Here is a 72,089-nt window from a genome sequence, read left to right on the forward strand (position 1 = left end):
GCTTGAACTACAAAGGTTTTATTCCAGATCTTTCTAGACCGCCTTTTCTAGGGCTTAAGCTGCATATTTCGGGCTCGAGCTGTAAAGGTTACATTCTAGATCTTTTCAAAGGTTGGTTCTTGAGGTTTCCTCCTCATAAGGGTTTCCCTAACTGCCTTTGTATCAGGTTAAATTTCATTTTGTATCCCTACTTCCATGCATTTCCTAAAAGGTGTACATCAAAACGATTTCCTCCTTGGAAACCCCTTGATCAACACCAAAAGCCATTTTACTTCACCCTTTTTATGTCAACATCGTGCACACCATAACTACACTCATCATATTTACATCTTACATATCAAGTAGCCTTTTATCCAATTCCAAACAATAAAAGAAAAGTATTTGATACCGCCTAATGAGCCAAGAACATGCAAAACAAAAACACCATTGGAGCGCCCAACAAAAACCCTAAACCTTAAATCCCAAATAAAGCCAACACAAAGAACTAGTGTATGGGTGGCACAGAACGGTATTAGTGTCGCCCGACACTATACGAGAATTCCAAGTATTCCTTTTTGAGCTTAATTTGGGTAATTCCTCTTTAAGTTAATTCCCACTTGATAAATGTTCCAATACTTAAAATCTTTAAGTTTTTTTTAACTCCATCAGTGTCATATTACTCAATTTAAGACTCACATAGAGGCATTCCCACACCAAATCATAATTTTCATGCATATCACGCAACTCAATGTAGAATTCACATACATCCAACATATTCAACAAATCAAACATAGTGCAGACCATAACAAGCTATTCTTCACAAATAAAAATCATAGCATCCGAATTACAACCAACAATTAGAATAAACACAACATATAAAAGCTAAAATGAACTTCCTCGTAAGACAATACTAACAAATTTAGATGTTAAAATGTCTTAAACTTCACATAATGCTCTATCTATATATAAAAACATCATAAGGACGATTAAACCATATTATTATGCTCACTTATGAGCAAAGACTCATATAGAAGACTTTACAATCACTTACAAGCAATAAAAACTCACATGCAAAGAGAAGAACAAACATACCAAGAAAAATACAAAAAAAAATCTACTTACTCTAATTGATAAATTGATTGATTGGATTTGAAAAACTTGTCGCGAAAATCCTTTGATGGTCTCATATCTTCAAAAAAATGAACAAATAATGAGAAAGCTCAAAGAAAAGGTAGAGAGCTCTATAAAAGTAGTGTCTAAAGAAATAGTATTTTTTAAAGTAATAAAACTCGTTTATAAAATTTTTACCAATATTTAAACATTTTTTAATTTTAAAATAATTAAATTTCACTATTTCAAAAATATCATCAATTCTGAAATATAATTTTCTAGGTCCTTACAACATCCATTTAGAAAAAATAATATTCTACTATGTTTATCTTACGAATTTGTTCAAAAGGATATTGTTTAAGAAAATTTAAAGATGTGAATTTTGTAATATAATTTATAAAAAATTATTACTATAATATTGGTTTATATTAAAAAAATATGCTTAAAATTTTATAACATTAGATTATAAATATTTTCTATTATAATGGTTTTATTTAAATAAAATAAAAATAAAAAATATAATTTTAAATTATATTGCACTAAAATCATAAATTATTTTTATATTTTTGCTTTCCCTACTTAAATTTAAATATAATATTTTTATTAATTATTTTAAATTACTATTTCATAATTTTAATTTTAACTTTTTAATTTTGTTCTCCATTTTGAAAATAAAAAATAGAAAAAAAAATCAAATATGCAGGTAGGAGAAATATAAACCTATTTAAAAAAATAATGTTACAATAAATAAAAATAAACAAATTTTGTTTAAAAAAATATTACTTTTTAAAAATCTCCGGTTTAGACACGTAACGGAGAGTTGATAGTCAATATGTGGTACAGAAACAGAAACTGTTCCATAATTCAATAAAGCTTTTACGTGGTATTTATTCTAAAATATCTATTGGAATAGTTTTTCCTTCACTATGTCCATAAAAAGTTTATGGATAAAAATATATGTACTATGTTTACTTTTTTATAAAAAAAATAAAAATATTATCTATTTATAACAATAATATAACAATAAAAGAGATTCCTCTTTTTTATCTATATTTTATAATATCCGTTTTATCCTTAGTTTTTTTAAAAATTAATTATTTTATAAATAATTTTTAATCATTTTTATTTTTATATATCTTTATTTTCTTTTAATCATTCCTCTCTTTTATCTTAAATCATTATTTAAATTTTTTTTATATATCTTTTTTTTTAATTTTATATCTGTCTATCTATCTATCTATCTATAACAATATATAAAGAGGATTCTCCTTTTTGTGTCCACTTTTCAATATACCGATTTTACCCTTTAAAGATAATAATTTATTAAATTTTTAAAAATTGACCGTTACTTTTATAAACTTTTTATAAAATCAGATGTCTCTGCTTCTTCCTTTTTTTATTTATCAATGGTTATTCTTTTATCTGTTCTAATATATTTCACTTTATTTTTAATAAATAATATATATATATATTAACTTAATAACATTATAATATTATCACCTGTTAATATAATATCACGCATATTTAAAAAATGTATACAGGCGCGATAGCGCCTGTATTACGCTAGTAACAATAAAGGGGATTCCTCTTTTTGTATCCACATTTCATAATACCCGTTTTACCCTTAGTTATTTTAAAAATTAATTATTTTATAAATAATTTTTAATCATTTTTCTTTTTATATATCTTTATTTTCTTTTAATCATTCCTCTCTTTTGTCTTAAATCATTATTTAAATTTTCTTTTTACATATCTTATTTTTTTTAATTTTATATTTAACAACTATTTTAAAAATTATACATTTGTTATTGATCTTAAATTTCTTAAAAATTAAAAAATGTGAATATACAGTCGCTGTCACGCATGTGTGTTCGCTAGTTTTATAAGTAATTGCATTTGAGTCCGTACCCAACTTAAGTAAATAAAAAAGAAGAGTAATGATAATATATATATATATATATATATATATATATAATATTTAAATAAATTTTTTCTTATTGTTTAAGTTTTGGAACTTTTTAATAATTTTTTAAAGTAAAGTCCAAATTCGTACACACAAAATAACTTTAAATCTAACTCTAGTAATTATAAAAGTAAACATAAATAATTTTTATAATTTAACTATAGATAATTATTTTAATTTAAAAAATATTAAATTTAAACGGAAATATCAAATAAAAAATGATTAAATTTTACAAGTATTGTTTAAAGAATAAAGTTGGTAAAATAATTATTTTAAGTAAAAAAATATTACTTATTAAAACATAAAATTAAAAAACTAAGTAAAAACTTGATAACTTTTTATATAATAGTATAGATAATTTATAATATATAAATAACCATTTAATTATTGACATTTTTTTTTTATTGAATTCGACATCTGATGAAATAGTTGGATTAATAACAATAACATACTGTAAAATTATCTTAATTGGATTAATAAAAGTAATATACTGTAAAATTATTTTAAAAAACTTTTCCATGATTATCGTTTATTTTAATAAATCTATAAAATTCATATTTATTAAATATATTTCATATGTAAGATCTGTTGTTTAAACGGAAAAGGATGATATCAGAAAAATATATGCTCTAAAATATTGAGTATTTTAAATAAATAAAAACAAAAACATTAACGTGCCTTATTTAGTTCCGTGTTCTTGCAAGCAACTTTTTCTTCCACAAAAAACTAGGGTCCTGCCTACGGACAGCAACCTACGAATAACTATAGTAGGAGTAGGATGGTCATCCAACAGACAATTATCTTGATAATTCAAAAATATAACATTTTATGTCAAAAAATTAAAATATTAATATTTTTGTTGTGTAGTGATTATTTTTTTAATTTATAACAATGATATACATATATTTTAGTTTTATCTGTTTATTATATGTTTAATTTTTTTATTATCATATCATGTTATTTGTAAATTTATATTTTTTCTTTCTCTTTAAATATATACTAAATATTAATGTAAGTTTTTGGTATTCATAAATATTTTTCTTTACTTTACCGGTACAATAATGTGTCATCCTCCGAAGAAATATTCCTTTAGCTGAGTTTTGACTTAGGTTGTGAATTAAGTAACTATTTTATTCTTCTTATATCATACAGAGGTCGAATAAAACATCTTTCTAAATAGTTTAACATTCAATAATATACATAAAAATCAAGTTTTGCGCATTGGTTGATAAATCTAGTATCTACACTTTCGGATGTTAACGTTAAACTACATAGTACTACTTAAAGATTCCGCATTAAATTACACTTCTCATATCGACAACGAACCGACCATAGAAACCAAGTCTCTCAGCTCCTATTTCACTTTCAGCTTCTTCACTGTTGCTGCTCTTTTATTTTCAGAGTTTTCATGGTCTGAGAAAGTGAAACAGTGGAACACAAGGATGTTAACACTAAACTCCAGACTACTATATAAATGAAAGACTTCCCACTTCCATATAAACAACCAATCAAACCAACTCTTCTTACTCCTCTGTCCTAGATGCTCCCATTCATAATCTGCTCCCAACGCCATGGTCTGCAGATTCGAACCCGAAGTGGAGGCCATGATTATGAGGGTCTCTCCTACGCTGCTGAGGTTCCCTTTGTCATTCTTGACCTCTTCAACCTTCAACAAATCACAATTGACGTAGAAAACCAGCATGGGTTCAAGCTGGGGCAACTCTTGGTGAACTTTACTACGCGATTAGCCAGAAAAGCAAAACGCTAGGGTTCCCAGCGGGTGTGTGTGCCACTGTAGGCACTGGTGGCCACTTCAGTGGAGGTGGTTATGGATCCTTGATGTGTAAGTACGTTCTTGCCGCAGATAATTGTTAGAATTAATTGACGAATTAATTCTATTAGTGACTCATTTGAAATATTATAATGGGTCCAATTGTGATTTAAAAAAAATATAAATATTTATTGGTTATTATTATGGGAAGTGATAATAAAATAAAATAAAGATAAAGATAAAATAAAACCAATTTGATGGACGTTGGTTTATAAAAGGAATAGGGGTTCTGTCTCTGGCCATAAGGTTCTTTTCACTGTAACCCATCAAGAACGTGTGAGAAGAGAAAGAAAGGCAAAGAGATAGATTGAAAAACGGTGATTGAAGAGCACACAAGATTACAAATTTGAAGAACGCATATTCACAGGATCTCTCATGGATCAAGGTTAGTGCTCTATTATGTTTCATCGAGTGACTTAATTAGTTTTACATGTGGTATTAGAGCAAGATTGTAGGATTTATGATTCTCCTCTTATGACGTTTGTTTCCAATTTTTATGAACCCTAATTAAAGTTTTAAGGGTTATTTAAGTTTTTTCGCTGCCTTAAAAATTGAATACGAATGAACAGTACATGAATATATGCGTGAATAATGAATCTGAATCAATGAATCAATGAACAGTGGCATGATGCATGATTGTATTTTAATTGGCATTGATTGAAATTAAAAACCGTTACTGTTTGAAATGAAGCAAAGTGAATGGCATATTATTAGTGTGTGAACGTGTGCTGCCATTGTGTGAACGTGTACAATTGGAAGTTTCAGTTTTCCAATTTTGGTTTTTCTCCTGACGCACGAACACGAACGTGAATGGGTTGTAATTTATTAAGATTAAAGTCTAATGTTTTTATTGGATTATGTTATGAATAAAATTAATATTAATTATTTTTATTTATATAAATAATTAATAATTTTATTTTAATTTGTAATAATATTTATGTTTGTTATTGTTAAATTAAAATTAATGAAGATGCTATATAAAGTTTATAGCAATTAAATGTTTATTTATTTATTTATTTAAAATCAAGTATGATAAATTTTGTTAGTCACCAAAATTTTAAAGTTTATATGATTTCAAATTATTAATGTTTTTTATTTTAATTACCCATAGTATGAATGCTAAATTATGTATAATTAAATTTATGGGTTAATTAAAATTCATTAATTATAAGACATTTAAGGATCGCCCAAAGGTTGATTAATTGTTCTCATAATTAATGAACATGATTGTAGATAATTTTGTATGCGTCACTAGTTTTATTTATATAACCAAAGGTAGTAGGTGATTCTAGTTGATGCATATTTTAATTATCAATAATGTTATAATGTGATTAACATCATTATGCTTATGTTTGTGTATTAGCGGATCTCCCAAAGGAGAACATTAGTTAGAATGATTGTTTATATCTGAATCTGTTTTTACGTTTAGTTTTATGACTCAAAGCATTAATGTTAGACATGTGTTAATTGCAGTCTCTGTTCCGGTATCTTTACATGCGCATGCTTCGTCTGTTCCAGTCTTTAATGGGTTAAATTTCCCTAACTAGAGTGAGCAAGTCCAATTTCACTTAGGTGTGTTGGATCTTGATCTAGCTCTTCTAGTTGAAAAGCCGGCTGCTATCACGGATGCTAGTAGCAATGAAGAGAAAGTCCATTACAAAGCCTGGGTAAGATCAAACAGACTTAGCTTAATGTTTATGATAATGAGCATAGCAAGCAATATAAAGTCAGCTCTTCCCAAAACTGATGACGCAAAAGAATTTATGAAATTTGTGGAAGAGCGCTCCCAAACTGCTGATAAGTCTCTCGTTGGGACACTGATGAGTACGTTGACCACTATGAAGTTTAACGGTTCGCGTACTATGTATGAGCATGTGATCGAGATGACAAATATCGCAGCAAGACTTAAGTCTTTAGGAATGGCAGTGGATGAAGGTTTTCTCGTGCAGTTCATTCTGAACTCATTACTGTCTGAGTATGGTCCGTTTCAGATGAACTACAACACCATGAAAGACAAGTGGAATGTGCATGAATTGATGAATTGCACAGTATGCTAGTTCAGGAGGAGACCCGACTGAAGAACTTAGGAAGCCACTCTATTCAATATGTGAAGAATCAAGGAGCTGTTGGAAAGAAAGTTGCTAAGAAACATGGAAAGGGTAAAGGACCACTGAAGATTGACAAGTCCTCAACCAAAATCTAGAAGAAAAATGACAAATGTCATTTCTGCGGGAAGTCTGGACATTTCCAGAAGGACTGCATAAAGCGTAAGGCTTGGTTCGAAAAGAAAGGTGAGCATAATGCTTACGTATGTTTTGAATCAAACTTAACTGAAGTTCCCCATAATACGTGGTGGATTGATTCTGGATGTACGACTCATGTTTCTAATGTGATGCAGGGATTTCTTACAACCCAAACCATAAACCCAAATGAGAAGTTTGTCTTCATGGGCAATAAAGAGAAAGTTCCAGTGGAAGCGGTCGGGACTTATCGTCTAATCCTCGACATTGGATATCACTTAGACCTTATGAATACCTTTTATGTACCTAGTATCACTAGGAATTTAATTTCTTTGTCTAAGCTTGATATTGCTGGATATTCTTTTAAGTTTGGAAATGGTTGTTTCAGTTTAAGCGTACTTTTATGATTGGATCTGGTACACTTTATGATGGTTTATATAAATTGAATTTGGATAATTTATATGCTGAAACTCTTATGACTTTGCATCACAATGTTGGCACTAAACGTAGTTTAGTGGATGAACGATCTGCTTACTTGTGGCATAAACGTTTGGGACATATTTCCAAAGAAAGAATGCAAAGATTAGTAAAGAATGAAATCCTTCCGGATTTAGATTTTACTGATCTGAATGTGTGTGTGGATTGTATTAAAGGCAAACAAACTAAACACACAAAGAAAGGAGCCACGAGAAGCACTCAGCTTCTTGAAATCATACACACCGATATATGTGGTCCGTTTGATGTAAATTCTTTCAATAAAGAGAAGTACTTCATCACCTTTATTGATGATTTTTCGCGTTATGGACATGTCTATCTACTGCATGAGAAATCTCAGTCAGTAAATGCCTTGGAAGTTTATATAAATGAAGTGGAAAGGCAATTAGACAGAAAGGTGAAAATCGTAAGGTCTGATAGAGGTGGTGAGTATTATGGAAGATATGATGAAAGTGGACAACACCCTGGTCCATTCGCTAAGTTCCTTGAGAAACGTGGTATTTGTGCTCAATACACAATGCCAGGCACACCACAACAAAATGGTGTATCAGAAAGGCGTAATCGAACCTTAATGGATATGGTTAGGAGTATGTTAAGTAATTCATGTTTACCTGTATCATTGTGGATGTATGCTTTAAAGACTGTCATGTATTTGTTGAACAGGGTTCCTAGTAAAGCTGTTCAAAAGACTCCTTTTGAGTTATGGACGAATAGGAAACCCAGTTTGAGACACCTGCATGTTTGGGGTTGTCAGGCAGAAGTAAGAATATACAATCCGCAAGAAAAGAAACTGGATGAAAGAACAATCAGTGGATTTTTCATTGGTTATCCAGAAAAATCAAAGGGGTATATGTTTTACTGTCCTACCCATAGTACTAGAATCGTTGAAACTAGAAATGCTCGATTCATTGAAAATGGTGAAACCAGTGGGAGTGAAGCTTCATGAAATGTGGAGATTAAGGAAGTTAGAGTACAAGTTCCTATAACTAGTACTTCTTTATCAAGAGTTGTTGTTCCACATGTTGTAGAAACTCACAACAATCAAGAAGAACAACAAATTAATGATCCCGAGATTAACAATGAACCGATAGTAGAACAACCACAAGAAATAGTATTAAGAAGATCTCACAGAGATAGAAAGTCTGCTATTTCGAATGACTATGTGGTTTATCTACAAGAGTCAGAAAATGACTTAAGTATTGATAATGATCCAATTTCTTTTTCAGAAGCCATTAATGGTGATAATTCTGATAAGTGGTTAGATGCCATGAAAGATGAGCTTAAATCAATGACACATAATGACGTATGGGACCTTGTGGAATTGCCAGAAGGATGCAAAAGAGTTGGGTGTAAATGGGTCTTTAAGACTAAGCGTGACTCTCAAGGCAATATTGAACGTTACAAGGCCTGTCTTGTTGCCAAAGGTTTTACTCAGAAGGATGGCATTGACTATAAGGAAACATTTTCGCCTGTTTTTAAGAAAGATTCTTTTAGAATTATCATGGCATTAGTAGCTCATTATGATCTTGAGTTACATCAAATGGATGTTAAAACTGCTTTTCTGAATGGGGATTTAGAAGAGGATGTCTATATAGACCAACTGGTGGGGTTCGCTGAAGAAGGAAAGGAGCACATGGTGTGTAAACTTAAGAGATCGATATATGGACTTAAGCAAGCTTCTCGACAATGGTATCTTAAGTTCAGTGATACTATTGTGTCCTTTGGATTTAAGGAAAACACTGTTGATCGGTGTATATATCTGAAGGTCAGTGGGAGTAAGTTTATATTTCTGATTCTGTATGTTGATGATATCTTGCTTGCGACTAATGATCTTGCTCTATTAAGTGAGACTAAGAGGTTTCTCTCTAATAACTTTGAAATGAAAGATATGGGTGAGGCATACTATGTGATAGGAATAGAAATATTTTGTGACAGATCACAAGGACTGTTAGGTTTGTCTCAGAATGCATATATTAATAAAGTTTTAGAGAGATTCAGAATGGATAAATGTTCAGCATCTCCTGTTCCAATACAGAAAGGAGACAAGTTTAGTCTCATGCAATGTCCAAAGAATGATTTGGAACGGAAACAAATGGAAAATATCCCTTATGCATCTGTTGTTGGGAGTTTGATGTATGCTCAAACCTGTACGAGGCCAGATATTAGCTTTGCAGTTGGTATGCTTGGTAGATACCAAAGTAATCCAGGTCTGGAGCATTGGAAAGCTGCAAAGAAAGTTTTAAAGATACTTACAAGGAACAAAGAATCACATGCTTACTTATAGAAAATCTGATCACCTTGAGGTGATAGGTTATACAAATTCAGACTTTGCCGGCTGTGTGGATACAAGAAAGTCTACTTTTGGTTATGTGTATCTTTTAGTCGGAGGAGCAATTTCATGGAAAAGTGCGAAGCAGTCTGTCATTGCTGCATCCACCATGGAAGCTGAATTTGTGGCATGCTTTGAGGCCACAGTTCAGGCTAATTGGTTGCGGAACTTTATTTCAGGACTTGGAGTAGTCGACAGTATTTCCAAGCCGCTGAAAATTTATTGTGATAATTCCGCAGCAGTCTTCTTTTCTAAAAACGACAAGTATTCTAAAGGTGCTAAACATATGGAGTTGAAATACTTTGCCGTTAAAGAAGAAGTTCAGAAACGTAAAGTGTCAATAGAACATATTAGCACAGATCTTATGATTGCTGACCCTTTAACAAAAGGGTTACCGCCCAAATTGTATGCTGGTCATGTAAATAATATGGGCATTATGTCTACTAGTGAATGTTAAATGTTGAATGTTAATGTTTTTTTTAATGTTTATGTGACACTCTGAGCTCCTTAATGTATAAATTTCTGAAATCTGTGTTTTCTTCTTTATGTTTATGCATGCAAATTATGATGAAGAAAACAAATTATGTTATGTTATTGCTTTGTAAAATGACATTATGTTTGAACCCATTATTGACTTCTCTTTTTTAAGGTCATATTAAGGAGAAAGGGATGATATAGTAGTACATGGAAGGGATCATGTCGATCAAATGATGTGTGACTGCCATGACTCTTATTATGTCTGTATCTTTAATTATGAATAATGATGGAACCAATTTATGCAAGGTCTTTTATTGCGCATTATGTTTATGTATTAAATCACATAATGTTATGACATCATATGAGTCAAGTGGGAGAATGTTAGAATTAATTGACGAATTAATTCTATTAGTGACTTATTTGAAATATTATGATGGACCCAATTGTGATTTAAAAAAAAATATATAAAGACTTATTGGTTATTATTATGGGAAGTGATAATAAAATAAAATAAAGATAAAGATAAAATAAAACCAACTTGATGGACATTGGTTTATAAAAGGAATAGGGGTTCTGTCTCCGGCCATAAGGTTTTTTTCACTGTAACCCATCAAGAACGTGTAAGAAGAGAAAGAAAGAGATAGATTGAGAAACGGTGATTGAAGAGCACACAAGATTACAAATTTGAAGAACGCATATTCACAGGATCTCTCATGGATCAAGGTTAGGGCTCTATTATGTTTCATCGAGTGAGAATCATAAATCAAAGATCCTTAATTAGTTTTACAATAATATCATAGATGCTCACATAATAGACGTGAATGGTAATCTTCTTGACAGAAAAGCCATGGGTGAGGATCTGTTTTGGGCCATCAGAGGAGGTGGTGGAGCAAGCTTTGGAGTCATCGTGGCTTGGAAGATAAAATTAGTTCCAGTTCCATCAACTGTGACAGTGTTCAATGTTTCAAGGACATTAGAAGAATATGAAACCGATATTATTCAAAAGTGGCAGCTTGTGGCGAATAAATTGGACAAGCGCATATTCCTTAGGATGGACTTGGCAAGGGCAAATTCAAGTGAACATGGAAAGCAAACAATACAAGCCAATTTTGTGTCCGTGTTTTTGGGAGGTGTAGAAGAGTTTAATTCCATTGATGCAAAAGAGCTTCCCAGAGTTGGGTTTGGACAAAAAAGACTGTACTGAGACGAGTTGGATTGGGTCAGTTGTTTTCATGAATGCTGGGTTCAGTGGATCTAGAGACCTTGAAGCCATTGAAGTTTTGGTGAACAGAACTCGAACTCGTGTGAAGAACTTCAAAGGGAAATCTGATTATGTGAGCAAACCAATTCCTCTTCATGGATTACGAGGGTTATGGCGCTTGCTTTATGACGATGGCATTGAATATGGTCAACTTCAATTTGCCCCTTATGGAGGCATAATGGATGAGATTTCTGAATACATATTTCATATTCAATATATTGCCACTTGGCTTGAGGAAGGCGACGAGACTGCGCAAAGACACATGAATTGGACTAGAAGAGTGTATAAATATATGGAACCTTATGTTTCAAAGTCTCCCAGAGCTGCATATCTGAATTACAGAGACCTTGACATTGGGGTAAATAACAATGGCTACACCAGCTACCACCAAGCCAGCATTTGGGGTCTCAAGTATTTCGGTAGCAATTTTAGGAGATTGGTAGAAGTGAAGACCAAGGTTGATCCTCATAACTTTTTTAGAAACGATGGGCGAGGATCTATTTTGGGCCATTAGAGGTGGTGGTGGAGCAAGCTTTGGGGTCATCGTGGCTTGGAAGATAAAATTAGTTCCAGTTCCATCAACTGTGACAGTGTTCCAAGTTGCAAGGACATTGGAAGAAAATGCAACGGAGATTATTCATAAGTGGCAGCGCGTGGCAAACAAATTTAACGAGAGCATAACCATGAAGGCCAACATGGTAAGGATAAATTCAAGTAAAAGTGGGAATCCAACAGTAGAAGCGCAGTTTATATCGTTGTATCTTGGACGTGTTGATGAGCTGATTCCCATGATGCAAAAGAGCTTCCCGGAGTTGGGTTTGGTGAGAGAAGAGTGCACTGAGATGAGTTGGATAGAATCGATTCTGTGGAAGGCTGGATTCGCAAACGGTGAACCCACCGATGTTTTGCTGAACAGAACTCAATTAATCGGTTTGTTGTTTTTCAAAGCAAAATCTGATTATGTGAGAGATCCTATTCCAGATGATGGGTTAGAAGGATTATGGCCTTTCTTTTATGAAGATGAGGCTAAAGATGCTTACATTCAATTCACTCCCTATGGAGGAAGGATGGATGAGATTTCAGAATCCGAGACGCCATTCGCACACAGATCGGGCTACATATTCCACATTCAATACGGTGTGTATTGGGAAGAAAAAGGGGATGAGGCAGCTCAAAGGTACATGAATTGGATTAGAAGAGTGTATAAATATATGAAACCTTATGTTTCAGAGTCTCCAAGAGCTGCATATATGAATTATAGAGACCTTGACATCGGAGTTAATAACAATGGTTACACAAGCTTCAGCCAAGCCAGCATTTGGGGCTTTAAGTATTTTGGTAATAACTTTAACAGATTGGCACAAGTGAAGACAAGGGTTGACCCTCGAAACTTCTTCAGAAACGAACAAAGCATTCCTCCTCTTATCTCGAAGGGGGACACAAATAAACCTTCTTGGGTGCCATTATAAACAAAGCTACTTTGTTATTTTACTCTTATAGGTGTTAATTAAGCGCATGCGATGGTATGAACATTAATCTTTTGGTAATTTTTTCAGTAGTGCATTTTATCTACTTATCGGTGTTAAAACAAAGATACTATTTAGAACATTACTCTTATGGTAATGTTGTCATTAGTGTATCTTATCTGCTTATAGATGTATATAAGTCTATTCTAAGAAAACTCGCTTTGAAGCTTTCAAAGGGCATCTTAGAGTTTTCATATGTAAGTGTTTTCTATTAAATAATGATAAATCTTGGGTTTACCGGTAGTTAATGAGTTAGCCGTTTTGGGTACAGTACACCATTTTTTACTTTAGACCATATTGAACTAGTTTACATGTACAAAAGTGTTGCCTAAATATAACCACAAATATATATATATATATATATATATATATATATATATATATATATATGTCACTAGTGCAAAATTGCATTTTTACCTCGCCTTATAGGTCTCGATTGGCAAGGAATCGAAGTATATAACAGCGCGGTGACATTTTTGCAATTCCAGGCAACTTTTATGCCTCAATTCAAGAAAAACCCGAAGCCAAAAGGGGTTATAGGCTTCAGTTCGAAAAAAACCGGTGCCAAAAGGTGCTTATATGCTTCGGTTGAACAGACCCGAAGCCAAAAACGTGGCTAGAAATTTCAAAAATGCCACTAGTCGTTACGTCTTTGGCCTCGGGTGGCACTGAACCGGGGCCAAATAGGGCTATATGCCTCGGTTATTAATTGAACCGAGGCCATATAGTTTCATTAGGGCATAAAAAGGTGAACCCCTCTACTTCTTCCTCGCGCGCGCTGCATCTCCTCCATCTCTCTTTGCGTCTCGCTAGTCTCCTGGATCCCCTCTCCCTTTCACCTCACGCATGAACCCTAGCGACAACACCGGTCACCGCCAGGAGCTTAGTCGGCAGCGACACATCTTCTCTTCCTTCCTCCCCATCGCAAGATAATGGCGGCTTCTTGCTCGCGTGACTGCACGACAGCGCCGATCCCTCTCACGGCTGCGCAGCCCTGCCTACCAGGGACTACGTCAACGATTCCAACCATCATCGGCGTCCACGCCGGCGCGCATTCGTCTCCAAACCTTAACTCTCTTCTTTCGCACGAGAGAAACGTCCTAGGTCCTGTGACTCGTTGCCACCACGCCAGCCACCGAGACTGGGTCCGCAAGCACCAAGGAAACCAGCCCTCCGGCCACCGCGACAACGACTGCTTCTGTACGAGACTCTGACTCGTCGGCGGCTATGCCGTTGGCGATTTTCTTTCTTATTTGTTTCTCTATTTCTGATTTGTTTTTGGGTGTGAACGATTGGGGAAGATGAAACGTGAGAGTTTTGTGCTGGGATAGGGTTTTGATCCGGTGTGATGTTGTATTGCAGGGATGGAGTTGTGATTCTAGTGTTTTGCTTGTATGTTCTGTTTGCAGGTTGGAATGGTGTTGTGATGCTGAGGTGGTGGTTCTACGAATGAGAGTGTTGCGGGAAGGTGGTGATAACTAGAGGAATTGGTTTGCGGCAGCTGAAGAAATGAATGGTAATCATCCTGATTGTGTTATGAGAAGGGAGGACAAGGAGAAAACGATTGATGATGATGAACAAAGGAGCATGCTGTGTTGTTTTGACTTTCACTTATGTTTGATGTAGCAAAATTTGTGAGAATCTTAGGTTATCCGTTAAACCTCTCATCAACAACATGCACACGGACATGTCTCAGGTAATTCTGATTTCCTTGCATAGCATCTAGTGTTAATGCACAATGAGGAGCATCTGTTTTCTCAGTTTGAACCAATTCCACAGCACTAGAATTGTTGGACTTAGAGAGTTTACAAGTGGCATTAGTGTTTTGTATGTGCTCTCCGTCATCTAACTCGTGATTTTGAAGGTCATGAGTAATAAAAGATTGATCTAGAGTTGTTACCTCTTTTATTGAGGGTATAAACTCCCTCAAGGGACATGGATTTGTGAGTGGCAGTGATATAGATGAAGCAGGTGGGTCTTGGAGAATGGTAAATAGTTTTGAAGTGCTTTGGTGAGTCGCGAAAAATTTAATTAAAAAAAATATTTTTACCATATGGCTTCGATTCTCGTGGAGCCGAGGCAGAAAAGGAACCCTATGGCTCCGGTTCATTTAGAACCGAGACATAAAAGGGACTCTATGGCTTCAGGTAACAACTGAGGCCAAAAGGGGATACCTTTTGGCCTCGCCCCAATATGCCTCGGTTCCAGACCCGAGGCAAAATAAGGAAAATAATCGGGGCAAAAAGTCGTTATTACACTGGTGTGTATGGCTTAAAACTACTAAATGTCACATTTTACAAATTGTTGATTATTTAGGCAACATTTTTTTACAAGTTGCCCATAGAAAATGTGGGCAAAACAATAAAATTGCGGCCTCTTGCTTCTGTTGTTTCCTTATCAGTTGTACTATGCACTATAAATTTTCTTCATACCTATATATTAGGCAACAATGACATGACAACAACTAGAAAACCATTGCGTAAAATAACAATAGGCTAAAAAACTTTTTATTGTTGCTCATATAGTGAGTTTTGTTTGCCTTAAACCTAGAGAGCATACAAAGAAAATGTTGTATATTTGTTCTAAGAAATATGGTAGAAAATGTTCATAGTTATAGGCAACAATTGTTAAAATGTAGATAGTTTAGACCATATCTTTAACATTGTGATAATTTAACTTTAAATATTTTTAAATTGCAATCATGTTACTAGTTAAATTATTGTAAGATGAATAAATTATCTTGTGGTGGAGGATAGCTCGGTCAAGTCACAATCAAATTATGACACTTTGGTTACTACAATCTTAAGAAGAAAAGAGTTAAACTTTAATTATTAGCTATAACTTTTAACTTAATGGTATGAAATAACATGTTGGCTAAAAAGTGTGGTCTATTATTTTCTTCTAAGACAATGGTTTTCAAAACTTAAAGTGTTGTTTTTTAGCAATGACCATGGCTGTATGTTCCACGTTTAGACCACGATTTTTTTACTTTAGGCAACATGTTATTTCATATTCCACCCGACATTTATATTTATATTCTCTATGTTTTTAAATACATAATAATCTCTCGTATACTAATACTTACATCTAGGATATATTAAATTCTTTTGAATATGTTATTATATTATAATTATATATAAATACAATAATAAATTAATAATTTTTTATATTTATGTATTTTTTATAATTATTTATTTTACCTATTGAAACAAAGAAACACAATTTTTTATAAGATAATTTATAATTGAACGATAATTAGAGTGAAATATATGATTTACATTGCTCGTAAGTTACCATGATATATTTGTGGTTAGATGTGACTCACATGAGAAAAATTGTTAAAAATTTAAATATGAGTTAGAAGTTACATATTGAATTGAGATTAACAAAATGATCAATATATATAAGAAGAAAAACTCTGTTTTAGAGAAAAGTTCTAACAAATCTTATTTTCTTTTTGTTATCTCTAATCAAAAAATGGTTTTATAACCATTAGATTCTCGCAGTGGTAGACGTTAGTGTTTTGTTTGGTCGAACAGATGCATATATAACACTCTTCATATAACTTCATTTGATAAGTTTTTTTTTTTCGGGTTTTTTTTTGTTTACAAATGATAAGCACACGTAATCTAAAGCATTTCATGGAGTCGAACACTTATAAATGTTAATCATGTGTGTCTATCTCTTATTTTCATACCAGATGGTCTAACTATGAAGTTTCTACGTAAAAAATCTTGAATACCTAAAGTTGTTCCACACAATCAATTTTTACGAAAAGGGGGAATGTGAGTCATGTGTAGATAGTCAGCTTGTTAGGTGCTACGCTTTACTCAATTTTTGGGAAAAACTATTTGACCAAAGTCTGATAAATCTTTGTTGGATTTGAAAACAAGAATCAAGTTCAATGTGAAGATCTTTATGATGATGATTGAAGAACAAGATGTGTTTAAAAAAAGTTTTTGTTTTGAGTGTTGTTTGAGTCTTTCGCACACGGTAAAATCTTTTATTCCAACACATAACCTATACTAAAATCAGTTGAACAATATGTTTTTTATATTAAAAATATATGTGAAAAGTTTTATGGATTTATTAATCAATTAAGTCTTCATGTTTTTTGTGGGTTTCCAAACCATGTTAATAGATTGTACCCTTAATAATGAATTAAAGCAAAGAAGTGAATACCATATCTCAAGATATTAATCAATTACACAATCTTTTGTAAGCAATTAAACGTATTTTACTACATTAAATACAAGCAAAATTAATCTTTCAATTATCACTTTTTAAAAAAAAAATTAATTGAGAGATAAATTTTTTATAGATAATTATTTTTTTTTATAAAATTATATAATTCTTAAATATTTTCTACAAAATTCTTATTATATTTAACTAAATTCTTAGTAAAAATATTTTATGCAGATAATATATTCAAATTAATAAACTCAATTGATTTATGTGATATTAATTTTTGATTTACATACATATTCACACAGATTTTAATATTTTAACATAAGTATTTCATAAGATTTACTAATATTCTATTCAATTATAACAACTAATTATAACAATAAACAATTATAACAATAAAATAAATTATCCTTATTCACAACTTCAATTTTATAAAAAAAATATTGATTCAATTCAAAAAATTTAACGATAAACGACCAAATTGAATTTTTTTTTTTCAAAAATAAAAATCAAATTAAGAACCGAAAAACCAACTTAATATTTTTGAACGAAAATAAGAACCAAAATAATAATTTAAAAATTGTTATATAAATTAGTAAAAACATTATATTATTTTTTATGATAATAAAAAATAATAAAATTATTTATTATTATTATAATTGTAAAATTAAATATAAATAATTTTTTTATTTTGTTGTAATTAATTTTCATTTATAATGATTAAGTTTAAAAAATCAATAAAAATAAAAATAAAGTATTAAATTAAACAAATAATTACTTTAAAGATAATATTAATAAAATAATTATTTTAATTTACAAAAATATTTAAAAAGTAAAATTGAAAAATAAACATAAACAATAAATTTTTTTTCCTTTACATATATAAATATAAATATATATTAAATTTTATAAATATTAAAAAATTGGGGAAGGTTCATGACCCTTTTATAGATCCGCCGGTGCCCATAATCGATAATTTGTTTTTAAATATGTGTTTGTATAAACAACTAAACCATTTTAATAAAAAAACCCTTAATCACACTAATTTATGGACCTGAAACATGAAACCGATTGATCGAAAATTGCCAAATACGTATATATTTGACCACATATATAACTAATGGAATTTACTGTTTCTCCTCGTTTACCACAAAACATTTCTCTGTTTCATCATCTGCCACGGAATCGTAAGACACAAAAAGTAATCCATAAAATAAAAGTGCAACATATTAACAAATGGAGAATCTCATCAGCATTTTAGTTCTTCCTGAATATTACATCTCATCTACAGTCAAAGGCTATACATTATTGGTATAAACACGTGTTAACTCTGAAATGGTACGGAAAAACTGAGAATAGTTGCCATAAACACGTCCAAAGAACTGTTGAAGATTAATGAAATCAAAGGACTTCCTCTGAACCACATGTTTTCACAACAAAAGGAGCATTCAACTTTTCTTATCCTAAACAACGTGAAACAGAACCAAGAAAATATTGGAATTGTGGAACATTTTCATCCGCAGAAACCTAGCTTGCAAAAGGTAGAAAGACAGAAACAAGTGACAATTAAGTTCATCTAGTGGGACTTGTCTTGTGGCAGAAATACAAAACCCAACACCAACATCATACCAACCAATATGGGAATATACCATAATGGAAAAACAAAATTAATAATTAAACATTTCATTTTGGCTAAGCTTCTTGCTCGCAGTGGGTAGCAAAGAAAGAAGATTGATCCTTTCCATATATGTTGTTAACTTTATAATAAAAATATTATTCTTAATAATAACATTTATTATTTTTAACGATAATATTATAATAATAATATTATTATTATTATCATAATTATTCTATTACTATTGTCTCGGTTAAAGAAGAACAAAAACATATTTAAAAACATTATCATTTTTGCAATTTCAATAAATTTTTATGTTTTCGAATAACCGAGACATAAAGGGTTTTCTATCTTGATTCTAACATAATTGAGGCATAATGTCTTTCAAAAATTTTAAATTCACGTTCTTTTGTTTTGTTTTTATTTAACTTCAGAGGATTAGGCCTCGGCTCCCCCAAACTGAATCTTTAAAGTTATTTTGTCTTGGTTTCATGTTACCCGAGGGAGAATGGTCAGAATTGAATTGGACTTTATGCCTTGGTCTTCCTTAGAACAGAGGCATAATTGCCCTTTATGCCTCGGTTTAAAATAACCGAGGCAGAAATTTAGGTTAGAAATCTCCAATTTCAGAACGCACTATTCTTTGTAAGATCCGAGAAAATTAAAAAAATAAATAAATATTTATTTAATAAATGTGACCTTGCAGAAATCCTTAAGTTAATTAATGTGGAGAGTAAAGACAAGAAATAGTACTAGTTTAAGTGGTTAAGGGTACTTAGTTGTATTAAGAGTACTTGGGTTCAAGTGATGTGTATGCCAATTGTTTATTTTTAATAAAATACTGGACCGTGTGATTCATAATATAATCCTAGATGTATGGGAATTATCATGAAAAATGAATTGGTTGTGTAATTGTTTTAAAATTGTGTGGTTGGGGATTCAAATCTTGGGGGATGTGAAATAGGTTCTTTTTTCCAAATCCTTTTTTTTGCATGGAGGAGAATGGTCAGAAAATCCTAGACGTCATATGGTTAAGAAACCACAATGTAATGGTCGTTAAATAAGCATTAAAGTCCTTTTATTTATTTTCGTTTTTCTATGCCATTGATCCTAGTTAAAGTAGTTAAGATCATTTTTTAGATAGGATAGTAGATTTTAGAGACTACCAAAGGGTGAGGGGTTGTGGAGAGAGTATTCCGAGTGCGTAAACAAGGCTAAGAAACGCTGGTGCGTGTTCTTGAGTGGACGCTTTCATGGAACAAAAGTACCTCTAGGAAATTTTGCAATCTTGAGCAAGGGAAACCAGGTTAGGAGATTGTCATTTCTTGCTTAAATGATATTATCTGTAATTGCATTATATATTGATGTTTGAAAGTCGTCTCCTGAAACAAATTCTTTTATCGTTTAACCTCTTGATGGATGTTTGTTGTACGTGGTTTTAGAGAAAATATGTGTGTGCTTGTGGTTTCCGTTGTATTGAGTTCTCTATATGATCCAATCACTGTAGTGGTTAATATGATTCTTCTTTTATGTTTTGCATGATGTTTAGAGTTTTTCTCCTAAATATGACACATTTATTATTATTATTATTATTATTTATTATTATTATTATTATTATTATTATTTTATTTTACTATTATTATTGTTATTATTATTCTTATCATTGTTGTTTTTACTATTATTATTATTATTATTATTATTATTAATATCAAGATTATTATAATATAACTATTATTCTTATTATTATTATTATATATTTTATTTTATTTTAATATTATTATCATTATTATTATTTTTTATTACTATTATTATTATTTTTTATTGTTATTACTATTATTATTATTATTTTATTTTAGTATTATTTTTATTATTATTATTATTTTTATTATTATTTTTATTATTATTTTTATTATTATTCTTATTATTATCATTATTATTATTTTCATTTTATTTTATTTTATTATGATTATTATTATATTATTTTATTATTATTATTTTTTTATCATTATTATTATGTTATTTGACTATTATTATTATTATTATTCTTATCATTATTATTATTATTATTATTATTACTATTATTATTATTATAATTATTATTCTTCTTCTTATTATTATTATTAATCTAATTTAATATTATATTATTATTATTATTTATTATTAGTATTACTATTATTATTATTATTTTTTTTTATTAATTTTTATTTTATTTTATTTTACTATTATTATTATTAGTATTATAATTATAATTATAATTATTATTATTTATATTTTTATTATTATTATTTATGTTTACTACTTTTATTATTATGATTATTTTATTTTATTTTAATATTATTATTATTATTATTATTTTTATTATTATTTTCATTTCATTTTATTTTATTATGATTATTATTATATCATTTTATTATTATTGTTATTTTTATCAATGTTTTATTTTATTTATGATTTTGTGATCATTATTATTGTTTCATTATTATTGCTTTATTTTATTGTTATTATTATTATTTTATTATTATTGTTTTATCTTATTAGTATTATTTTATTATTATTATTTTTTTATTTTATTTTATTATTAATTTCATTATTATTATTTGTGTTCTTATGGTTTCGTTTATTATTATTATTATTATTATTATTATTATTATTATTATTATTATTATTATTATTATTATTATTATTATTATTATTATTATTATTATTATTATTGTTATTGTTGTTGTTTTTGTTGTTTTTATTATTTTCATTGCTATTTTATTGTCTGTGCGATATTTTGGAGCAATGGTTATGTGTTCTTCCTATTTTGTATGTTGTTTAGTTGTCAGGATTGTGTTAGGTATAACACTTTGTTTTGATGATTTTTTATGAATTTATAAAGGGATAGATGTGTGCTTATACCTTAATGATGCATTTGAGTTGTGATATTGTAAATTTGAGTATACGAAGTATATGAATGCGTATTTTAGTTTCTGGATGTTTGAGAATTGAATTGTTGGATGCTAGAAATTGAATTAGAGTACCTAAAACAGTAGTGTCACATTACTGGTGTAGCGCTTGCTAGTGCAGAGTGAACTGCCAGGCGATAGCAAGAAATAGGGAAGCCTAGTGTGTCGTGGCGCCCGACAATGTTGTGGAACCGTTAAGCGGTCTGCACTGCCATTTCGCCTGATGGCGCTTAAGTTGCGCTAGACAATAGAGCAAGTGGCAAGGTGCGTTTATGATGCATTTTGCATGACTTGTTGTGTTGGGTCTGGTCTGGGATATGCTTGACCGTATCACAAGCGGATAGGTTCGTGATTGGTGTTGGAACGCATGATTAATATGAGCAAGGAGGTTTATATTAATGATACTCTCGTGTGAGGATACGAGCGGGGATGGTCGGACGTTCCGTGCTCACACTTGAGAATTGTTGCGAGCGAGTAGGTTCGTAGTTGGATGGATCACGCGTGTTGGACTACGGACGGTGAGGTCCGTAGAGTTAGACTGCGAATAAGGAGGTTCATAGAGTTGGACCACGAGCGGGCAGGTTCATGGAAACATTGAACTCCCTAATACCAACTTGAGTGCGTATCTTGTATAGGGCAGTGTGTTTTTCTTAATTTTGTTTTAATGTGTTGAGATGTGGACTTGGACCAGGAGATGATTGACTGTGTCATGAGCGGGTATGTTCATGGCTAGTGGTGAACACATGATAATATGAGCAGGAGGTTCATATTATGATGCTCTTGTGTGAGGATACGAGCGGGGGGTGTATGCCAATTGTGTGTTAATTATTTTTAATAAAATACTGGACCGTGTGAGTCATAATATAATTCTAGATGTATAGGAGTTATTATGAAACATGAGTTGGTTGAATTGGTTGTGTATTTGCTTTAAAATTGTGTGGTTGTGGGTTCAAATATCGAGGGATGTGAAATAGGTTTTTTTGCCAAATCTTTTTTTTTTTGGCATGAAGGAGAATGGTCAGAAAAACCTAGTCGTCATAAGGTTAAGAAACCACAATGTATGGTCCTTGAATAAGCTTTAAAGTGCTTTTATTTAATTTCGTTTTTCTATGCCATTGATCTTAGTTAAGGTAGTTAAGATCATTTTTTAGATAGGAAAGTATATTTTAGAGACTACAAAGGGTGAGGGGCTATGGAGAGTGTATGTTGAGTGCGTAAACGGGGCTAGGAAACGTTGGTGCGTGTTTTTGAGTGGACGCCTTCGCGGAACAAAAGCAACTCTAGAAAGAATATTGTGTTGTGTCTAGTCCATCACTAATTAGCTTCAACTTAGCTACAATATTATGTTGTGTCTAGTCTCTCGCTAATTAGCTACAACTTAGCTACGATATTATGTTGTGTCTACTCCCTCATTAATTAGCTTCAACTTAGCTACAATATTATGTTGTGTCTAGTCCCTCGTTAGTTAACTAGAATATTAGTTTGTCACTAATCCTTCACTAATTAGCAACAAATTAGTGACCAATTTTTTGTTGTTGCTAATTTCCCTCATAAATCAGCAAATTTGTTGTAGTGTGTACATACCGAACTTGGAAGCTTAGATGACCAATACAGTAAGGAATCAACGATAAAAATTGCAATGTTCTAACGAGAGCGTGATGAATTGGTGAATGAGAATGTGGTAAGAAAGGAAAACCTCAATAAGTTCAAAGTTGAGCTTGACAGTTTGTAAAGTGAGGACATAAAGAATACCAAGAAAATTGAGGAGTTACAACAAGAGGTGGTGCAATCGCACGAGACGGGAAAGGTGGCAGCGGTTATGATGTCAAGGGTGACAAACTTGGAGACAAACGTGACCAGGTAAAAACACAATATGATATCGGAGAACTATGTTTCATCGTGCAACACGCAGAGAGTGTGTGGATGGAGCTCGATGTGAAAAAAAGTGATGCAATCAAGAATGTTATTGAAGGCAATACACAAGATCATGGAGAAGCTTAATTGGGTACTTCAAGAAAGAGTAAAGAGTCTCAGCGTGGAGAATCAAATATGGAGGGAGTTGGCATAGAACAATATGAAAGAGGAACTTGCCCATGTTAGTGAGGAGAACTTCCATCACGATAGGGTCGTCCCTAGTAAGTTAAATTCTGGAAGCAACAATCGAAGATAAGAGCAGGTGAAGGAGAATGAAATAAGGGGAAACATAAACCGAAACGATGGTGTTGTGGTAAGAAAGATGTGCAATGAGTGTGAGGACAAGCATTGTAAGGAAGAAGAAACAAATAAAAAATGAGATGAAACTGTAGTGACAAGTGGTTGTAGCAGGGTTGACAATTATACTGATTTATGTGTGCCATGGAAAATTGAGGTATTTTCATATGGTCAAAGAGTGACCCATTTATAATTGGAAAATGAGCTAGGGGTGACAATGTGGGCTTGGCCTGTTGGGTCAGCTTGTAGGCCCGTTGAAAAAATGAAGGGAACTAGCTCGCATGACTCGCAACTTGCGCGGGTTGGCCTGTGGCCTGCATAAAAAAAAACTTGTACTTGTGTATATTGGTTACTTTCCTTCTGGACTTCTGCAAAAAAAAAAACAACAATTTTTTTTTTTGAAATTACACGTGTTCGTCACGTGGCCGCCATGTGTTCTAAGATGTCAGTCCAGTCAGCATCATCGTTATACACATCACCTAAAAGTTAACACCGTCTGTTTTGGAGTACGAATTCCATACATTACTAACTTATAAGAACTAATTTTGTATGAATTAGGAAGGAGGAACAAATTCTAATTTCCCATGTAAGTAGATAAGTTTGGATTTTCTATTGATTTTTCTCTATTGTTCCTCTGTTGTACTTTTAAAACACATTGATAGTCATTAATTTTAAAATTTCGAAATATATTAAAATCATCTTTAAAGTATCAGAACGATGTGTTTTTAATATTTAGTAGAAAACAGTACAAAAAACTCAACAAAAAAATCAGACTCTAAGTAGAACGACTAAAAATATACTTCTCCTTTAATATAATTAAAAAGTTATTAGTTACTTGTAAAAACACACATGTTATTATTCGTTTATATATATATATATATTATTTCTTTCTTAATATATTTAAAAATTATTATAATAATGTGTAAATAAAAATTTTATTAAATTATAAAATAAATTCTATAAAAGTATAATTATAAAAATAAATATTTTTAAAATTTTGATGTTAGATAAATATTTTATTATTTATATAGTTTTTCTTTTACTATGAATAGTTATTTAAAATTTTGAAAAATAAAATTAGAAAAAGAAAGTGTGTACAAAAACGGGGTGCTGTCTATATCTTTCACATCATTAAAGATATATTTGGCTCTCGTTTTAACACGTTAATGAGAGTGATATGTCACTATTTTGGAGTTGTCATTTTCTCATTCTCAATTTGGTTCCTGTATTTTATTTTTTTTCTCAATTTAGTCCCAATTTTTGTAAAAATTGTGCAATTTTGTCCCTCTCCAAATTGAAACCAAATTTAATTTCTATGTAAATATGCACAAATATTTCTATCAAAATTGATATTTCAAGTAAATATTTTTAACAAGATTAAGTTTATTTTAATTTATATTTTACGTTAAACTTTATTTAAAATTGTTTTAAAGTTGTTAATAGAAAATAATGTTAATAAAAAAAATCATAAATTATATTGATATTTTATTACATTATACTTTAATATTGTTTTTTATTTGAATTTATATTTTAAATAATTTCATATTTTTAAAATGTGTAAAATTCAATAATTTCTATACAAATGTTTTAGTTAGTATAAAAGTAACAATTATATAATTTAAGAAAAATTAACTAGTTTATGTAACAATAAAAAAAAATTTAAAATTTGAAAACAATTTTAAGTAAAATTTAATGTGAAACAAATTTAAAGAAACTTGGTTTTATTGAAAATATATAATAAAAATATCAATTTGAATAAAAAAATCAAATTTAATAAAATATTTGTATAACATTTTATAATTTTTGTTTCAATTTGGAGGGGGACGAAATTGTATAATTTTTACAAAAATTGGGACTAAATTGAGACAAAAGATAAAATACAGGGACCAAATTGAGAATGAGAAAATGACACCTCCCAAATAGTGACACGTGGCACTGTCATTGCCACGTGGCACTGTCATTGCCACGTGGCACTGTCATTGCCACGTGGCACGATGTCAGCTTGACACGTGGCAAAATTTTAATTTTTTTAAATTTTTTTTAAAAATTAATAAAAAATAAAAAAAATTCAAAAAATTCAAAAAAAATTCAAAAAATCCAGAAGCTGACACGTGGCACCCTATTTAACACCGTTACTCCACCACTAACGGAAAGGACTTGATTGAGTCAAATTTCCCAAAACCAGATTGAGATAAAAAATAATTGAGGGATCAAATTCAAATTTTGCTACGAAAATGGGGACTAAAAGTATACTTTAATCTATATAATTTGATGTATTCTCTAAATATAAAAAAGTGAAAAAAGCACTGTGGGTTCATTTTATAATAAAAAATAATAAAAATATTATTATTACTTTAAATATAAAATTAAATATAAATCATTTTTATAATTTTACTGTAAATAATTTTATTTATTTTATTGATAATTTCTTAATAAAGAAAATAATTAAGTTTAAAATACTGCTAAATCGTAAAAAAATTAAATTTAAAAAAAATACTTAAAAGATAAAATTCTTACTTTAATAAATATTTTATATAAAAAATAAAATTGAAAAAGTAATTTAAACACAAAAAAGAAAAATTCCCTTTAGGTACAGATAATATATATCTTTCACGTAAAATAAATTTTGAGATTACTAATTAAAAAATATATTAGCTTACGCACACCCTATTTTACAAAAATATATTTTAAATCTTGCAACAAATTTGTATTACTATTTTTTAATATTGTTCCAGAAGGGATGTAATGGTGGTAATTTTTTAATTAATTATTATATATATATATATATATATATATATATATATATATATATATATATATATATATATATATATATATTCACTATCCTATAGCATTGAGCAATATAACCTTTTTTCCTTGTAATTAATCTCATTTTCATACAATATAAGAGTTAATCATGTATATATATATATATATATATATATATATATATATATATATATATATATATATATATATATATATATATATATATATATATATATATATATATATATATATATATATATTATATATATATATATGACCCAAATCATAGCATGTGAAACTACCATAATTGATGGAACAACCAACTAAGAGCTCCTGTTTCCTTTTAAGCCTCTGAAGGTTAGCTAACACATCAATCACCAAAGTTGATACCCCAGCCTTGGCCCATATGTATTTGTATTTGAAGTCTTTTTTCATGATTAATACACAAGACGCATCTCTAGTTGTTAATAGTTTGCTAACAAGTTAACTTTTCAAAAACTAGCTAAATGAGTAATAAGTAACAAAATTTAAATATCTTTTCTTACTTATCTTTATATATAGAGATCCAAACATATACATATACATGTGAGTATATGTTTACCAAAATAGAGTTGCATTGCTATTTTTTATAGTTTTTTCTCATATTATTATTTGTTTTTTCAATTTACTTGAATATAATAGAGTTTTTTTCGTATGAACTTTATTCAATGCTAAAACATGTAAAAAGAGTTCAAACCTCGAGAAGAAAGTTTAATTTTTATAGCTCAATCTTATGATGCCACTTTTGGTAACAATACAAATAACAGAATATAAATTAAAAAATTAAGTCGGTATGATGTATGTTTCCATTTCAAAAATTTTAATAGCATTAATAAATTATAATTAGACAAAAGGAGCGTTTAGCTTAACAAATTGGTACTACTTACTTATCTTTATAAATATTTTGAAAAATAATTATACCAATATGGTGTTTTTTCTTATCTATAACAATATATAAAGTGATATCCTTTTTTGTGTCCATATTTCATATTTTTACTTTTACTTTTTATTATTATTTTAAAAATTATTTTATAAATAGTTTATCTTTAATCGTTATTTTAAAAATCCCTTCTCAACCCGTTATTTTAAAAATCTCTTTTATCTTTAACAATTATTTTAAAAATCTCTTTTGTGCATATATTTTATTTTTCTAATTAACATCTAACAATTATTATAAAAATTAATTATATATTATTTATTGATCTTAACTCAAATCTTTATAAAAATTAAATAAATAAGAACACACAGACACAAAAATTCTTGCATGTGTGTTTGCTAGTAATTATTTAAGATTATCGATATGAGATGAACTTTGAAATTTGGAAAAAAGGTATGATCAGATCGGTGACCAGTCAATTTATTAAAATGATCTAATTCCAAGTATCATCTTGTTGTTCTCAAACAGAGAGGATGGCAGCAGTTTTGTAAACACATCTGCAGCTTGTGCACGACTTTCAATGTGCTCCAACTCTACATTTCCTTCTTTCACTTGTTTTCGGATGAAGTGAAATCGAACATCAATGTGCTTGCTTCTCTCATCATTCACCGGGTTCTTTGCCAATTCAATGGCTGACTTGTTATCAACTCGGATCACAATCTCCTTTTCTTGCTTCAATTCCAGTTTGCTTAGAAGGTTTCTAAGCCAAACTGCATGGCAGACACTCCAGGATGCTGCAACGTACTCTGCTTCACATGTTGACAGTGTTACAATGGGCTGTTTATTTGAAAGCCAGGTGAACGTCGTGCTCCCCATGAAGAATACATATCCAGACGTGCTTTTCCGGTCATCAACATCTCCAGACCAATCACTGTCTAAGTAGCCGACTAGTCGGTAATCATCCATCCTAGTATACATCAGACCAAGTGATACAGTTCCTCTCACATACCTTAAAATTCTCTTTAGGGCCTTCCAATGAGTATACCTTGGTTCCTCCATATACTGACTTGCTATTCCAACACTCAACATTAAATCAACATTAAATCTGGTCTGGTATTTGTAAGATACCTGAGACTTCCAATCAGACTTCGGTATTTACTCGCATCAACTCGGTCTCCATCTGCATACTTAGAAAGTTTTGTGCCTGGTTCCATAGGGGTGGAAATTGGGTTGTAACTTGTCATCTTGAACTTCTTTAAGACCTCCTCAGCATACCTTTCCTGCGACACAAAGATACCGTCCTTCCCTTGAATGACTTTCAAACCAAGGAAATACTTCATAAGACCTAAGTCGGTCATCTCGAACTCCTTCTTCATTACTTCTTTAAATGCTTCAATCAGCTCAGCATTATTCCCCGTGAAGATAAGGTCATCAACATAGAGGGTAATGAACATCACATCTTCTCCTTTCTTCTTTATGTAAAGAGCATGTTCATAAGGGCATTGCTCATACCCATTCTTCTTGAAGTAAGTGTCGATTCTTTCATTCCATGCTTGTGGAGCTTGCTTCAGGCCATAAAGTGCCTTCTTCAATCTCAGGACTTTCTTCTCCTCGCCTCTTCGCATGTATCCAAGTGGTTGTTCAACATATACTTCCTCCTCCAAGACTCCATTCAGAAATGCTGACTTCACATCTGATAAGTGCCAAAAATGAGTAATTTTCATATGAAATGAGGGCACTTATGTTCTTAATTTGTATTTATATCATGATTAATTCTCCCTAAATCTAGAACAGAATGAGCTTCCAAGTTTTTGTTGAAAAGAAGTCACTTGATCCCTGTTTTGGTAAATTTCAGGTACAATAGAGTAGAGAAAGGAAAGAACTTAGGAGGAGCAAAGGAGAAAGCAAGAAAGGAAGAAAATAGGGAAGAAATCCTGTCATTTTCGCTCAATTTTAAGCATGCTCGCTTAAGCTAAAATCACTGCTGCCATTTTCGCTCAAGCGACACAGGAGCTCGCTTAAGCGAGCGCTCGTGCAGTGGAGACCCTCCCTTGCCGCCATACTCGCCCAAGCGAGTTCAGATGCTGTCAATCTCGCCTAAGCGAGATCCTTTCTTCAGCTTGAAGTACTCTTGCTCGCCTAAGCGAGATGTTGGCTTCAGCACATCTCGCCCAAGTGAGAGGCTTTCTTTGGGATGAAGAATGATGTCTCGCTCAAGCGAGACTTAGGTAGCTTGAGCGAGACTTCGTGGGTATATATTCTTAGTGGATCAGAAAGTGAAATTAGCTGGGAATTTTGGGAGAAGAATGCATCCGTGCTGCAGACCTGTTACTAGGAGCATCACACAGATCATAATTCTTCTTCTTTTTCTTAGTTCTTAGGATTTGATGGCTGCCATGAGTGGCTAATCTTCTCCTTTGGGATTGAATGTAATCTACTCGAACTTGGATGTAATCTGGTGATATTTATATATAGCATTTCTGTTTTACTCAGTATTGGTATTGTTGTTCTACTATTAATGCTTACTTCTATCTGATCAATAGATGTTTTGATGTTGATTTTTAGATCTGACCGAAAAATATTTCTGAAAATCTGATTTGAACAATGATACTTGATATACTGTGATGCTAGGAATAGATCTCAATATATCAATTGCTTTTAACACTCGACCGTAATGCTGGATAGTTTGTTAAATATATGAGGAATCAATATTTAGGGAATTAATCTTATGAATTTTATACGCGAGGGATCGGTATAAATGATTTTTAAGTGTGCATCAATACTGGTATTTTCAGATGTTATATATTATATTTATCTAGATTACAGACAAGGGAGATAGATGAAATTCAATCCCAGTTTCTTTTACTGTATTTTTCTAAACTTTTCCGCTTCTACTGTATTAATTTTATGCAATAGTTAATGTCAAATCAAATTAAAATCTTTGTATATATATGCTGATCAAAATAATTAATTATTTTAACTGAATCCGTTCCTCGTGGGTTCGACACTCTTACTTCAAATCATTATACTACAATTGACTTTTGGTACGCTTGCCAAGAGACCAACAAGTATTTTGGGCGTCGTTGCCGGGGAACGGTGTTCTTTTGAAATTTTAGTTATCTCATCCAGCTTTGTGTATATTTTTTTCTTTATTAGATAGCTTATTAAATTTTCCCTTTGTACTAATCCTTGCTTAAGCTGTTTGATTTATGCTCTTAAGAGGTCAGGTTCCTGAAGATCGATTAGCATTTGACCCGAAGATAGAAAAGACAGCTAGAAGGAACAGAGGCAAAAGCAAAAAGAAGCAAGGAAAGACAAGGGAAGAATCTTCATGTACTTCCATCACACCTCAATCAGAAAACATGGAGAATCAAAGACCAGCTCCAGCCAGGAAGACATTTGGAGACTATGCTATGCAACAAGGGCCGAGATATTTTTCTAGCATAGCATTACCATCCACCACCAAAACTTTGGAGATGAAGCCAACTTTCCTCAGCTTGATCTATTCTCATCAATTCACTGGAATGGATAATGAAGATCCATACACTCATCTTTCTACATTCTATGAATTGATAGGAACCATGGGCTTTCAAGAAGGAGATCTTGAGCATGTATACATGCATTTGTTTCCTTTTTCTTTGGCAGGTAAAGCAAAGGAATGGCTTAAGTCATATCCAAATCAGAGTTTGAACAGCTGGAAGGATGTTGAGGAGAAATTCTTGAACAGATTCTTTCCACCATCTCGCTACATCAAAGCCAAAGCTGATATTTCGATGTTTAGGCAAGGACCAGATGAGCCATTCTGTGAAGCTTGGGAGCGGTTCAATTCCTTATTGAGGAAATGCCCAAATCATGGATTTGAGGATATTGCTCAGCTGAATCATTGAGGCATTAGCATCCACAGATCATCAAGCTTAGCATAATAGGCAAACTGTTCAGAGGAAGGGAGTGTTTGATCTTAGTACTACAGATGCGATCTTAGCTTAGAATAAAATTCTGACTCAACAGATTGAAGCACTGCCGAAGCAGATGTCTAAATTGCCAGAGCAGTTGCAAGTTGTGCAAACTTCTCCCAGTCACAACCCATGAGATGTGACTTTTGTGGAGGAGATCATCCAAATGGTCATTGTTCTTATCAGAGTAGCTCACAAGGAGAAGTTCAATATGTGAGCAACCAAGGAAGACCAGGAAATTTCTCCAAGAATAACAATTTTTCACAGGGGTGGAGAAACAATCCAAATCAGAATTTTGGATGGAAGCAAGAAGCTGGTCCTTCAAACAGACAACCTCCTTATCAACAACAACAACATTATCCTTCGATGCATGACAGAACATCTAAACTGGAGGATACTTTAGAAAAGTTTATGCAAGCTTCTTTGACCAATCAGAAAAATACAGAAGCTTCAATAAGAAATCTCGAAACACAGGTTGGACAATTGGCGAAACAATTATCAGATCAGCAGACAGGTCAATTTTCAGCCAACAGGTCAATTTTCAGCCAACACACATACTAATCCCAAGGAGCATTGTAAATCTATTACCACTAGAAGTGGTAAAGTTGTAGGAAGAGGGATTGGAGACAACCTAGGTGTAGAGGAGGAGGTGTTGGAGGAAAAAGAGAGAGAAAATGAAAAAAATGAGTGTGAGGGAGAGGAAGAACAAAATAAAAGAGAGTTTGTAAATAAAAGAGAAGAAAAGGAAGAAAAAAATAAAAGTGAGGAGAAAAAGAGGGAGAAGGGTGAGAAACAGGTGCCTCAGTTGAAGAGCCTACCATACCCTCAAAACCCTTCCAAAAAGGACAAAGAGAGGCAGTTTGCAAGGTTCATGGACATTTTCAAGCGACTGCAGATTAACATTCCTTTTGTGGAAGCTATGGAGCAGATGCCGACATATGCAAAATTCATGAAAGAGCTCCTAACAAAAAAGAGAAGATTTTCTGAAGAGATAGTGGAACTTGAAGCAGGGTGTAGTGTTATAATTCAGAAATCATTACCTCAGAAATCCAAGGACCCTGGGAGCTTCACTATTCCAGTTACAATCGGGACATTACTAGTGGCAAAAGCATTGCTTGATCTGGGTGCCAATATAAATTTGATGCCTTTGTCTATGCTAAGGAGAATAGGAGATCTGGAAGTAAGGCCTACACGGATGACATTACAGCTAGCTAATAGATCCATGAAGTATCCCTATGGTGTGGCAGAGGATGTCTTAGTTAAGGTTGACAAATTCATGTTCCCAGTTGATTTTGTAGTAATGGATATTGAGGAAGACACTGAAGTTCCTCTAATATTGGGAAGACCTTTCATGAAGATGGCCAAGGTCATTATTGACGTTGATGATGGAAAATTGAAGGTCAGGGTGCAAGATGATGAAGTCAACTTTAATGTATTTGAAGCAATGCAGCACTCGAAGGACAAGCAACAATGCTTCAGGATGGATGTGATAGATGAAATTTTTCTGTCATCCAAGAAGCAATTGACAAAGGCAAGCCCATTAGAAAAAGCTTTGATTGGTGCTTGTGGTGATCTGGAGGAAGATGAAGAAAAGAAAGTTGATGAATACCTAACACATCTGAATTCAGCAAAAGAAATTGCATCAAATGATATACAACTTGAGAAATTGCAGCAAGAAAATAGAACTGAAAGTCAGAAGCTGGAGCTAAAGGTATTACCTCCTCATTTAAAATATGTTTTTCTTGCATATGGAGGTAACAAACCAGTGGTGATCAGTAGTGCTTTAACGGCTTCTGAAGAGGAAAAGCTGATTTCAGTTCTTAAGGCCAATGAGGGTGCAATAGGTTGAACTTTATCTGATCTTAAAGGAATTAGTCCACCCTACTGTATGCACAAAATTCATATGGAGCAAGACTACAAGCCTGTAGCACAGCCTCAACGGCGATTGAATCCAACCATGAAAGAGGTGGTCAAGAAAGAAGTAATGAAGTTACTTGATGCAGGTATGATCTATCCAATCTCCGATAGTGCCTGGGTCAGCCCGGTCCAGGTAGTTCCAAAAAAAGGAGGTATGACTGTTATTTGTAATCATAAATATGAACTAATTCCTACTAGAACAATCACAGGTTGGAGAATGTGTATAGATTGTAGAAAACTAAATCAGGCCACTAGGAAAGATCATTTTCCTTTACCTTTCATGGATCAAATGCTAGAAAGGTTAGCAGGGCAAGCTTTCTATTGTTTTCTGGATGGATATTCTGGTTATAATCAAATTGTAGTGGATCCAGAAGACCAAGAAAAAATTGCTTTTACTTGTCCCTTTGGTGTGTTTGCTTACAGGAAAATGCCTTTTGGATTGTGTAACGCACCAGCAACCTTTCAACGATGCATGCTTGCAATTTTCTCTGACTTGGTGGAAAAATGCATAGAAGTCTTTATGGATGACTTCTCTGTATTTGGGGCTTCATTTGACTAATGCCTGGAAAACTTAAACATCGTACTGAAGCGGTGTGTTGATACCAATCTGGTTTTGAATTGGGAAAAGTGCCATTTTATGGTAACTGAAGGTGTAGTGCTGGGCCACAAAATCTCTGCTAAAGGTATTGAAGTTGATAAAGCTAAAGTGGAGATCATTGAAAAGCTGCCACCACTCAAAAATGTAAAGGGTATCAGGAGTTTTCTGGGCCATGCTGGATTCTACAAACGATTCATCAAAGATTTCTCCAGAATTGCCAAACCACTCAACAATCTGCTTAACAAGGATACACCTTTTAATTTTGATGTTGAATGTTTGCATGCATTTGAATTGTTAAAACAGAAATTGGTTTCAGCTCCTGTGATAATTGCTCTTGATTGGAATTTAGGCTTTGAGTTAATGTGTGATGTAAGTGACTATGTCATAGGAGCAGTTTTAGGACAGAGAAAATACAAAGTTTTCCATGTTATACACTATGCTAGCAAAGTCCTTAATGAAGCTCAAATTAATTATGCAACAACTAAAAAGGAATTGCTAGCTATAGTTTATGCATTGGAAAAATTTAGAGCATATTTGATTGGTTCATCTGTCACTGTATATACTGATCATGCTGCAATTAAATATTTGTTAACCAAATCTGATTCAAAACCAAGACTAATTAGATGAATCTTATTGTTGCAGGAATTTGATTTGGTGATCAACGACAAAAAAGGAAGTGAAAACTTTGTAGCTGATCATTTGTCTAGATTGGTGAATACTGAGGTGACAAACACTCAATCAGAGGTGCGGGAGGAGTTTCCTGATGAAAAACTGATAACGGTGCAAAAAAGGCCATTGCTGACATGGCCAATTTCAAAGCTGCAAGGGTCATACCTGAAGATCTTAATTGGCACCAGAAGAGGAAATTCTTGAGAGATGCACACCAATATGTGTGGGATGATCCTCATTTGTTCAAAATCGGAGCTGATCAACTGTTGAGAAGGTGTGTATCCAATGATGAGGCAAAGAGCATTCTGTGGCACTGTCATAGTTCCCCATATGGAGGGCATTTTAATGGAGAGAGGACAGCTGCAAAAGTCCTCCAATCTGGATTTTATTGGCCCACCTTATTCAAAGACGCACACAAATATGTGCAACACTACAATAGTTGTCAGAGAATAGGGGGAATCTCAAAAAGACATGAAATGCCACTGAATATCATTTTAGAGGTTGAGGCCTTTGATTGTTGGGGAATCGACTTTGTGGGACCACTGCCATCTTCTTTCTCAAATGAATACATTTTGGTGGCAGTTGATTATGTGACAAAGTGGGTTGAAGCAGTAGCAGCTCCTAAGGCCGATGCCAAAACTGTAATCAAATTTCTCAAGCGGAACATCTTTTGCAGGTTTGGTACTCCAAAAGTGTTGATTAGTGATGGTGGTTCACACTTTTACAATGCTCCACTTTAGAAATGTTTGGAACATTATGGAGTGCGGCATAAAATTGCATCACCTTATCAGCCACAGACCAATGGACAAGCGGAGGTGTCAAACAGGGAAATCAAGCGTATTCTAGAGAAGACAGTGGCATCTTCAAGAAAAGATTGGTCAATGAAGTTGGATGACGCACTTTGGGCCTACAGAACTGCTTATAAGTCTCCCACAGGTTTATCCCCATTCCAGTTGGTATATGGTAAGTTCTGTCACTTACTGGTTGAATTGGAACACAAGAAATTTTGGGCCTTGAAATTTTTGAATTTTGATCCAAAGGCAGCAGGAGAAAAGAGAAAATTACAGCTGCAAGAATTGGAAGAAATGAGACTCAGCGCCTATGAGTCCTTAAGCTCAACAAGAAAAAGATGAAGGCTTATCATGACAAGAAAAAGATGAAGCCCTATCTTGGTGGTGAGATTGATAGGCTTGCCACAATCATTCAACTTAATGAACCTTAAATGAAACAGGCGTCAGGCTCGTGACATTAAACAAGCGCTTCCTGGGAGGCAACCCAGTGTTTTAATTATGTTCTTGCACTTCAATTTTATCTTTTCTGATTAAATGTGTTTGTGTATGTAATTATGTGTTTGTGTTTATAGCTCTATGTTTGTGTGTAAAAAGGTGAATTTTAGCATCCAATCATCTCAATAAGGCAAACCATGCGATTTTGATTGTTTTCAACAAAACTGGTATTTTAAGCATGGGAATGAGTTTTGGTGCCATAATTGAGATCATCAAATGCTAAAAATTGCCTTGTTTTGGCCAAATTGTGAAATTTGAGTTTAAAAGCTTGATTTTGAGTTTGTTGATGTGAAACCTTTTGGAATGATAAAGAATTGATTGAAGTATGGTTTGGTGTGTGTTTATGAGTTAATTGGACTGAAAGGATCATGAAATGGCTGAGTGAAAGTGAACCAAAAATTGAAATATGGCAAAATCAGTGTGTGTCAAAACTGCACGAAAATCTCGCCCAAGCTAAACATGTCTCGCTTGGGCGAGATATGCAGAACCTGAGCCAACCAATTTTGCTGATATACTCGCTTAAGCGAGTCATGGCTCGCCTGGGCGAGAATGCTCTGCACCAGGGGTGTTTTGGGCGACACAGTCTCGCCTGCGCGAGGCTTTTTAATTTTCCTCTCACGCTCATCTTGCTTAAGTGAGAAACAGTTGCTTGAGCGAGAATTCGCGTTTAAGTGAGGGACAGTGGCATAACTCATTGCTCTTTTTCTTTCCTTCAAATCCTCGCTCACTTTCTCCCTTCCTCAGTTTTGAGCGCGTCATCACTCACTCTTTTCTCTGCATTTTAGCTCACAAATTCCATCTCTCTTTGCTAATTCCTCTTCAAGGTAAGTTCTACTTTTCATTATATTCAATTTCACAAAGCACATTCACGGTTTTGTACAATCCAAACCCTAAGATAGTGCCCATGCTCTTTTTGTTGCGTTTTGTGTTTACATTATGGGTTTTAGTGTGAATTGGTGTTGAAATTGAATAATGTGGGTTATCTATGGATGAATTGATTCAAAAATTTTCACAGTTTGAAAATGCACTCCATGTGTTTGATGAAATGTCATGCTAAAATTGTTCTTATTTGTGCTTGGTTGGCTAGTGAATGGATTCTAGAAATTGCTATTGCATTGTAGTTAACTAACTTGACAAGATTTTGGTGGGTTAGTTTTCATCCTTGCAGGTCCATGGCTAGAACAAAGACAACATCTAGACTTCCCACTACTGAACCCAACAAAGGGAATATGAGAAGACGTGCAAGTAGCTCTTCTCCTGAAAGGCCAATAAGCAACCGTTTTAGGGACCCCGAAAGAGAAGAACCGTATGAGAAGATAAAGAACTGAGTCTTTATCAAAGAAAGAAAGGTGGTCCTACTTCCGGATGAATATGATCCATTCTTGAATGGCCTTATCAGGAGGAATTAGATGAAGTTGGCTGACCCGCTTCCCAAATTTGATCCAGAGATTGTGAGAGAGTTCTATGCAAATGCTTATTCTGAGGATAATCCCGGTGAAAAGAGATCTAAAGTTAGGGGGTGGTGGGTAAATTATGATCGAGCAGCCATCAGTGAATTCCTTGGTAATCCACTACCTCTACAACCAGGGCAACGCTGTGACTTCATAACAAGAAGGAGGAGTCATGAACCTTATGATGAAAATGAAGTAGCACTCTTTATATGCGCTGCCAACCGATCTTATCAAGTCGGACCCACTGGAAATCCTCTCAGAATTCTAAGAGGGGATATGAAAACCTTAGCCCAAGTCTGGACCACATTCTTACTTGCAAACATAGTGCCCATTGGCCACGTGTCAGACTTGAATGTCCCTAGATGTCATCTCCTTTATTGCATAATGAGGGAGGATCTGACTGTTGACGTCGCCACAATTATTACTGAAGAAATCCACAAATTTGTGAGATACGAAGTCAACACTAGGAATGACAAGGCAAAAGGTGCTTTGGGTTTTCTGGCATTGATCACAGCCTTTTGCCAAGAACAAGGGGTGGAGGTAGATTTAACTGCAAAAATACGACCTTCAATTACCAAGAGATTCATTGAACACTTTTGTACCCACCCAGAGGACTTGGAGCAGCTAGAAGAGCCCCAGCTGGACCAACAAGCTGAAGGCCAACCAGCTAAAGACCAATCAGCAATGGAAGAACAACAAACAGGGCCCACACAGCAACCTCAGCTCAACATGAATAATGAATTGCTTGAGCAGATGAGATATCTGAGGTTGTAGATGGAGCACACTCACCAGCAAAATGCTTCCATTCATAGAGGACAACTCCACCTTCAGGAGTACCTCTATCAGAATGTCCGCGGACCATACCCAGGCATGACTCCACCAGAATTCTTCACTTATCTACAGTGGCCTGGGGACAGTCCTATTTTCCCAGGGGGAAGTGGATCTGCTGCAGGTGAGGGACCATCAGGAGCTGCTGAAACAGATGGAGCAAACATTGAGGTTGAGATTGATTTTGGAGGGGATTGATCCACAGCACCATTCCACCCTTCAAAACTCTATAAACACGGTTTCATTGTTCTTTTTCTTTTAGTATTTTGCAGTGTTTATGTAATTACTACTATTTTGCTTTAGTTGTTTTGGCTAGAATGTTATATTATCTAGTTAATTAACTGTTTAACTTTAGTTTTTGGCTTAGTATTTTGTGCATAATACTTAGAGACAACTAAAATTTTTTGGGAATCATTTTGAAAATCTTTTTGAGGAAATTGGTTAAAGAGAAATATGATTTCAGTAAGTATCCTGAGTCTTGAACAACTGAGTGAACTGAACACAGAGGTGAAAAAGGAAAATTTTGGTTGAATTCATAATTAAACAGGATTATGATATTAGTGCTGCATAGTTAATCAAGATAATCAGTTGTAACAACAAGTGAGATACCAAGGAAATAAACCAGAAAACCCAGTGAGTGTGTGAATCCTTAAACAGTGTGAGTGTTTCCACTGTTTGTTGACAAGTTGATATTGCTTGAAGTTTTCATTTGATAACATCACATTTGAAGTGTAACATCCTTTTTTTTAATAAACTGTATTATTTATTTTAAATAAAACACTTAGAAAATCTTCTATGTTTACTAATGTTTTGTATTTTATTATGATGAAGTTTAAACATTAAAAATATTATTAAATAGGTGTGTGTAAAATATATATATATATATATATATATATATATATATGAAGAATTTTCTAAAAGAGATAAAAAAAATAATATAGAAAAGAAAAGAAAAAGAAGAAGAAGAAGAAAGGATAAGAAGATAAGAAGAAAAGAAGAAAAGATAAGAAGAAAAGAAAAAAGAGAGAAGAAGATAAGATGAAGAGATAAGGATTATCTCTTCATTAATGCATGTAATCATGATTTTGAAAGAAAAGATAAGCACATGGCTTGCTTATATATATATGGAATGAAGGTTACGGGAGGTGAGAAAGTAAGGAAGAAAGAAAGAAAGGAAGGAAGGGAGGAAGAAAGAGAAAGAAAGGAGAGAGAGAAAGAAGAGAGAGAAAGAAGAGAGGGAAAGAGAAAAATAGGAAAGAAAATTTAGAGCAAAGATTCAAAGAGATCCTAGTCTTCTACAACTATTATTAGTGTGCTCTTCAATCAATAAGGTAAGGAGGAGTGAGGTTAAGCTCTTATATATTAATCTTGATAAGCTCATGGATTTTATATTAATCTTTTATTTATTTTGACTCATATATTATTCTATTTACTTTCATTTAACTTATTTTCATTTATTATCCTCTTATATTTATTTTATTTCATCTCCAATTATACACTGATCATGTTTATTTATTTATTTTATTTAATCTCCAAATATGTATTGATCCTGTTTATTTATTTTATTTAATCTTTGGTTACGCACTGATCCTATTTATTTATTTATTTATTTTATTTATCTTCAGTTACGCACTGGTCCTATTTATTTTATTTATCTCCAGTTACGCACTAGTTCTATTTATTTATTTTATTTTATTTACCTCTACTTATGCACTGGTCCCCTATTTATTTATTTTATTTTATTTATCTCCAATTACGCACTGATCCTATTTATTTATTTTATTTTATTTATCTCCAGTTAGGTCCTATTTATTTATTTTATTTTATTTACCTCCAGTTATGTACTGGTCCTATTTATTTATTTATTTTATTTTATTTACCTTCAGTTACGCACTGGTCCTTTTTATTTATTTTATTTTATTTACCTCCAGTTACGCACTGGTCCTATTTATTTATTTTATTTTTATCTCCAGTTATGCACTGGTCCTGTTTATTTATTTCAATTAATATATCTCCAGTTATGCACTGGTCCCGTTTAATTTATATTTTTATATTTAATTATAATGTTCTAATCCTTATCTAATTATTTACTTAAAGTTCTTGCTTTGATTCTTATTTTATCATTATTTTATAATTAAAAATAAAAATAAATGTGAAGTGAAAGTAAATATTATTTTATTTAGTGAGCTTGGATAGAAGAAAATTGCATATCCATTTTATCGTTGTTTTATATTCTTTATATATTGTTTATACAATGACATGAATTGATAGTCATCACATTTTATGACCTTTGAAAATACCCAAGAGTGTGTCAGTTAAGTAAGAGTTAAGTCTGGTTTCAATAAGTTGAGATTAAACCAGTGTCAAAGTATTTGTATTTGGGAAGTCACAGTTTGGTACACTGCGGGATGAAAGGCAGGGACCATGGTGGGGTCTAAGGAAGTTTTACCAAGTAGGTGAATATCTGGATAGTTCAGAATAGCGCCCTGGACTAGGATATTCATAGGCCAAACTTGGGACTATCCGATACCTGCTCGGCATCGCCAAGGTTAGGTAGTGAGTATATATCTCTTTTGTGAGCCGATGAATGGCTAGTATTCTCGAGAAAGAAATAATTATGATTGTACCAATGTTTTATGAGAAATACTCAACTACCTAATCACTTCCCAAAGCAACTTTTGATGTTCAGATTGGATCATCAGAAGTGGAATATGGATCCATATGTCTGGTAAAACAAGATCAAGTTTGGTGGTTGTAGGTCCAAATCTAGGCCCCCGGTGTCTGCATTGTTTGTTGAGTTTATTAAGGTTGATATTTAAGGCTTATAAAGACCTCACTCCTTTCATATTTTTCTTTCATATGTACCTGTTGCATGAGCAGAAGAGGAACCTGCTCAGTAGAGTTGTTCGGGATATTATTGGTGGATCTTCTGAAGATTGACTCACGGATAATTTCTATTAATATCTTTAGGAGATGTTAAAAATATAGAAAATCTTCTATTCTAATGTAGGACTCTTAATATTTAACAAATATATATTTTTGTAATATTTCATGAACAATTACATAGATGCAAACTACATATATGAATATGAAGTTATGTTATTATTAATGTTCTCTCAAGGATAATCTCTAAAAAAAAAATTTGATTCCATATCTTTTTATCAAATAATAATTATTTAGTATAGTAGTCGGGGCGTCACATTTAGTGGTATCAGAGCAGTTCCTTCTGTCAAGACCTTGGGTATGGTGTCTTCCATGTTTGTAGTCTCTAATAGTAAGTAGAGGTGCAAGTTGTTTGTTTATACATTTTTCTTGTAAAAGAGAAATGCAAGATAAGTAGACTAATAAAAGTAAGTAATAACAACAATTAATACTTGTAGTAAGGATAAGTTTTAACAATAGTTAAAAAAAAAATCTAAAGAAAACTAAGGAAATTGTTCATTCTTTCAGGAAAAGATGGATAACGGACCAAACATTACCAATGAGTTGTTGGAAAGAATGACAATTGTCCTGGAAAATATGAGCCAAAAACAAAATGTTGAACCCATGGAAAATCAAGGATTAGAAACCTTTCGCAGGAATAATCCACAAAAATTTAAAGGGGGATTTAATCCTGAAGGTGCTCAGTCATGGATAGCAGAAATTGAGAAAATTTTCATCGCAATGATGTGTGCAGATGCAAATAGAGTCACATTTGCTACATTTATGCTCGTTGAAGAAGCTGAAAACTGGTGGAGATTTACAAAACAACAATTGGAGGATGAAGGGAGACAAATTACTTGGGAAGCCTTCAAACAAAAGTTTCTGGAAAAATATTTTCCAGAGGATCTTCGGAGGAGGAAAGAAGTTGAATTCCTTAATCTTCGTCAAGGAATCATGTCTATAGGAGAATATGCAGCAAAGTTTGACGAGTTGTCAAAGTTTTGTCCTTACTTTCATTATAGAGTTGATGAACGTTCCCGTTGTTCTAAGTTTGAAAGTGAACTGAGACCTGATATTAAACAAGCAGTTGGTTATTTAGAGATTTCTTCCTTTCCCACTCTTGTAAACCGTTGTAGGATTTATGAGGATGATACTAAGGTAAGACAAACTCAATGGAGGCAAGGAGGGCCTTTGAGGCACAAAAGAAACGATTTTAATAATAAGAAACCCTACCAACGTCCATCTCATACTTCGTGGAATTCTTCAGGACAAAGACATTCCTCTGCTGTCAGTAATTCAGGCATAACCAACCTTATCAAATGTTTCCACTGTGGAGGACCTCATCTGTCAAGAAATTGCACCACAAGGACTATAACTTGCTTCAATTGTGATAAGTTGGGTCATTATCGTAATGAATGCAAAGAGTTAATTAGGGAGCAAGGAAGTGGGGGAAGCAACAATAGAGGAAATAATCAACTTGGAAGACCAAAGACAACCGGAAGAGTCTTCACAATGAATGGTACTGAAGTTGTTCAATCTGAAGATCTAATCCAAGGTAAATGCATCATAAATGGTCACCTCGTTAATGTACTATATGATTCAGGTGCTACTCATTCTTTCATATCACATGAATGTGTCCAACATTTAAAGTTACATGTCTCTTATTTGCCATATGACTTAACTGTATCTACTCCTACCAATGTTCAAGTCACCACTTCACTTACATGCACAAATTGTCATATTTCTATAGGGAATAGAAAATTTTCTGTAAATCTTATATGTCTACCCTTGTCTCATTTGGATATTGTTCTTGGAATGGACTGGTTATCTTCCAACCATGTTCTCCTAAACTGTCACGATAAGACTTTAATTTTTGAATCATACATAGGTGAAGTTTTTGACTCAAAAGAATTAAAAGAGAGTACTACCAACCACAATGAAATCCCAAAAGGATCTCAAGTATACATGATCTTAACTTCTTTAAAAGTCAAGGAAATTCCAGACATTAATAAGTTTCCTGTTGTTTGTGAGTATCTTGATGTTTTCCCTGAGGATGTTCCTGGGTTACCTCCACAAAGAGAAATAGAATTCACTATAGACTTGGTACCAGGATCAAGACCTGTGTCTATAGCCCCTTATAGGATGTCACCTCTAGAGTTAGCAGAGTTGAAAAAACAAATAGAAGAATTGTTGGATAAACAATTCATCAGACCTAGTGTTTCTCCCTGGGGTACGCCAGTATTGTTAGTCAAGAAAAAGGATGGCACTATGAGGTTGTGTGTGGATTATCGTCAGCTTAACAAAATCACCATTAGGAACAAATACCCCCTACCAAGGATTGATGATTTGATGGATCAATTGAGAGGAGCTGTGGTATATTCCAAAATTGACTTAAAATCTCGCTATCATCAGATTCGAGTCAAGGCGGAAGATATTCAAAAGACAGCATTTAGGACAAGATACGATCATTATGAGTACTTGGTAATGCCTTTTGGTGTGACTAATGCTCTTGCCATTTTTATGGATTATATGAACCATATTTTTCATGAATTTTTGGATAAATTTGTGGTTGTTTTCATTGACGACATTTTAATTTATTCCAAAAATCATGAAGAACATGAGAGACATTTGAGGATTGTGTTACAAATTCTAAGAGAGAGACAATTGTATGGAAAATGGTTAAAGTGTGAATTCTGGTTGAGAGAAGTTCAATTTTTGGGTCATGTGATATCACAAAATGGCATTGCAGTTGACCCCTCAAAGGTTCAAGCGGTATTGCTTTGGGAACAACCAAAGAATATCACAGAAATACGTAGTTTCTTAGGATTAGCAGGCTACTATAGAAAATTCATTGAAGGATTTTCTAAATTAGCATTGCCTTTGACTAAGTTAACACGTAAGGGAAAACCTTTCGAATGGAATGAAGCATGTGAGTTTAGTTTTCAAGAATTGAAGAAAAAATTAACATCTGCACCTGTTTTAATCCTTCCTGACCCTACAAAAAATTTTGAGGTATATTGTGATGCATGTGGACAAGGATTAGGATGTGTGTTGATGCAAGAAAGAAAAGTTGTAGCTTATGCTTCACGACAACTCAAGCAACATGATCTTAATTATCCTACACATGATTTAGAATTAGCTGCAGTGGTGTTTGCATTGAAAATATGGAGACATTACTTGTATGGAGCAAGGTTTGAAGTTTTTAGTGACCATAAAAGTTTGAAATACCTTTTTGATCAAAAAGAGCTAAACATGAGACAACGTAGATGGATGGAATTTCTTAAGGATTACGACTTTGAGTTGCGATATCACCCTGGGAAAGCAAATGTTGTTGCGGATGCTTTGAGTCGAAAGTCTATACATGCATCCATGATGATGGTGAAAGAATTGGATTTGATAGAATCATTTAGAGACTTGAACTTAGCTGTAAAACTTAGACCCAATAGCATATGCTTAGGAATGTTAAAAATATCAAGTGAATTCTTAGAAGAAATAAAAAGAGCTCAAGAAATAGATAAATTTTTACAAGAAAAGTTGATAGCAAAAGTTGAAGGAAAGGAATCAGAATTTCACAAGGATTCAAATGGAATCATCAAGTTTAGAGATAGAATTTGCATACCTGCAAAAGAAAAATTGAGAAAATTGATAATGGAGGAAGCTCATAAGAGTAGCTTAAGTATTCATCCGGGTACTACAAAGATGTATCAAGACTTGAAGAAAATGTTTTGGTGGTCTGGGATGAAGAAAGAAGTGGTGGAGTTTGTTGCACGTTGTCTAGTGTGTCAGAAAACAAAAGTTGAACATAGAAAGCCTTATGGGGAACTACAATCCTTAGATGTACCGGAATGGAAATGGGAAAGCATATCCATGGATTTTGTGACAGGTTTACCAAAGACTGTGTCAGGTCATGATGCAATTTGGGTCATTGTGGATAGGTTAACAAAATCTGCTCACTTTCTACCTATTAACATTAGATTTTCCTTAGAAAAGTTAGCTCATTTGTACATAAAAGAAATTATCAAGCTACATGGAGTACCTTCTAGTATAATTTCTGATAGAGACCCTCGTTTCACATCTAGATTTTGGGATAGCTTACAAAAAGCCTTGGGAACAAAAGTTAGGCTTAGTTCAGCTTATCACCCTCAAACTGATGGACAATCAGAAAGGATTATCCAATCTTTAGAAGATTTGTTGAGAGCCTGTGTTTTAGAACAAACTGAAAGTTGGGAGAAATTTCTACCACTTATAGAGTTCACTTATAACAACAGTTTCCACTCGAGCATAGGAATGGCTCCATATGAGGCTCTATATGGGAGAAGATGTAGAACCCCGTTGTGTTGGTACGAGAATGAAAATTCCTTAGTTTTGGGTCCAGAGGTAATTCAACAAGCAACTGATAAAATTAAAATGATCAGGGAAAAGATGAAAACTTCTCAAGATAGGCAGAAAAGTTACTATGACAAACGAAGGAAACCCATTGAGTTTGAAGAAGGAGATCATGTTTTCTTGAAAGTTACACTTGTAACTGGGGTTGGTAGAGCTATCAAATCTAGAAAACTTACACCCAAATTCATAGGTCCTTATCAAATCCTTAAAAGAATTGGTTCTGTCGCATACCAAATTGCTTTACCTCCAAACCTTTCAAAACTTCATAATGTTTTTCATGTGTCTCAACTTCGTAAATATATTCATGACCCTTTTCATGTGATAGAACCTGATATAGTACAGATACGAGAAAACCTTACTTATGATGTGCTTCCTGTAAGGATTGGAGATCGAAGGATTAAACAACTTCGAGGAAAGGATATACCTTTGGTAAAGGTATTGTGGAATCAACAAGATGAAGGTGATGCAACTTGGGAATTAGAAAGTAATATGAGAGAGATGTATCCCCATCTTTTTGCAACCACGTGAATTTCGGGGACGAAATTCCTAAAAGGAGGGGAGAAATGTAACATCCTTTTTTTTAATAAACTGTATTATTTATTTTAAATAAAACACTTAGAAAATCTTCTATGTTTACTAATGTTTTGTATTTTATTATGATGTAGTTTAAACATTAAAAATATTATTAAATAGGTGTGTGTAAAAATATATATATATATATATATATATATATATATATGAAGAATTTTCTAAAAGAGATAAAAAAAATAATATAGAAAAGAAAAAGAAAAAGAAGAAGAAGAAGAAAGGATAAGAAGATAAGAAGAAAAGAAGAAAAGATAAGAAGAAAAGAAAAAAGAGAGAAGAAGATAAGATGAAGAGATAAGGATTATCTCTTCATTAATGCATGTAATCATGATTTTGAAAGAAAAGATAAGCACATGGCTTGCTTATATATATATGGAATGAAGGTTACGGGAGGTGAGAAAGTAAGGAAGAAAGAAAGAAAGGAAGGAAGGGAGGAAGAAAGAGAAAGAAAGGAGAGAGAGAAAGAAGAGAGAGAAAGAAGAGAGGGAAAGAGAAAAATAGGAAAGAAAATTTAGAGCAAAGATTCAAAGAGATCCTAGTCTTCTACAACTATTATTAGTGTGCTCTTCAATCAATAAGGTAAGGAGGAGTGAGGTTAAGCTCTTATATATTAATCTTGATAAGCTCATGGATTTTATATTAATCTTTTATTTATTTTGACTCATATATTATTCTATTTACTTTCATTTAACTTATTTTCATTTATTATCCTCTTATATTTATTTTATTTCATCTCCAATTATACACTGATCATGTTTATTTATTTATTTTATTTAATCTCCAAATATGTATTGATCCTGTTTATTTATTTTATTTAATCTTTGGTTACGCACTGATCCTATTTATTTATTTATTTATTTTATTTATCTTCAGTTACGCACTGGTCCTATTTATTTTATTTATCTCCAGTTACGCACTAGTTCTATTTATTTATTTTATTTTATTTACCTCTACTTATGCACTGGTCCCCTATTTATTTATTTTATTTTATTTATCTCCAATTACGCACTGATCCTATTTATTTATTTTATTTTATTTATCTCCAGTTAGGTCCTATTTATTTATTTTATTTTATTTACCTCCAGTTATGTACTGGTCCTATTTATTTATTTATTTTATTTTATTTACCTTCAGTTACGCACTGGTCCTTTTTATTTATTTTATTTTATTTACCTCCAGTTACGCACTGGTCCTATTTATTTATTTTATTTTTATCTCCAGTTATGCACTGGTCCTGTTTATTTATTTCAATTAATATATCTCCAGTTATGCACTGGTCCCGTTTAATTTATATTTTTATATTTAATTATAATGTTCTAATCCTTATCTAATTATTTACTTAAAGTTCTTGCTTTGATTCTTATTTTATCATTATTTTATAATTAAAAATAAAAATAAATGTGAAGTGAAAGTAAATATTATTTTATTTAGTGAGCTTGGATAGAAGAAAATTGCATATCCATTTTATCGTTGTTTTATATTCTTTGTATATTGTTTATACAATGACATGAATTGATAGTCATCACATTTTATGACCTTTGAAAATACCCAAGAGTGTGTCAGTTAAGTAAGAGTTAAGTCTGGTTTCAATAAGTTGAGATTAAACCAGTGTCAAAGTATTTGTATTTGGGAAGTCACAGTTTGGTACACTGCGGGATGAAAGGCAGGGACCATGGTGGGGTCTAAGGAAGTTTTACCAAGTAGGTGAATATCTAGATAGTTCAGAATAGCGCCCTGGACTAGGATATTCATAGGCCAAACTTGGGACTATCCGATACCTGCTCGGCATCGCCAAGGTTAGGTAGTGAGTATATATCTCTTTTGTGAGCCGATGAATGGCTAGTATTCTCGAGAAAGAAATAATTATGATTGTACCAATGTTTTATGAGAAATACTCAACTACCTAATCACTTCCCAAAGCAACTTTTGATGTTCAGATTGGATCATCAGAAGTGGAATATGGATCCATATGTCTGGTAAAACAAGATCAAGTTTGGTGGTTGTAGGTCCAAATCTAGGCCCCCGGTGTCTGCATTGTTTGTTGAGTTTATTAAGGTTGATATTTAAGGCTTATAAAGACCTCACTCCTTTCATATTTTTCTTTCATATGTACCTGTTGCATGAGCAGAAGAGGAACCTGCTCAGTGAGAGTTGTTCGGGATATTATTGGTGGATCTTCTGAAGATTGACTCACGGATAATTTCTATTAATATCTTTAGGAGATGTTAAAAATATAGAAAATCTTCTATTCTAATGTAGGACTCTTAATATTTAACAAATATATATTTTTGTAATATTTCATGAACAATTACATAGATGCAAACTACATATATGAATATGAAGTTATGTTATTATTAATGTTCTCTCAAGGATAATCTCTAAAAAAAAAATTGATTCCATATCTTTTTATCAAATAATAATTATTTAGTATAGTAGTCGGGGCGTCACATGAAGCATGGAAATGATTAAGGCAATTTTGTTGAATTTATAATTCAGTGCCAAATAGCCAACCTGTAAATAATCATCCTTTGTTGATAGCCCATTTGAGCCTAATTGTTTGAATTATGCACCTTAACCTTAACTTGAATTATTATCCTTTCCCTTTGCACACTTAAGGATAGAGAGCATAGGTGCATTTTTCAACTGTAAGGGTAATTGGTTGGTAGAATTGAACTTAAGGAAGAAAAGGGCTAATTATCATAATTCACTCTTTAGTATTATGTAGGAATGTATATATTTACACACAAAAAAAAGGAAAGAAAAGAAAAGAACAAAAAGAGATAAGAGTGAATTATGAATGAAAAAGAAACTTGGTGTATTGAGGTCTGAATTGTGAGGAATGGAGAGTAGAATTAGGTTTGAATTGTAGCTATGCTCTCTTTTCTAAGTTGTGCTTTTGGTAATCTTGAAAAACCATTATTCTTGAAAGCCTAGCCTCATTACAACCTTGAAAAGACCTTAAGATCCATGTTGATTGTGTGTTTGTGGTTTGATTGAAAATGACTAGCAATTTTGATTTGTTGAAATTTAGTGGAAAATGAGAGAGACACATGCTTGTGAGATTTAAGAGAGAATTTCCTTGGTTAGCATCACTTGATCTTACAATTAGTTTTCCTAAAAAATTGGCTGCACTCTTATCCTAGTGTTGTTTGATAATTGGATTCACCATTTGCTTCTGATTTTGAATCTGTGGTTGGGAATGCAAAAGTTGTCTGATCAGGAACAGTGAAAATGATTTCTCAATAACCAATTTCAGAATTGGAGTTTTGATTGGCTGTTACATCATATTACTTTGCTTGAGGACAAGCAAGATGCTAGGTTGGGGGGAGTTGATAAGTGCCAAAAATGAGTAATTTTCATATGAAATGAGGGCACTTATGTTCTTAATTTGTATTTATATCATGATTAATTCTCCCTAAATCTAGAACAGAATGAGCTTCCAAATTTTTGTTGAAAAGAAGTCACTTGATCCCTGTTTTGGTAAATTTCAGGTACAATAGAGTAGAGAAAGGAAAGAACTTAGGAGGAGCAAAGGAGAAAGTAAGAAAGGAAGAAAATAGGGAAGAAATGCTGTCAAGGACGCTCAATTTTAAGCATGCTCGCTTAAGCTAAAACCACTACCGCCATTTTTGCTCAAGCGACAAAGGAGCTCGCTTAAGCGAGCGCTCGTGCAGTGGAGACCCTCCCTTGTCGCCATACTCACCCAAGCGAGTTCAGATGCTGCCAATCTCGCCTAAGCGAGATCCTTTCTTCAGCTTGAAGTACTCTTGCTCGCCTAAGCGAGATCTTGGCTTCAGCACATCTCGCCCAAGCGAGAGGCTTTCTTTGGGATGAAGAATGTTGTCTCGCTCAAGCGAGACTTAGGTAGCTTGAGCGAGACTTCGTGGGTATATATTCTCAGTGGATCAGAAAGTGAAATTAGCTGGGAATTTTGGGAGAAGAACGCATCCGTGCTGCAGAGCTGCTACTAGGAGCATCACACAGATCATAATTCTTCTTCTTTTTCTTAGTTCTTAGGATTTGATGGCTACCATGAGTGGCTAATCTTCTCCTTTGGGATTGAATGTAATCTACTCGAACTTGGATGTAATCAGGTGATATTTATATATAGCATTTCTATTTTACTCAGTATTGGTATTGTTGTTCTACTATTAATGCTTACTTCTATCTGATCAATAGATATTATGATGTTGATTTTTAGATCTGACCGGAAAGTATTTCTGAAAATCTGATTTGAACAATGATACTTGATATACTGTGATGCTAGGAATAGATCTCAATATATCAATTGCTTTTAACACTCGACCGTAATGCTGGATAGTTTGTTGAATATGTGAGGAATCAATATTGAGGGAACTAATCTTATGAATTTTATACGCGAGGGATCGGTATAAATGATTTTTGAGTGTGCATCAATATTGGTATTTTCAGATGTTATATATTATATTTATCCAGATTACAGACAAGGGAGATAGATGAAATTCAATCCCAGTTTCTTTTACTATATTTTTCTAAACTTTTCCGCTTCTACTGTATTAATTTTATGCAATAGTTAATGTCAAATCAAATTAAAATCTTTGTATATATATGTTGATCGAGATAATTAATTATTTTAACTGAATCCGTTCCTCGTGGGTTCGACACTCTTACTTCAAATCATTATACTACAGTTGACTTTTGGTACGCTTGCCAAGAGACCAACAACATCCATCTGCAAGATTCTCCATCTGTGTTGAGCTGCTAAGGAAATCAGCAACCTGATTGTTTCTGTAACATCCGTAGAGAATATTACTTAAAAATAAATACTAAAAGAAATAATTACATTAATAGTCATCTCGATAAAAATCCCAACGCGGGAAAAATTTAAATTCATTAAAATAGTGCGCCAAAACTCATAACTAAATCCATAAAATGTTACAAGTTTCCAAAATTTGTATTTAAAACATGAAATACAAATGAGCAAGACCCTAGCTCTAATCCCATGCTAGCCCTCACTCCGCCATCTGAACATCCTCAGCACCACTTGTATCAACATCTGCTCCGTGTAACGAATTACACGATCATCGCCACACACAAACAGAAAGGGTGAGCTGAGAAAATAAAATAACAAACATATAAACACAAGATAAATCATATAGCCATCTTATTCACTATATATATAATTCCTTGCCAAGACCTTAACCCCAAGACTTGTCAGTCTTCAAATCATACAATTGGTTAGCCTTGGACTCGGGAACATGATGCTCACACGAACCTGCCCGCTCGTGGTCCTGCATCTACGAACCTCCCCGCTCGTAGTCCTACTCTACGGACCTGCCCGCCCGTAGTCCAACACATGTGACCCATCAGCCCCCGTACCTCCCCGCACGTGGCATCTCTCAACGTGAGCACGAAACATACGAACCTACCTCGCTCGTATCCCCACGTGAGAGTAACTAGATATGAACCTCCCCGCTCATATCATCACATGTCAAACACCATCCATGAACCTACCCGCTCATGGCACAACATCTCCCGATCCAAGTGTAGAAGCATTGCTCAATCAACACACCAAACAACCAAAGGACAGCAGCATTTCCGCCTGGCTCGGCCACACATCCCGCCAGGCGAAACTGTACCAGACCGCCTGGCGGTATCTACTCACCGCCAGGCGCCAGCGTCCAGTCCGCGCCACTGCTCTCTCATCACCGCCTGGCGGAGCACACCGTGCCGCCAGGCGCCACTCAAGGCACAACTCTCTCATACTAAGGCTATAGCCTAGCAGTATTCAGTGGACCGCCAGGCGCCATACCAGAAACATTTTGCAGCTGGTTTTGGCACACTCACTGAATGGTTCCGAACTAGAATGCTATCACAAACATCACTTTTCACATTCATCATAACTTTATGCAAAACCACTCAACCATACGCCAACCAATTAAATTCATTTTCTCGCCTATTTGACCTTACACTAGCGAACCCCTTACCTATAATTCTCCACCCTCAATCACTATAAAATTTAAGATTTACCAAGTTCCTCAAATACTAGCCAATGATCCAACCACTCTCGAAATGAGGCTATTATATTGTACCCCATAACACCATACAAACCCAAATTGCATTACCACAAAATTTCTCTTTCTACTTCTTTAGTCTCAAATTCACACTTCCCACCATTTCTCATGTCAACACGCTATTTCCCGTCCCATTCATACACCATCAATGAAGCCTGTGCATTACAAACCTGCAACTGATTTAGAATAGTTACACTCCCTATTTGAAACACACTTTCCTTTAATCCCATCATACCACGCTCACCTTCATCTTTGTCCCGATCCCCAATACTCAATAATCACATTATATCGTCCCCCACTGTTTCGTCAACGATTTTCCAGTACTACTCACACAACTAAAGTTCTCTCTTCACTTTTTCAAAATTCAAGAATTATGAACAGTCAATGAGCTTCGCCACCGCCTCGCGGCACGACTAACACCGCTGGGCGGCACACCAGACCTAGTCTCAAACTAGGTTTCTCCCTACCTGCGATATTTGTCAACCCGTACCATCATTCAGACTTATAACTACAAGCACTCAAATACAACATTACAGATACGATGGCTCCACTTCAGTCTACAATTCAAATCATAATATAATCGAGACCTTTACCCTCATGCGTTCAATCATGAGTGACCCCTCCCGAGTGGGTCTAATTTCCACTATCATGCCATTCTAATCCAATTTCAAGTTAGCATTACATCCAACCAAGTCAGCACGATATAATTCCAGAAATCGCCATGACCTTTCGCACAACAATATCAAAAATCAGTCAAAGAACACAAGCATTGTCACGCCGCCTGGTGGATATTCATCCCTGCCAGGCGGTTTAAGTTATTCAGAAGCCAAACCACTCACAAACTGTTGAACCGCCTGGCGGCACATGCATGTCCGCCAGGCGGTTTCTGGGCAGAACCCAGAAAACGCGAAAAACTAGTACAGTTAAGGCAAAATTCCCTACATTTAAGATCATATAAGGCATAACATGACGATTACGATAAAAGGCATTCGAAAACAACTCCCGTTACTTGGATTCCTTGCTAAATTCGGGTTGATATGCTTATCCCTTCACCAAAACCTCCCTAGCCTTTGCTTTCCACTCCAACCTTTGCGATTTCAGCCTCACAACCTTACCCTATCAGCCCCAATCCTCTGGAAAACCTTTGCTTATGACTAACACGAACCCCCAATACTATTTTCTCCTCTTTTAACCTTCTCTCTCACTATCACTCTCCCTTAATTGCTCCTTTAGTGGCTTACCCGAATTTTAAATAAAAAAATGATATTAAGGCTCACCAAATGTTTAATTAATCCCTCTGTTTTCCAGCCCTTAGGTTACCTCTCCCTTGGCTGCTAGGTTTCTACCTTTCCACATTCATGCACAAGGAAAATTTGACAAAAAGAAATTATTTAGTTCTCACCAAGGTTTGAACCCACACTCATGCACATACCAACCAAGGCCAAACCATTCAACCAATCCAGATTTCATGATAACTCCTACAATTCTAAGAGTTTATCATGACACCACGCATTCAATATATAATTACATAAAAATGCATAATTTAATAACATCCAAGTGACACACATAGGACTCGAACCCAAGTCCTCACACATAATAAAAGTACTCTCAACCACTTGAGCTAGCACTTTTTCACATCATAGTCCCTCACATTTATTGCTTTAAACGTTCTCGCTACCCGTCATAATTAAATAATTAATTAAATAACTATTTAATTTTCCCGGGTCTTACAGTTTCCATCCTCGTTACTGGAGCAAATACTTCGTCATAGTCTACTCCTTCCTTCTGCTTGTACCCTTTCACTACGAGTCGAGCTTTATATCGCTCAACTTCTCCTTCAACGTTTGTTTTCTTCTTGTACACCCACTTTACGCCAATAGGCCGAGCTCCTTTGGGCAGATCGGTTAGCTCCCACGTGTTGTTGCGTTCGATTGCTCCGATCTCTTCATTCATTGCCATTTGCCACTTTTCCTCCCGCACGGCCTCTTCAAAGCTTAAGTCTTCCGAATCTGCCAAGAAACATACAACATGTACTTCGTCAGTCGAGTTGTATATGTCTTGCAAGCTTCGCACTCTAGGCTGTAGAAGTTCATCTTCTTCATCAGAAGTCTCATGATCTCTCACAACTGGTGGTGTATCTACTTCCAAGCTTCTAGACTCCTTCTCCGAGTTGTTCCACTTCCACTCGCTCTCTTTATCAACTTGAACATCTCGGCTCATAATCACCTTCTTTGTTATTGGGTTGAACAACCTATACGCCTTGGTTTTTTCATCGTACCCAATAAACACGTACTTCTTATTCCGATCTTCAAGTTTGGTCCTTTGTTGAGCTGGAACATGACCATAAGCAATGCTGCCAAACACTTTGAGGTGAGACACACTCGGCTTTCTTCCACTCCAGACTTCTTGCGGTGTTTTCTCGTTCAGCTTAGCATGTGGACATCTATTTTGCACATAGATGGCACATTGCATTGCTTTCGCCCAGAACTCCTTAGGCACGTTCTTGCTTTTCAACATTGTACGAACCATGTCAAGTATGGTTCGATTTTTCCTCTCAGCTACTCCATTCTGTTGGGGTGAGTATGGTGCTGTCAGAAATCTCCTTCTTCCTTGCTCCTCACAATACTTCATGAGCTCAAATGAGTTGAACTCGCCTCCTCGATCAGACCTAACAGATTTGATAGGCATGTCGGTCTCCTCTTCAACCATTGCTTTGAACTTTTTATACACTTGGAACACCTCAGATTTCTCCTTCAAAAAATACACCCATGTTTTTCTTGAAAAATCATCTATGAAAGAAATGAAATACCTTTTCCCACTGAAAGATTCAGGGGTAATTGGTCCACAAATGTCTATGTGAATTAATCTGAGTTGTTCCTTTGCCCGGTACTCGGCAGTCCTTGGAAATGAGGTCCTTGGATGCTTTCCGAGCATGCACTCTTCACAAAATTTCTTTTCAAACTCCACAGTCGGGAGTCCTCGCACCATCTCCTTTTTCACCAACTCGACTAGTCCACCAAAATGTAAGTGGCCAAACCGGAAGTGCCACATCATAGCTTCATCCTTCACATCAAGTTTCAAGCACCTCTGTTGGACTATTTTCAAGTCCAGCTTGTACATCCTGTTCTTCTTCATCTCTACTCGGTCAATCAATCGATCCGACTTGTCTTTCAAGTATAGTACTCGGTCTTTCATCAGAACCGAGTAGCCTTTCTCCATCAGCTGGCCCATGCTCAATATGTTGCTCTTCAGATCGGGTACATAGTACACATCTCTGATTTCTCCTACTCGGTTGTTCTTCTGTAGGTACCAGATTGTACCCCGGCCTTTTACTGCCACCTTTGATGCATCTCCAAATGATACGTGTCCAACGTCAACTTTGGTGAGCTCCTTAAAAAGATTCTCGTCCCCGCACATGTGGTTGCTTGCTCCTGTATCAAGGTACCAAACTGAGTTGTCAGAACAGCTCGGCACCTGCCTCCTGGACATCATCAATATTCCTTCTTCCTTAGGATCCTCAGAAAGGAAGTTCGTTTCCTTCTTACTTTCAGATCGACAATCCTTCGCGAAATGTCCAACCTTCCCACAATTGTAACATTTGACTTCTGAGTAGCAGTCTTTAGAAAAATGACCGTACTTACCACATTTCAAGCATTCAACTCCTGAGTTGTTCGACTGACCTCCTCGACCTCTACCACCACGACCTCCACCTTGTCCTCGTCCACGCCAATTTTGTTGGCCGACCTGTTCTTGACCTCTTTCATATCCTCCTCTACCTCTACCACCTCAGCCTCGAGTGTTCTGAGTATAAGGAACCTTCTTCTCCCTAATGGTTGCCTTTGCTTCGAGTGCTTGATCAAGGGACTCCTCCTTCTTCTTCCTTCTCTGCTGCTCATGCGCTTCAAGCGACCCAACAAGCTCTTCCACCGAGAGCGTTGCGCAAACTATATTCTCGAAGTCGTCGGTTAACGACCTCAAGATTTTCTCCACCACTCGGCAAGCGGGCAGCGTCTCTCCATTTCTACCGAGCTAATTTGCTACGGTCTCAACTCGGGAGACGTACTCGGCAACCCCTTCATCTTCCTTTATCCTCATCCTTTCAAGCTCGCCTCTGAGAGTTTGAAGCCGAACTTGCTTGACACGGTTATCCCCTTTGTATGCCTTCTCCAGAATATCCCACGCTTCTTTTGAAGACATAGCATTTGCTATCTTCTCAAAGCCGAACTCATCAACAGCGTGATACAGCACGTACAAAGCCGTTTTGTCCTTTACTCGTGTTGCTTCTAACGTAGCAAGTTAAGCTATCGTCATTTCTCCAATATCCTCTGGTTCTTGGTGCCCATTTTCGACCACCTCCCATACTTCTTAGGAACCAAGGAGAGCCTTCATCTGCAGACTCTAGTTATCATAGTTGACGCCATTTGATAACTTCGGCAGGGGCATGCTGTTAGCTAAGCTGGCCATCTCGATCAAACTCTCTAACTCACTCAAACACTCAGGCTCTCAAGCTCTGATACTAATTTGTTGACATACAAGTCTCTTTGGATAAACACTCTTTGATATTGAGATTTGTTGTGTTTTGAAATGAAGCACTACATGGTCCTTTTATAGGCCTGTGGACATGACCCCTCAACTACATTCATTAAATATAACTACTACCTAACTCACAATTAATACAACAACTTTCAACTACCCACCTTCCAACTACCAACTACCCACATTTAAGTTTACCTAACACTTAGAAGGAAGCGCGAACAATCATGAAGACGAGAATAGATGCAAGAACAAATGATGAAGAGGAGCAACAGGAGAAACGCGAGTGGCAGTAAACAAGAAGCGCAAAATGAAGGACAATGTCTCAATTCACCTCGACCAAAAACATACGTAAAAGATGTAGTCGATTTTAAACTGACTGTACATATTATATAATTTTTTTTCTAATATAGTGGCATTTTATTATAATCGTTGTCATATATGTCTCTAAAAAGTGTTTTTCTTCTAGAAATAGTATTATAATTTGATAAATGCGATAAATTAGGAATATTGATTTTTAGAAAAATAATAATTAACAAAGGTTACATAAAAGAGTTATGGTCCCTATCTGAGAGCATGTACAATATTATTATGTTCTTTTCTCTTTTTTCTTTATCCCTATCAGAAGAGAAAATCAAGAAGTATGCTTCCATATTATTTACGGTTGGACGATTAGATACCAAAATTTATTATCTATTGTTCCCAATGACCAATCCAGGTATGCTTCCGTATTTAATTCTTTCAGATATTGGGAATTGATTAATTACCTATAGGGTTTATTGCTTTTTTATATTTTATAAACATACAATTGGTATCAGAGCTATGTTAGTTTATGATTGAGGTCCCTTAGTTCCATGAACTATAATTGTGTGAAATCCCAATTATGAGATTTTGAAACCCTAACAAAGAAAATCCCCAAATCTGGTCTCGTTGTCCTCTCTCAAGGGTTTCGAAGAACCATAAAACTCTTTTATATCATGGAAAACCCAATCTCGTGGGTTTATCGAACCACATCCATATTGGCAAGACAGATTGAACCCCTTTATGTTCGCATAGGTTCAATCTAGCTAGCGACGCATTTTCGAACCTGCTCCATCATTCTTCTTTCTCGTCTCCACACAATTGAGGCACCTTTAGGTTTCTTCGGGTGGTCCTTGTTCATTGGTATGTTCACAATGAAGAATATGTCCATGGATTTTTCTTACATCATGATCGCTCAATGTAAGTAGAAGAAGAAGAAGAAATTTGGTACGAATTAATGGATTTGGTTATTATCTACGTTCAAAATTTGTAAAAAATGAAAAATTTTCATAAATAAATTGATGTTATTAATAAATTACCTACGAAACTTATTCCGTAAATAATTAGATCGTAGATAATTATATCCATGAGAATGTGCATACGTAGATAATTTTATATACACAAATACTCATGAGAATGAAAAATTTGTCAGTACTCAAATCACCAACTATATCGATAACTATTTATTGAATATAAAATTAAATATACATTAATATTTAAGTTTTTTTTGTTAACATTAAGTAAAGGAAATTTATTCGTTGTACCTACCATCAAAATCTAATAAATTATTTCCAGAGACATGAGGGAGTAATAAGAGTCCATGATATTAATATGGGAAAGCACGTAGTCCAAAACAGGGGTAAGACAAACCATTTAAGGAGGAGTACAACTGAAGTTAAACTTTTGAAAGGGGTACTCAACCATTTGATATAAATTTAGATCCACTGTACATTAATATTTAAGGAGGAAGTGTCTTTAATAAGGGTTTGCTCATAAATCTCTTTGGTGTTTCTCCTCAAAGAACCCGTAAGTGGTATCTCTTGTTACCTCCACGGGTCCATCTTCTCCTTCCTTTTGCACTACCACCTGCAACCAATGCTTCACTGTTCCTTTCCTTGCCTTTGTACTCTATTTTCTGCCCTTCTCATTACTAACTACTAATCTAATCGCTCACATCGGTATTCTCAATTTGTTCATTCTCTCAATTGCTCTTCATTTCTGTCATATTTTGTGCCCCATCATTTTTTTTTTGTTGTTAAAATTTTGTATCAATCTCTCCATGATGTTATTACTGCATATTGTATGAAAAATATGTCATTATGTGTTGTTGCTTCTCACTGATTATGAAATAATCTTCAAATTTTAAAAAAAAATCATAAAGAGTTAAAAGTATTTTAAATTATAGCCTTTAAATTATTTTAGTCCTTGAACACAGCTTTTTTAAATAATTTAAAAATATTTAAGAAATATGAAAACTAAAATATAAGCCCTAGCCTTCTAAGTTCACACCTATGTAATATTGTAATACTCCTGCTAACACTACAACAAAAACAATTTTTACTAGAGATTATTTATGGCATTTCCGGGGGTTTTAATCCCCACTAAAGGAGTTTCCGGCAGTTTGTTTTTCTTCTAGAAAAACTAGCGTCGTTAACGGATTACCGGCGATTTTGACTAACCCTTGGTAAAACAGCACTTACCAGCAGTTTTGAAACCCCTGGTAATTACCAGCGGTTTCAAACCCCTGGTATTTATTTGAGGTTTTAAAACCCCTGGTAATTACCGACGGTTTTGGAACCCTAGTATTTATCGCGATTTTGTAATTGTAGTTCCTATTCCTTGTATGTAGTTTTAAATCCTTTATACGGTATAATAATACAAAAAGTCCATTTTTACCCCTACAATGCAATTTATTATTTATTGATGTTTTTACTTTTCAAATTTCCTTAATTTTATTTATTATACTTTTTGAATGCATAAAATTCATAAAACATATGAAAAGAAAAAATTCTAACATTTATATATTTGTTTATAACTAAATATAACATTCATAAAAACAAGAAACATAGTCAATAAGTTCAAAATAAATAAAAAAGTTTAAACGTTCAAACTAGTGAAATATTAAAATATCTTTGTTATACTTATTATAAAGTCAAATAAAATGAAAGTCTAATAAGATTCTTCAACTACAATGAAAGAAAACTAATCATGTATAAAGTCAAATAAAGTACAATGAAATAAAGTTTAGAATGAAAGAAAATACAATGTAATGAAAGAAAGTTTAGAATATTTATCACACCCTTCATATAAACTCTCATTACCTTCTTGCATCAATTGAAAAAAGTCTCCAAGATTTATGGCTTGACTCTCCACTCGTTTCCTTATCATCCCCCATGCCATCATTATATTGATGATATCCAAATGCATCATTAATCATGTCCAAACCTACTTGATTACATGTTTTATTGGCTGAAGATCTTTCCAAACTTTCTTGAATTATATACTCTCTTACAGCGTAAGAAAAAAGTATCATTAATCCATTAAGCATTTGTGGGTCATAGCCTCTCATAGTCGAGCTTCTCTGACTGCAAATGAAAAAGAAAGAGTGAGGTAACTTGAACTTTAACAAACAGCTAAAATGAAAAGAAGAAAATGTTATGTTTGTAGAGAAATAATGAAAATTTCAGTCATATTTCATTCATTATATGACTATTTAAGGAAATCAACTTGTTAGAAAGATAAAGCGTCTATACTAAGAGCAGCAAAGGACACATTGAGCTCTCTGATGGCTGAAGTTGATCAACTAAGCAAAAGGAATCAGGGTTTGACATCATTTTTGCCATCCAAAGAACCTATAACTGAAGAAAGCAAGGCTAGATTATCTCCGAATGAAAGATTAAGTGTCTGAGTTTCTCATGTACCCGAATCAAGCTCGTCACAGGAGCGAATGGTGGAGTTGCAAGTGAATGTGAGAGCACAAGTTTCTCAAATTGATTTGTCAATCTGCTTATTGGAATTCTTAAAATAGTGTCTCAGCGTGAGCTTGGTTTCCATGGACGCAAACACCCACATTGCAGAAGGGAATAATACCGTCATTCATCAACTTACCTTCAGATTAAGGATTATTCAGGTATGTGTATGTTTATCTCTAGAACAATTCATGAAATACTGTACATAGTTAGACTCAAATGTTATACGATAATGGAAGCTGTTGTCATGTATAATTTTTGTTTTACATTGTCGGTTCAACAGACAATACCATTGTCATATAGTATAGTATAAGATTTGGTATATAGACAATACGATAGACAATACTATAGTATAAGATTTGGTATATAGACTACACTATTAATACGATATATCAAAATACCAGGATGCATATATTTACATTGATTATTTTATTTTACAAAAAAACTATAGTTATGGAAACAACTCTATCAACTAATATTGTTTCGTGTTACATACATATTTTTTATTGTATTGTAAATATTTTTCTTAGTATAAGGCTACGAGTATTAATTAGTTGATTATAATTAGGCTTTTTACAGGAACAAATTGCCTATGCGCCTTTGATTTAAACCAAGTCAAGTATTTTCACCTGCTACTTCTCCAGTTCTTATATTGAATCAAGCTATATATAAATAGGATGGTCCACAGGATCAAAACACATAAACTATATAAAGTTGTAATTAATTATACATATCAGCAACTGGTATATATATGTATGTATACACGTTGATAGCCACATGTGGCTAAAATATACGTGAGGGAGATAGAAAATATATATTATGCATTTAAAGAAAGTTGAGAAGCTCAACGAACCTACATCAAATTGTAGACCTAAATAACTTTAGAACTATCATTAAAAAATCCAAACAATGAGCTTCAATTACCAACCAGCATTCAGTATCATAAACCAAGGATTTTACTGTTAACAGTACAGTAATGAGTATTATATAGGGAAAAGGTCTCAGACACTCTATACCTCTAACTACTTTATTCAATAAAGCAATTCTTCAAATAACTCTTAAACTGTTAGCAGATTACAAATTGTCCTGATTTCACTTATTACATCAATATCTATCCATCAACAATGCACCAAGTTACTAAAAAGAATATACCCTTAAATCAAACTCATTTTACCCCTACTCACACGGATCAAGACAACCAACTTTGGGCATTAATATCAGCTTTAACCAAGTTTATATATATTAACCAAGTTCCTGAAGTGCAAAATTTAAATGTGTGCTAAGTAAACTAATCATTTACTCTCATCTAAATTTAAATTAGAGATTGCCTAATCCAGAACTCACTATGTTGGATTATCATGCATCAGATTGCTTATCATAAAATGTCAGCATTTTAACAACTTACTCACTTTGACTTTAGCATCCACTGCTTTTGTTGAGGAGAGAAAATCTGTTTTTGTTAGCGGGAGGTTATTGTAACCTCTGAGAATAAACCTTCCTTAAAATTAATGATTTTTGTACTAAATTCTTTCTTTTTACTTTACACTTGATAAACATATCTTGAAATTTAATAAACATGTATACCTAGTGATAATATATGTAGCGGGGAATTTTTTTGTGATGCTCTTCTGGAAATATTGATTTGAGATGCCCTGTAATGTACATACAAAGTACCTACCATGATTTCCACAAGTAAAAATTAATAATATTCTTTAATCCATAAAAATAGTAGACTTTAATTTTATATTGATACTTAATTGTAAGGCTCCACTTTACTTTCATTGGTCTAGTATCTGACAGAATGCAGGACTTACCTATCGTTAACAAACCTCCACTTTTCAATGTCCAATCCAACACATCTATACCAACATAAAGGAAGATAAAGATTTCAAGAACAAAAGAGAGTTGCAAAAGCATGTCTGTAACAACAAGCAAGGAAAAACAAGTTAGACAGTGTTACAACTCCCAATAGATCCCTATATAGTTTAAAGAATCTGATTGGAGAAATACTTGGTAGCCTTAGGCTATATATTTAAAAAGGAAAATAAAGGTTTCTAATATTTAAATCAATAATTGTTAAACAAAAATGCAAAGATTTGTGTAAGCCTCTGGTGTGTTTGCTGGTGTATTTATTAAAGGCCTGCATACGACAAATTGTTTTCTTTGCCTTTGCATCAATATTCTCAACTTCATCTTCATTTATGACCAAACAATTGTAAGGAAGCTGGAATTTGGGACCAGTGTTCGTGGTGGTGTTTTTTTCTTAATATATATGTTCTTACATATTAATATATATATATATATATATATATATATATATATATATAATTCATACGAGATATAAATTATATTATGTTTATTTTAAAATATTATGAGAACACATATACGACATATATATATATATAATATAATTATACGAGATATATAATTGAATAACATAGATTATGCAACAAAAGGAAAAATAAAAACACAAAAATTTAATCACAATCAATTATAACAATAAGCAGGTTTTAATAAAAGTGGTTTTTACATTTAATCTCTAAAGGCACTCCCAAATCTGAATGAATGATCAGGTAATATTTTAGAGTAAGTTAAGTTGTATAAGGGGATATGACTTTATGATACTTAACTATACCAATAAGTTGGTTTAAGTAAAAGTGAGTCTGAATGAAAGATTAAGCAATATTTCATCCAAAGATAGTGAAAGGGGATATGTAGAGTGTGAACCTTAGCTAGTCTTACAGGGCATGCAAGTTCTAGGTCTTCGAATGGGGTCATCCCTGCATATTGTTTCCTACAGATTCAATCTTTCTAAACACAATTAAGTCTCCAATAGCATTAGGTTTGCAGAAGCCTATGTCCAAAAGAATCAAAGAGATCATGGATAAAGAAATGAAAGACCGTAAGGACAAATTAGTAAGTTGAACCAGAGAAATCTAAAGTCTGAAATGATTTCATGATATTACTGTTGCTAGGTATACTAACAAGGCTTCTGCTCAAGCTCAAGAATATAAGCTTTGCAAGGACTCCAATAAAATCATTTTCTCCCTATTATCACCCTCTGCAATCAAAGTTATTAGTTAATATAAACTACTTGCCTATGACATAATTTAAAATATAAACTAAAACTAAAAGTAGAAACTAACCACCTAAAAAAGAACCTTCATACCTTTATGTTTGTTTCGTCTGTCAAGAAGTTTTGTCCCAATTCAGAAAATATACAGTAAAATCAGTAGCACGATCATAGAGTCAGATTAATATCAACGCAATTTTTTATGAAAACTATTCTATATTAGTCTTATAGTGAGCACAAAATAACTAAACTAAACAAAAAATATCCAATATCTAAAAACTCCTAGTGAGCACAAAAAAACAGAAGAATAAAGTGTTTGATCTGAACACAAAAAAAGGAAAGAATATACCTTGCAACATCCATGAAACCAAGTGATGTCATCTGTTATCTGCATTTCACAAGCTGATAAATAATGTTTTCAATCACCTAATCATTATACAAGAGAACTACCCACTTTTCCATATCCACCTCATTCTAAACTAGCATACTAGATAGAATTCTTCTTTTGTTTACTTTTTGTTTACTTCCTTAGAATTTGGACTACTCCTAGCTTTAGAAATGCTTAGGGGCATATAGCCAACTCCATTCTACGCTAGTTATTAATGTGTTTTTTGTGTCTGGATGATTTTGGTTTTTCTTCTAACTTCCTAATAAAAAGAACTAGTAATGCAGAATAATTTTTTAAATGAGTCAATTAGTTAAACAAGAAGACCAATTTCGACTGATACAAGACAATGATGAAACAAAATCAGGAAAGTCAAGAAAATCAGTAGAACTCCAAAACAACCAGATAACTACAAAACAAAATCAGGGAAGTTAGGGCAAAATCAAGAGATAAATAAATAAACCTATTCGAGGTGAGAACGGTGAGAGACACGCTGAAATCAGAGAGACGAAATTGAACTGAGACGAAATCAAAGAGATGAAATCGAAAGAATGACGAAATTGAAAGCATGGAAAACGATGTTTATTACCTGAACTGAATTCAAGGAGAAAGATAAAATCAAAAACGTCTTCCTCCGAAGGCTGAGCCACAATTCCTAGGACACGATCGATGAAAGTAATGAGACGAAATTGAAAATTGAAATCGAAAGAGGTGAAGTCAGAGAGATGAAGATGAAGTCGAAAGCCACCGAGTCAAAAATAAAAATGAAAGAAACGAAAATGATTGAATTGAGAGGTAAACAATTTACCTTGAGTGAAGGAGTTTCATAAGCCACCGCGACACCTTCTTCCTCCTCAGCGAAAGAGTTTCATGAGCCACAACGACACTTTTCTTCTTCCTCAACAAAAGAGTTTCAAGAACATAGTCAAATTAAAATTTTAAAATATTATAAAATTTTTCTGGGTTTCTTTTAAACCCCTGATACTTAAAAGGGGTTTATAAAACCTCTGTTATCTACATCTATTAACAGAGGTTATTATAACCTCTCGTAAAAACTCTCAACTATAATAATATATTCTTGTAGTGTAAGGTGATGCTAAATAAAATATTATAGAAAGAAAAACAAAATTAAAGATCTACTTAAAAAATGGAGAACAACTTGAAAAAAAATGGAGACCTACATTAAATAATTTTTTAAAATGTATTGTAAATAATTATTTTATTGTGTAAATTAATATTTTTGGTAGAATAGTAATTTAAAATTTAAAAAACATTATGATGAAATTGAAAAATAATATATTATATGCAGAAACCGGGTTTGGTAGATATCCTTCACATCTTTAAGATATGTTTGGCTCTCTTTTAAACACGCCAATGAGAGTACATATATGATTGCTAGAAAGTATGCAACTTACATAAAGTATTACATTTAAAATATATAAATAACAATTTAATTATTGTCATATTTTTTTTTTATATGGAATTTGACATCAACAAGGTAATATATATAACAATGATAAAACAGTTAAATTAATAGAAATAATATGCTATAAAATCTATCATGTGTTGCATATAAATAATATATATCTTCCACATAAAATAATTTTTGAGATTACTAATTAAAATTTATTAGCTTCATTTAGTTGATACGCATACACTATTTTACAAAAATATATTTTAATTCTTGTAACAAAATTATCTTACTGTCCTTTAATATTGTGCCAAAAACGAAAAGATTTAAATGTGATAATTTTTTATTCAACCTATTTATTAAACTCTAAATAAAAAAAAGTATCTCATGTGATTTTTTTCTGACCACCATATTATTTAATTTTTAAAATACTTATGAAGTGATATAATATTTCGAATTTGATACAAATTAAAAGTTAACTGGTATTTAAAAAGGGATTTAATTTCAATTCATTCCATACTATTAATAAAATTATCTTAAAAGACTTTTCCATGATTATGATTTTTATTTAGAATTGTTATTTTATAAAATTTATAAAACTTTTCCATGATAAATATCTATCGATCATCATCTAATCCTATTATTATTCTTTATACTTAACCATGATACACTAAAATATATTAGGAGTGATGAGGTGGGTTTAGTCCCTCCTATCGACAAAATTTGGATAAATAAGATAAGTTTGATGGGTATAAAAGAAGGGTTGAAGAAGTTGTGGGTTCAGCTCCTCCCACTAACAACTAATAATTGTCGATAAAAAACAATACTAAAAAGTATTAAAATACATAAAATATATAATTTTTGTGATTTGAAATCATTTTCTAATATTTAAATCTTGCCTATCAAATGTGGATAAATTATTAATATTGAAACTAGAGATTACACCATAATTTGCAGGTAAATCAATAATATAAGTATTATTATTTATTTTCTTAAGAACTTGAAATGAACCATCTCTTCTAGGCAAGAGATTATATTTCCTTTTTGGAAGGAAACCTTTTTGTCCTTAAGTGAACCTACACCTAATCGCCATGTTGAAACAAGATCTTATTTCTTTCTGAGTTAGCATTAGAATCTAACTTTTCCATCTGTTTTTCTATTTGGGCCTTTACATCCTTATACAAGTTCCTGAAAAAAGTAGCTTTGACAAGACAACTTCTGTTAGTCATAGAATCATTATTAAGTAAAGGAAACAAATCTAGGAGAGTCAGAGGATTAAAATCACATACTACCTCAAAAGGACTTATTTGAGTAATAGAATGAATTACCCTGTTATACCTAAATTCCATATAAGGTAACCATTACTCCTAAGTATTCAAATTCTTATTTTCAAAACATCTAAGAAGTTTAGACAAATTTCTATTTACCACTTTTGTTTGTCCATCCATTTGAAGATGACAAGTTTTAGAAACGAGTAGTTTTGCACCTACGTTAACCTACAACACTTTCAAGAAATAGTTAACAAATTTCACATCTCTATCCTATACAATACTCCTTGGAATGCCATGCATTCTTACCACTAATAGGAACAAACTTTCAAGAAACCAATTTAACAACCGAAATTTCAGTCTCTACTTCAATCGCTAATAGGAACAGAATTTAATATAATCAAAATTGTTTTTTCACTCTCTAACAGGTGCCATTTTTAATTTAATTAAAATAGTTATGAGTGACTAGATCGATGTCTGAAATCGGTAGCTAAAATCAATGACAAAATTGGTGGCTAAGATTAAATTAGACATGTTGTTCGTAGATAATTTTGTATATGAAATTCATAGGCTCTGTTGTCGACTCGTCTTGACCTTCGACACAGGCCAACCCCTCTTAACCTTAGACCTAGGTTAGGCAGTCATGACCTTTGGCCTGAGCCAACTCATCTAGACCTTCATCTTATGTCAATTTATCTCGAGCATCTGCTCGGATGGCACATCTCGACCTTTAGTTTATGCCCACCCGTTTCAACCTTCGATTAGGGCAGTCTCGTCTCGACCTCCAAGTTGGCTTGGTCAATCTCAACTTTAAACAGGACTGAACCCCGTCTCGACTTTTAGCCTGACCCGTCTCGATCTTCTATCAAGATCGATCCATCTCGACTTCCAGCGCACGCGGACCCATTTCTACCTTTTAACTGACTCGTCAATCAACCTATGTTGACCCATCTTAACCCTCAAGCTTAACCCAACTTGGCCTTGAACCTAACTCACTTAAAAAGGAGTTTTGGAAACTGGGACTTCTTTGTATCCTCACCATTTAGAGTTCCCTCAAAAAGGATTTATTCAAGAATGGGCTAGCAGTAACCTATGAACCATAAATTAAATTAACAACTCTACAAACAACAAGGACATTTAATGGTAGTAATATTTATTCAATTTAATTATTAATTACTAAATCGCAAAAAATATCTTTTTTAAAATTTATTTCTACTCTTTTGTTCATATTCATACTTTTATAATCTTATAATCTTATAATTTTGTTTTTATAAAATAATATTTGATAGATCTAAACAAATAACATTTACGTCACTTTAATGGAAAAGTTAAGCAACAGTACTTAAATTTAGATATATAAATGTTTTTTATTACTTATTCAGACATAACATTTTAACAAAAGTTTAAAATTTAAAACTTAATTAAAACTAAATTAAATTATGTTTAATACACATCCATCGGTCAACCTTTATACATGCAAGCAACTTCTGTTAATTGAAAAGCTTGCCTCACCTTACTTTGAGGAAAAGTTTACGTTTTTGATATAGACTGTAAAAGCCATTCAACATTTATGAAAAATTATTTATTATAGGGAGCATCGTTATAATAATATCTTCAAACAATCCATCTAATATTGGTAAATAGTATGTATAGAATTTGTTATATTTTTTTTATCTTAATAACAAAATAAATTATTAGTTTGTTAAACAACATTTAGTTCTATTAATTTTATTTGAACTTTTATGTACGATTATTAGTAATTATCATTTCAAAATAAATGAAATTAAAACTTGATTTTTTTTATTGTAGTATTTGTTGTTTTGGATTTGTACTAAATTGACAATGTAATTTTTATTAAATTAAATATCTTTTAAGAATTATATTTAATAATTTTGACGTTTTTTTAATATTTTTATTTATCATTTATTTTGTAAATTATAATATCTAATTCTCTTAATTTTAATTATTTGGTTGCTTAAATCCTTAAAACATGTGTCCTTTTAATATATTTTAATATTGAATGTTAAAATATCATTTTTCCTCATAATTTTTATTTTGATTTTAGAAAAGTTATCTAATTGATAATTTAAACTAGTAAGATGAGGTATTAGCATAGTATGTATATATAGCCGTTAAGAATGATATAAGAATGATTACGAGGTTGACTTTTTATTTTAAAGATGGATAACTCCAAGACGAACCCGTACTGTTCCATTTTGATCCAGGATTGAAGCTACTCATATTACTTTTCGTATTTGAATTGTCTAAACATAAGTAAGGCTTCCGTTCATAAATATAGTCTCTACACTGAACAACGCTAACACGAAACTCCACACTATAATATATTAGACATTCGTCTTTACTCATTCTAAACTTGCACTCTCATATCAAGAACAAACCATCCAAAAAAAATGAAGTGTCTAAACTCTTATTTTACCTTTGCTACAGCCATTGCTCTTTTATTTTCCTTTCATCTTTCTTCAGCCGATTCTTATGAAGACTTTGTTGAATGTCTTTACAATTATCCCCATATCACCAACTCAATTGCCAATGCTGTTTACACGCGGACCAACTCTTCATACTCCTCTGTCTTAGATGTTTCCATTCAAAATCGCAGGTTCTTAAACATAACCTCTAAACCCAAAGTCATTGTCACACCACTTGACGTTTCCCACATTCAAGCCACCATAATCTGTGCCCAACGCCATGGCCTGCAGATTCGAACACGAAGCGGAGGCCATGATTACGAGGGTCTCTCCTACGTTGCTGGGGTTCCCTTTGTTATCCTTGACCTCATAAACCTTCGAGGAATCGAAGTTGACGTAGAAAACAGCACTGCATGGGTTGAAGCTGGGGCGACCCTAGGTGAACTTTACTACAGGATTAGCCAGAAAAGTAAAACACTTGGGTTCCCAGCAGGTGAATGCCCCCCTGTGGACGTTGGTGGCCACTTTAGCGTTATATCATTATCCAAGTATTTAAAATTTAAAATTTGACAAGACTCAAATTTTACATTACTATTATATCATTTCAAGAAAATATCACATTAACTCTAAAATAATATTCTTGATAAAATTGATAATATTAGAGTGTGACCTCAGACACCAGAGGTGAATTGTTTCTAAAATAAATAATTGTAAAATAAATAAATAATCAAGTTTGATTAACTCTATTCTAACAATAACTTTTAGATAAATAAAAATAGTTGTGTTAATATTAGATTAACTTCACATATTCATCTATAATCAAGTCTACTTAGCAAGTACTAAGGGAATCTGCTTAATAAACTTAGTCAACTCTAAGTTGAGCTAATTATTTTTAACTTATTTTAAAATTTTAAAATATTTGCATTATATTATCCTTGAATACAAAATATTAAAAATAAGTAAGGTCCATGTAGTATGAATTGACGCTTATTTATATGTTATGAATTCATACTTTTTTTGGGAATGAAAAGAAATCGTGAATTATTTTTAATCTAAATATTCAAATTTAAAGATATTCCCTCATAATTTCTCTCTTTCATATTTTTATATAAATTTTCTCACATTAATCTCATTCATTCACACTTATCTTGTTGATTTGCACTACTTTCCTTCATCTACAGTTATCTCATTCATTTATTACAATTTCATTTATCTATTTTTTGTTTTATTTTTAATTGAGATAGAAGCATTTTATCACAAACTTTGTTTTTTAAATTACTATCATTAACGTTGGTCACACTAACATAAATTAAATTAGTATTAAAAATAAATTTCATTCATCACTACAATAAAATTCACTTTAGGTTACAATTCGTAAAACTGTAACCTAAAATATAAAAACATTGGTCTAATCTTTAGGCTATAATTTTTTAAGTGTTGAACTAAGTTGGCGTAATCATAAGTAATTGTCATTACATATGTATAGAAAGATTTTCTTTTATATAATTGTAACTTCATTAATCTATAAAGTTGTCTTTATTGTCTTCATCATCTTTATGCTTTTAAAGTTACAAACAACATTAAAATATAGTATCAAATTTTTTCTAAAATGTTATATATAAGAAAAATAAAAGATTCCCCAAGTTCCTGTAACAAAACAAAAATTTATACTAAAGTAGTGCAGGAAAGTGAAACAAGATAACATTTAAAAATCATATCGGCTGAATAAAAGCTTAGGACTTTGATCAGCATAAAAACAAAATTTCTTTCAATTGTCAAAATCCTCACATTAACATAGCAACTCAGAATTTCTTTCAACATTACAAGACCAGGACCACTAGAAGCCAACTAATTCATTATTGCCGTTATAGTCATTATCTGCAGAAGTCCTTGAGTTCCATGTCTTAGGTTCTACCAGTTCAAGATCCCACATTTGAATAGTATACAATACAAGTTTCATTATTCATCTGTAAAATAAAAACTAACACAACAGAAAAAAGTGCTAAGAAAATAGCTGCTGCAAACCTCCATTATAATAATAAACTATTATTAATTAAAGCATTTATTAAATTTGTTTGTCGTTGAAGAATATCTTAATCGACTATCATATAAGAACAAATCCTTTATCATTATAATTAAGACATAAAACGAAAAAGATTTGAAATAAATCCAGTCTATATTTAATCAGCAAGTTGTGAGACGCTACAAGGCTGAAGCCCACGCAAAAAATTATGAATATATATGTAATTAAGCTTAATTATGAATTTGGTTTCATGTTGAAAATGATAAAATTGAATTATTGTAAAAAATTGGAGCACTGAATTGAATCAAATTTTCAAATAGAGGGACTAAATTGAAAACAACCAATGATAGCTTGACTCGTGACACAATCGTGACCTGCTACGTGGCAGTATATTTTTAAATAAAAATTCTTAAATTGACATGTGTCACAACCATAAAGTGACACGTGGCAGTTTATTTATTTTTTTAAATTTAAAAAAAATTAAAAAAATTGAAAATTCCACAAAATGACACATGACATGTACGGAGACGATGTTAGCATCAACTTAATGGCAGGGACCAAATTGAACGTTTTTAAAGAATTAGAGGACCAAATTGAAACAAAAAATAATAAGAGAACCAAAATGAATCAAACCAACATATTAAGGAACCAAAATATTAATTAAGCCATAATAATAAATATAATATTGAGT

At 32.9% G+C, this 72,089-nt stretch overlaps 2 protein-coding genes, 1 long non-coding RNA gene, 1 other non-coding gene and 1 pseudogene across 25 annotated transcripts; 3 read left to right on the top strand and 2 right to left on the bottom strand.

The window, feature by feature from the left end:
- The first annotated feature begins 4,384 nt into the window (after positions 1–4,384).
- Positions 4,385–13,333, top strand: LOC114177388 (annotated as a pseudogene).
- Positions 13,334–31,610: 18,277 nt separating this feature from the next.
- On the bottom strand, positions 31,611–31,717 carry LOC114180034. The gene has a single exon (XR_003603610.1). It is a non-coding gene; the product is annotated as a small nucleolar RNA R71 (small nucleolar RNA).
- A 965-nt stretch (positions 31,718–32,682) lies between these two features.
- LOC114175057 lies at positions 32,683–33,660 on the top strand. The gene has a single exon (XM_028059817.1). It carries the CDS (start codon positions 32,683–32,685, stop codon positions 33,658–33,660), a length of 978 nt encoding a protein of 325 aa, XP_027915618.1.
- Positions 33,661–35,129: 1,469 nt separating this feature from the next.
- LOC114175059 lies at positions 35,130–37,609 on the top strand. Its single transcript, XM_028059819.1, has 3 exons — positions 35,130–35,636; positions 35,736–35,947; positions 37,450–37,609. Exons 1-3 carry the CDS (start codon positions 35,130–35,132, stop codon positions 37,607–37,609), a joined length of 879 nt encoding a protein of 292 aa, XP_027915620.1.
- A 22,421-nt stretch (positions 37,610–60,030) lies between these two features.
- LOC114177802 lies at positions 60,031–65,276 on the bottom strand. Of its 22 annotated transcripts, none has more exons than XR_003603224.1 (5): positions 65,079–65,272; positions 63,540–64,925; positions 62,397–62,731; positions 60,765–60,951; positions 60,031–60,428 (listed from the first exon to the last, which is right to left on the bottom strand). It is a non-coding gene; the product is annotated as an uncharacterized LOC114177802 (long non-coding RNA). The 22 variants fall into 22 exon arrangements; XR_003603228.1 differs by lacking the exon at positions 60,765–60,951 and having other exon boundaries at positions 62,397–62,464; positions 62,627–62,731; positions 65,079–65,270; XR_003603217.1 differs by having other exon boundaries at positions 60,031–60,951; positions 62,397–62,464; positions 62,627–62,731; positions 65,079–65,270.
- Positions 65,277–72,089: the final 6,813 nt, after the last annotated feature.

Source organism: Vigna unguiculata, chromosome 3, assembly GCF_004118075.2.
Source record: "Vigna unguiculata cultivar IT97K-499-35 chromosome 3, ASM411807v1, whole genome shotgun sequence".
Classification (NCBI taxonomy): domain Eukaryota; kingdom Viridiplantae; phylum Streptophyta; class Magnoliopsida; order Fabales; family Fabaceae; genus Vigna; species Vigna unguiculata.

What these genes read in the sequence shown, in the direction of transcription:
- LOC114175057 (XM_028059817.1), top strand. Translation starts at nt 32,683, where the DNA reads ATGGACATTTTCAAGCGACTGCAGATTAACATTCCTTTTGTGGAAGCT.
- LOC114175059 (XM_028059819.1), top strand. Translation starts at nt 35,130, where the DNA reads ATGGCCAATTTCAAAGCTGCAAGGGTCATACCTGAAGATCTTAATTGG. An exon ending in CTAAGGCCGATGCCAAAACT is followed by an intron (nt 35,637 to 35,735) that starts GTAATCAAATTT and finishes GCTCCACTTTAG; the next exon opens with AAATGTTTGGAACATTATGG. An exon ending in ACAGGTTTATCCCCATTCCA is followed by an intron (nt 35,948 to 37,449) that starts GTTGGTATATGG and finishes TCATCCTTGCAG; the next exon opens with GTCCATGGCTAGAACAAAGA.